Here is a 72089-nt window from a genome sequence, read left to right on the forward strand (position 1 = left end):
CAGAGTTGAAAAAGTTGAAAGAACAATTGAAGGACTTACTTAAAAAAGGCTTCATTAGGCCTAGTTCATCCCCGTGGGGAGCACCCGTGTTGTTTGTAAGAAAGAAAGATGGCTACTTGCGAATGTGTATCGATTACAGGCAGTTGAATAAGGTGACGATCAAGAATAAATATCCGCTTCCAAGGATTGATGATTTATTTGATCAATTGCAGGGTGCCAAATGATTTTCAAAGATAGATTTAAGGTCCGGGTATCATCAGGCGAGTGTTAGGGAGGAAGATATTCCTAAGACGGCCTTCAAAACAAGATATGGTCATTTCGAGTTCCGGGTAATGTTATTTGGGCTAACTAATGCACCGGTAGTATTCATGGACTTGATGAACAATGAGTTCAGGCCTTTCCTAGACTCATTTGTGATTGTGTTCATTGACGATATTCTGGTATATTCTCTGTCCAAGGCAGAACATGCAGATTATTTATGTACCGTTCTCGGGGTTCTTCAGACTCAAGAGCTATTTGCAAAATTTTCTAAGTGTGAGTTTTGATTGAATTCGATGACCTTTTTGGGGCATATTATCTCAGCCGATGGTATTCAGATGGATATCCAGAAGATTGAGGTCGTGAAGACGTGGCCAAGGCCTACAACGCCTACGGAGGTTCATAGTTTTCTGGGTTTGGCAGGTGATTACAGAAGATTTTTAGAGGGATTTTCTTCTATTTCTGCCCCACTACCGAAGCTAACCCAGAAATCAGCTAAATTTCAGTGGACGGATACTTATGAACGCAGTTTTCAAGATTTAGAGAATAGATTAACTTCTACCCTAGTACTGACACTTCCAGAGGGATCGGGAGGCTATGTTGTCTATTGTGTTGCTTCAAGCATTGGGTTAGGGTGTGTGTTGACGCAACATGGTAAAGTGATTGCTTATGATTCAAGGCAATTGTGGAAACATGAAAAAAATTATCCAACCCATGATCTCGAATTAGCTGCGTTGATTCATGCATTGAAGATGTGGAGAAACTACTTGTATGGTGTTCATGTTGATATCTATACGGATCACAAGAGCCTTCAGTATATATTCAAGCAGAAAGAATTAAATTTACGGCAAAGGCGATGGTTGGAGTTGTTGAAAGATTATGATGTTAACATCCTATATCATCCCGGGAAGGCAAACGTTGTAGCTAATGCTCTTAGCCGTAGAGCCATGGGTAGCTTATGTGATGTTCGGCTAGAGAAAAGAGAGTTAGCTCGTGAGCTCCAGCAGTTAGCTAACCTAGGGGTTTGAGTAATGGACTCAAGCAATATGGGAGCTACCATTCAGAATTCAGCTGTCTCGTCGCTAGTAGTTAAAGTGAAAGAGCGTCAATACGAGGATCCTATACTAGTTCATTACAGAAATACACTCCCTCAGAAGAAGAAGTCATCCTTTGAGATTTTTGGAGATGGAGTTCTCCGATGTTGCGGCAGGTTGTGTGTTCCCGATGTTGCAGGATTGTGTCATCGGATTTTGAAAGAAGCCCATTGTTCCCGCTATTCTGTTCACCCTGGAGCAACGAAAATGTATCATGATCTTAAATCTATATATTGGCGGAATGGAATGAAAAAGGACATAGCAAAATTCGTGGCTCAATGTCCTAACTGCCAGCAGGTGAAAATTGAACATCAAAAGCCCGGCGGGTTGTTGCAAGCTATGAAAATTCCAACTTGGAAATGGAAAGTGATTGATATGGATTTCATCGCAGGCTTACCTCGTTCTAAGCATAAGTATGATTCTATATGGGTAATTATGGATAGACTTACGAAGTCAGCTCATTTCTTACCAGTCAAAACTACATACACAGTTGAAGATTATGTGAAGCTTTATGTCAAAGAAATAGTACGACTCTATGGTGTCCTGGTATCTATTATTTCCGATAGAGGGACACAGTTCACAGCCAATTTTTGGAAGTCTTTTCAAGAAGGTTTGGGGACTCAGGTGAGTCTTAGTACAACGTTTCATCCACAGATAGATGGACAAGTTGAGCGTACCATCGAAACTCTTGAGGATATGCTACAGGCATATGTGTTGGATTTTAGAGGTAGTTGGGATGATCACTTATCACTTATTGAGTTTTCTTATAACAACAGCTATTATTCTAGCTTCCAAATGGCCCCGTATGAGGCTTTCTATAGGCGCAAGTGCAGATCGCCAATTGGGTGGTTCGAAGTGGGAGAAACTAAACTGATAGGGCCAGATTTGGTCTAGCAAGCTATAAAAAAGGTCAAGCTTATACAGGATCGATTATTAACAGCACAGAGTCGTCAGAACTCCTATGTCAATAATCGTCGACGAGACTTGGAGTTCCAAGTGAAAGATTGGGTATTCTTGAAGGTATCGCCAATGAAGGGCGTCATGAGGTTTGGCAAAAGGGGCAAGCTTAGTCCCCGGTACATTGGACCTTATGAGACTGTGCGCAAGGTAGGCCAAGTGGCTTATGAATTAGATGTACCTTCGGATTTGAGTCAGTCCATTTGGTTTTCCATGTATCGATGCTTCGCAAGTGCATTGGAGATCCTTTCAGAATTGTACCTATAGATGATGTTCAAGTCACCGAGCAAATGTCCTACGAAGAACTTCCCATTGCCATTCTAGTTAGGCAAGTACGAAGACTTAGGACCAAAGATGTAGCTTCAGTTAAAGTCTTGTGGAGAAATAATAACAGAGAGGAAATGACCTGGGAAGCGGAAGAAGACATGAAATTCAGGTATCCACATTTATTTCCACCTCCAGAGGAGACTCAGGTAGAGAGCCATTGTCCTTAGGTATGTAGTGCTTTCTTTTGATGCTTTCTTGGTTGTGTGTGGCCATGGTGGTGGTTGTTGTTGTAGCCCTGTAAGGTGATGTATTTTGGGTTGCTATGACAGGTTGGTAATGCCATATTACAGGGGAAACTCTGGCGAAATTTTGTAGAATCCCTAAGAATCTAACATTCGAGGAGGAATGTTCCTAAGGGGAGAAGAATGTTACATCTCAGAGATTTTGGCTTGATGCATTGTGAGTAGACTAACGTGAGCTTAAGGTGAACATGAAGTCCTTATGAGATTAAGGAGAGAATTTGATAACTTAAAGCGCGTACCATAATATTTTGGAGTCATATGAATCGATGGAACTAAGTTCGTCGAAGGAAGTGGAAATGTAAGACATATTCCAGAAGGTTTCGCGACAAGTGAGCTATAATGTGTTTAGTAATGTCTTGAGGGGGAGCTATAGGGCCCTTAGATGGTTAATGAAGCGTTATGCAAGTGTCAATAAGGTTCTATAAGGATTGGAGGTTGAACAAATCGACGAGGATAAGTTTGGAAAAAATTAGGTTGTACGGCCATTTATACTGATCGTATAATTTATACGGCCCGTATAATGGTCCGTAGAATACTTCTAGAATGGGGTGGATCCAACGGTCCATTTATACGGACCGTATAAATTATACGGACCATATAAATGGCCGTATAATCGGGTCGGGTCAGGTTTTTCTTTTTATATGTATGGATGACCCTTGTTAATTTATTTCATTTCACACATCTTCCCAAGTCTTGAAAGCTCTAGAACCATCCTCCAAGCATATTCCACTCAAACCCAAGAGGAATCAAAGATTTGATAGCAAGAATCAAGATATTCAAGTGTTGGGAGACTCACTAGGGTTTGTAGGATTCAAGAATTCCTTGAGTGTTGAAGCTAGGGTTTCACTCAAGTTGGTAACTTGATCCAAAGCTCATTCCTATGAGATAAAAGGTTAGTTTTCATGTCTATTCCATGTTATTAAGCATGCTTGGTTGTTGAATAACTTAAGTAAGGGGAGAAAGTGGAAGATGAAGGTTAAATGTAGGTTTGATGATATTTTGGGTAGTAAATTAACTTGAGTTACCATTGTTGGAGTGTTATGAGTGTAATCTTTTTATGAAGGATAATAATGATGAGAAGGAAGTGTTACATACAATTGTACAAAGAGTTGATGTGAAGTTATTGATATGAATTGATTATGAGAATGAATTTTGTTTTGAGACTTAATGGAATATGACTAGTTGATTATGATATTGTGGATGTTGGTATGGTTGTTTGGAAGTTATTTAATAATAGGACGGAAGTCGATGAAATAGGGAAAATGTAGCCCAATTTTTGCTAGCTTATGAATTATTCTAGTTTGAACTTAAGAGTGCCTTTAAGACTTAACCTTGGTATGAATCCTTTTAAATGTAGATTTCTGAAGCTTTGGAGGTGAACGTTAAGTAGTTAAGAAGACGTAAAGGTATGTAAGGCTAACCCTTCCTTCTTAAGGCATGATTTCATTGTTGTACACCTATTTATGAAATTCACCATGTCTTCCATGACGCCTCCATTTCTAGAAGTGCCAAAGCTCATAAGTCTTGATACTCTCATGATATCGTTGATCTCATCCTACGATAGTTGGCCTCTAAAGGAAGATATATTGATGATGATGATGTTGACGCTACTTATGTACTCCTATGTGTATATGTATGTATATATGTATGGCCATGATGTAACACCGAGCTTGTATGGCCGGGTATGATATTCATTGCACGCACACCACTGCAGTTAGGTATGAACAACACCGAGACTATGGCCGGTTATGTGTGACACCGAACCTCTATGGTCGGGTATGGTACTACTATATATGTGTGCGTATGTATGGAAGGGTTCTATTAGAAAAAGGGTAAGTAAATATGATGAACGTCTCAAGAGGTATATGTATAGTTCTCCTATCTCATAGCTCTTCTATCTCATGTTATCCTTTATGTTATCATTATGTTACTGCTTATGCCTTACATACTCAGTACATTGTTCGTACTGACGTCCTTTTGTTTGTGGACGCTGCGTCATGCCCGCAGGTGGATAGGGAGATAGACTTGATCCCTAGGCTGCTTGCCCAGAGATTGCTTAGAGGAGCTCTACTTGGTTATGAAAGAAGTCTTTTCCTGATCTTCCGGGTTCATCCGAATCTGGTTGTACCTGGAATAAGCATAAAGAAAGCTTAATATTGCATGGCCAGCCGTTGCATCAATCACGCAATCAATGTTAGCTGAAGGGAAGGAATCCTTTGGGCATTCCTTATTCAAATCTTTGTAGTCCACACACATTCTATATTTGTTACCCTTTTTGGGTACAACCACTACGTTAGCTAACCAATCCGGGTATTTAACCTCCTGGATGGATCCTATTTTTAATAACTTTGTTACCTCTTCCTTGACGTTTATGTTTGATCTCGACCATTGGTCTCTGCTTTTGCTTTATCGGGGTGAACTTTCGATCAAGGCTCAGCCAATGAGTGGTGACCTTGGGCAGAATACCTGTCATGTCTAAGTGGGACCATGCAAAACAATCGGTATTAGCTTGAAGAAATTTGATTAATTTACTCTTGAGCTCCGAGGTTAACCCCGTGCCCAGGTGTACCTTTCTGTCCGGTAGATAGACGAACAGAATGACTTGTTCAAGCTCTTCCACCATTGATTTTGTTATGTCTGAGTCATTGGGTAGTACAAACGACCTAGGAACATCGAAGTCGTCCTCTTCCATGTCTATCTTTCCTTCCCCTTCGAATCTTTTCGGATCCGCATCCTGTGATTACTATTTGGCGTCTTCCATTTCATTCGCGTCCTCCGCATCCTCATGCAGGGCTTTATTTCGTGTTTGCACAGCTTCCTCAATTGCGAACATTTCCTGTGCCGCAGGTTGCTCCCCATGAATGATTTTTACTCCTTCTGAGGTTGGGAATTTCAGCATTTGATGCAAGGTCGAAGGTAACGCCCTCATGATGTGCAACCACAGTCTTCCAAGCAAGGCGTTATATCTCATCTTTCCGTCAATGACATAGAATTTATGTGCTGTACTATACCGGCCGCGTTCACTAACAGTGTGATCTCGCCTTTTGTAGTTTCACACGCCATATTAAACCCGTTTAGAACCCGGGCTGCTGGTACAATCTAATCCAATAGCCCCAATTGCTCCACTACCTTCCATCGGATAATGTTAGCTGAGCTACCTGGATCAATCAAAATACGTTTCACATGAGTTTTATTTATAAGGACAGAAATTACCAAAACATCATTGTGGGGTTGAATGATGCCCTCCGCGTCTTCGTCACTGGAAGAGATAAATCTATCCGGTACGTAGTCCCTAGTCCTCTTTTCTCGAGTGATTGAGAATTTTGTCTTCTTCATCGTTAGACCCCGGGGTATTTCTACCCCACCAATGATCATGTTGATCACATGTTGGGGTTGCTCCTGTTCGGTCTTTTTGCTGGGTTATCGATTCTTAAAATGGTTCTTTGCTTGCTCACTCAGGAATTTTCGGAGATGACTGTTGTTTAGAAGTCGTTCCATTTCGTCCTTTAGCCTTTTACAATCATCGGTTCGGTGCCCATGAGTACCGTCGTAGTCACATATCAGGTTTGGAATGATAGGCACATGTCTGGTCAGCTCGATGTGTAGATGCCAGCGAAGCCTCCAAAATTCTAGGAAAGGTACATGCAGGGACATGTGGAACCCATATGAATGGATTTGTACTGGCAAAGAAGATTCTACGAGCTGGATACTACTGGATGACCATGGAGAGTGATTGCTACAAATATGTGCAAAGGTGCCATCAATGCCAAATCCATGGTGATCTAATCAAGGTCCCTCCAAGTGAGCTTAATGCTATGAGTTCACCATGGCCTTTCGTTGCTTGGGGAATGGATGTTATTGGACCATTGAACTCGCAGCTTCGAATGGCCATTGATTCATTTTAGTTGCTATTGGCTACTTCACAAAGTAGGTGGAAGCAACGTCTCACAAGTCAGTAACAAAGAAAGTGGTAGCTGACTTCGTGCAAAATCACATCATATGTCGATTCGGTATACCCGAGTCTATCATAACAGACAATTGAGCAAATATGAATAGCCATCTGATGAAGGATATCTGCGAGCAATTCAAGATCACTCACTGAAACTCGATAGCCTACCGGCCACAAATGAACGGAGCCACAGAAGCAGCCAACAAAAATGTCAAGAGGATATTGAGAAAGATGACTGATAATTATAAAGGTTGGCAGGAGCAGTTGCCTTATGCTTTACTGGGATACCGTACTACGACCGAACTTTAACAGGAGCAACTCTATACCAACTGGTCTACAGAACTGAAGCAGTCATACCTGCTGAAGTTGAGATACCTTCTCTAAGAATCATTCAAAAAGCAAAATTGGACAATGTTGAATGGGTCCGAGCTCGATATGAGTAATTGACTCTAATTGATCAGAAAAGGATGGTTGCCGTATGTCATGGTCAGCTGTACCAATAAAGGATGGCAAGAGCCTTCAACAAGCGAGTCAGGACCAGACTTTTTCAAATCGGGAAAATGGTGCTCAAAAGAATTTTGTCACATCAAGATGAATACAATGGGAAGTTTTCTCCCAACTGGAAAGGTCCTTATGTGGTACGCAAAGTACTCTCCGGAGGAGCAGTAGTATTGGCAGAAATGGATGGACAAGAGTGGCCGAAGCCAATCAAATCAGATGAAATGAAGTGCTACTATGCATGAAGACGAAGTTGCTCAGTCTGTAATAGTACTTTTGTTTGTAATCGTTATTTTATTTGCTTGTATTAGCTATTCCCTTTTGCTTGTAATCGTTTTGTAATAGATAGGAAAGATCAAAACATCTTTTGTAATCTGAACTATGCAATGACCTGACTTCCCCATAGTGGGATACGTAGGCAGTCCATTTAGGGCCCGGTCACACTATTAGTAAAAACCATAAACCCCTTTACTTTTATTCCGAACTACGTTCGACCTGAATTTTTGCTACGACAGGATACGTAGGCGCTTTTTGAGCTCGGTCGCACCAAAAGAAAAACCCAAGAAACCCCCAGGAAGCCTCAGAGATAGGACCTCACAAAGGACGCAAGGATTGCTGCACGCCCAACTGGGGCAGAATTTTTGAGAAGATCTCTAAAATTCGAGCCGTCAATCTGCTGCAACGAGTCAGCTAGAGTTTCAAATTGGGTCAAAAATTTTGAGAAGCTCTCAAAATTCCTCATTTATTCAATACTGTAAACTGGGGCAGAAATTTTAAGGAGAACTCAAAATTTCCTGTAACTCGGAAGATTCGGCATGAGAATTCGTCGATCGAGATTTAAACTGGGGCAGAATTTTTGAGAAAGGTATCAATAATTCCACGCGAGGAAGCGAAGAACCTCAGAAGGGATATCCCTCATTCAAGGCACATTTCATGACAATTAAACTTACCGCTTTCAAAATAATGCATTTATTTTTATGGTAACATTACAAAAATGATTTTTCTGCATAATGAAAATAAAATCATCTTTCGAATACCGGAGCCAAAAGGGGTTTTTCAATTCCGTAAAAGCCGAAGATGCGACAGCGTCGGCCACACGAATCAACTTTAAATTGGGAAAAACTAATCCATTTTTTATGCAGGTCCCCAGGACGTCGGAAGATGATCTTTTTTCTAACTTTACTTTATGTACAGGAAGAGATTCACCAAAGAAGATCGAAACCACTGTAAGGATCAGGCTTTCAGAATAGCCACGAGGGCCATGGGGTTTTGAATGTCGCCAAGGAAAAAACATCTGGCCACGAGGGCTATGAAAGATTTTGAATGCCTAAAAGGACAAATATCCATCCATTAGGGCAATGAAAGGATGAAAAATGCCACAGGGCAAAATATTAAGCCACAAAGGCTACAAAGTGACTGAAATTGCTGCAAAAGGCAAATGTTTGGCGAAAAGGGTCGCAACAAGAATGAACGACATACTTGACCAAAAGGGTTACAACCGGCATAAAGGATGAAAGAAAGACGATTTAGCCAAAGGGGCCATATCTGTCATTTGCATCACTTCTTCTTATTTCTCGAGAGGGCCATTGCATATCTATTTTTCGTTGCCGAGAGGGCCATTGCATATCTATTTTTCCGCTGCCAAGAGGGTCATTCATACAAACATGCCTAGAGGGCCATTCATAAAAACATACCAAGAGGGCCATTCATAAAAACATGCCAAGAGGGCCATTCATTTCAATTGTCGAAAGGGCCATGCATATAAACTACCGGATATAGCAAGACGACAGAGCGAAGTAAAATCGGTCAGGAGACCGCAATATTCGCCCCAAAAGACAAAGCGAGCAAAACTGGTCACAAGACCGCAATATTCCCCCTAAAAGACAAAGAGATGTAAATCCGGTCAAGAGACCACAGTATTCGCCCCAAAAGATAAAGTGATGTAAAACTGATTAAGAGGCCGCAGTATTCTCTCAAAAAGATAAGACGGTATAAACCCAGTCAGATGACCACAGTATTCGTCACCTAAAAATCAACGTTGCTCAGCAGATAGAAGCAGATTTGTAGTAGACAAAGAGAGCAGGTTTATCAAATCAAATCCAGACAGATTGTGGAGCAAACGTGGAACTTTTTCTTACACAGCCGGTCGAGATAGGGTGCCCATGAGAGTCAAGCTCTCCGTCTAGGACTTGGATAATCACTCCTCATCATGCTCAGCCACACAAGATTGCCTGTTTGCTTATGTGCTTTGTTTGTTTTATTATTCCGCCACCAGTTGGGTACACACCGGCACACATAAAGGCACTCCCACATAAGGGATGTCCCTTTCCTCCAATCGAGTCGAACTACAAGTGACTTGATTCCCAAGAACAGGGATATGTAGGTGGACTCAAGGCCGGAGAGTCAGTCACAACTCCTACCAATCACATCGGACTTGCCAGCTTGACAGTAAGGAAATCCGAGAATTTGTTGTAATTTGCATTTAGAAGTCATAATTGAGTCGAACTACAAATGGCCTGAATTCTCATAAGACCTGAGATATATAGGAAACCCAAAAATCAGGGTTCGGCCATATATTTTGAAAATTGCTTGAAAAATGAGAGGTAATATGAATTGGGTCAGTCAAAAATCAGGGTTAGTCAAATTTCATTGCTCGGGAATGGTCCCACCATCCCCGAACACTGAAGGGGCAGTTGTTGACACCTAATTTTTGACCTCCCATAATTTATTTTAATTGCTTAGAGTACTTGAATATTAGATGGAGTAAAATATGTATTTTTTTTTTAAAGAAATCATAATGATTTTATAAAGTATGCAAATAATATTTTACCCTTATTATTTGGTAAAATAATTTCTATAATAAACCAATTGGAAATTACTTTACAACAATTATGATGCATTTTACTAAATTCAATCAGGAAATAGTTTAAAATAGCTATTTATTTAATTGTTCAAATTACTAGAAATTAATCAACAAATATTTACTCCATTTAATTCAAGAAAATTGATTAATTAGAATAAATGACCAGTTTTACCCCTCAATTTTAATTTATGTATGACCATATTATTTGATAATTTTCAAATTAACTGTAATCGATTTAATAGTTAATTATGGCTATATTTGTAAATTTGCGAAATTGACTGTGTCTTAATTAATTGTCTAATTCGTTTTAATTTCGTTATAATTTAATTGCTCTAATTGACCCTTTTAATCTTGCCCAATTTGTAATATTTATATATATATATATATATATATATATATATATATATATATATATATATATATATATATATATATATATATGTGAAAATGGGCCTTTTTCTTCCTTTTTTTAAAAATGGACTGAGTCGGCCCAATTGGATCGACCCGACCCAATTGGACCGACTCGGACCAAATCAATTTCTAAAGGGGAAATGCCCCATTTCTATTTTTAGTGGAACCAAATGAGCCTTAGAGCATGGGGAAGGGTTTCTCCTTGAGGGAAACCCTAGCCGCCCCACCCCCTCTCCTCTTTCTTGCGTCATCGTTGCTTGAAATAGCAATATTTCAGGTGTACGTTGCCTTTTTCAGCCTTAGCACGGTTGATTGGGGTAAGAATTTAATGTTAACCCCCTCCCTCCACCAAATTTCAACCAAACAAGGTATTGCTTCGTTTTTCTTTATTTTCTTCTGCAAATCAACAGTCAAATGACTGAATTTTTCTTAATGGTTTTTGTTGTTACTCGAATTTGAATTCTCGATTATCATTGGTTCATGAGGAACCAAAAAGATTGATTAATTTTTTGAGTCAAATCTGATCACTTATCTTCTTGTTCACTAAATCTCAATCGTTAAATGGGTTTTGAGGGTAAGCAATTCTGAAAAATTGCATAGTCCCACATCGATTCGAGAACTAGGGTTTGAGATTTGGGGATTCCTATAAAAAGAACCCCAATTAGTAGTTTTGAAAGGAAGACAACTGAAAAACTATCACTTGCATATTAAAAATCGAAATGACTCGGGTTTTGGCAAATTTGCTTAGAAACCTTTATCTTTTTGATTTAGTTAAAATTTTGAATATTTGTTCTTTGTGTGTGGTTGAGGGTTGAAGAAAACTTTCTTAAAGTTCATTCTTGGCTAGGCTGCGCATCAAAGAGGTGATTTTCCTTTCCCTTAGTTATTTTTAGTTCATTTCAGTCATTTATGTATTCTACTGCTTGTATGGCTTGATGTTGTGGTTATTTGTGATGTTTTAGTCTTATGATGCTGTTTTTATTTTAGTTTAATCTTGTTTATGTAATGCTATAGTTGTTTAGTCTTGTGTGCACTTAGAAGACTAATCATGTAGGCTTTAAGAACTCATTTGTATGTCATTTGATTAGTTATGAATTAGTTTAGATGAATAACCTATTATGGTTTAGATGAATAACCTATTATGTAGATATTCTTCATGATTAGTGGTTTGAGTTACCTAGTTAAGCTATGCTGCTTTTGGTTTATGATTGTTTAAAGTATGACCTATGTGTTCAAATTTAGCTGGTTTTGAGTCTGTTTAATCTAGAAATTCTTAGCTTAGTTATATCTGTTTAACTTTGGTCTATCATGTGTGATATAGCCTAGGATCTACCTGATCATGTTTTCACCTGCCCTGTCTCCTGCTCATATATTTTTGTAAGCTTATTAGGTGTATGTGTTTGGATGTTGATCATGTTAGCTAATAGTTTTTGACACCTAATTTTTGACCTCCCGTAAACCACTTTGATCACTCAGGGTCCCTGGGAAATGAGTAAATAAGCTGAATGTCTCTAATAACCTTAATTTTTTTTTTTTCAAAATTGCCCAGATCAATATTTCTTCCTTTTAAATCAGTAAAAGATTTTTCTATGCATCATTTTTGTTTAGATAATGATAAATGATTTTCAAGACATTTGGTTGAATTATTTTTTTTTTAAAAAAAAAAAAGAGGAAAAGAGAGAGAAGAGGAATCCTTGTTTAATCAGTTAAAATTATTTTGTTTGACATTTCCCTTTTATTTTCCACCCCTAAAATTTGGATAATTTAAATAGTTTAGGTAATTAATTATTTTATCTTTTATTTACTACTCCTGATTTATTACAAAAAATAAGTATAATCGCCCTTTAATAATTTGATTAGGCTAGATAATTAATTTAATTATTGAAAAAACTGAGCCCCTTATTATATATATTTTCCTTTTTCTTTCTTGATTTCGCCCTGGTCACAATTAGTTTAATTATTCTTTCATTTAAAAGAATTAGCTTATATTTTAAATTTGTTTAGCCTGTTGATATTTAATTTAAAATAATATGTCCAAAATTAGATTTAAAGGCCATCATTAAAATAAATACGTTGGGCCAATTTATTAAAGTTTCTGGCCCATCAATTAATTAAACCGACCTTTGAATTTATTTCTATCTTTTTTTTATTATTGTAAAATACGTGGAAACTTTTTTTTTTTCATGGTTTTAATCTTCTTTAATTATAATTAATTAATAACTAGATATACCTAGCATATACACCAAGTATACACACATATATATATGATATATATATATATATATATGTGTGTATACACAAAAAGTGGCCCATTTACTCCTTGGGGATCGGTGGACCGAGCCCAACCCAATAGAGGTTGACCCGGCCCAAGTGAAATAATAAGGGGGGAGGGGGTTATTACCCCTTCACTTCCATTTTTAGAAATTAGAAAGGGGGCCAAACACCCCCTTCCCTTTTCTCTTTCCTCTTCTACGATAAACCCTAGCGCCGCCTAGGCTTGTCTCTCTCTTCCATCGCCAAAAATGGCAAACAACGCAGAGGTTTCAGACCTCAGCGGTTTTTGCATATTCAAATGCATGCAACAATTAATGGTTCGTACATTTCTCACTCAAAAAACGTTCCAAACATGGTATAGGTCACTTTCACCTTCGATTTTTTCTTTTAATTTTTGAATTTGTTACACGTTTTCTACTCTGTTCTTTATTTTCACTATTTATATTGTCATGTTCTTGTTCGATTCTTATTGGCTGAGTACGAATGGGCCAGATCGAGTAGATCGTGCTCAAATCTGGCCATATGTTTTTGAATCTATCAATTTCCACCGTAGATCTTCATTTTGCAAAGGTAGTTTTGGACGAAACTCGTCTATCCCACATCGTGGTTCTTGAGTTTTCTCACAGTATAGAACCCCAACTTTCAACATAAAACAAGTTTTGGAGAAGTTTTTTCAGAATAGAAAAAATCAAAGAAAGCTAGAATTTTAAGTTAAAACACTTGAATTATAAGCAAAGTATAGTTTTTAGACTCAAACGAAGACCTCTTGGTCTGATTTGAGTCTCTTAGTCAAAAAATTATTTAGTTTTTCTACTTTGTTGTGGTTGAGTTTGGGTTGGAAGTACAAGAGGCTTGTGAATCCGTTCTTGACAAGGGCTGCACAGAAAAAAGGTAATACCCTGCTCCCTTTTATATTCTTTGCCATTTTATAAGTTAGTAGTTAAGTCAGTAGTTAACTTATATTATTAGAATGTCATTGGTTGATGAATTTTGTAGTCCTTTTATATTCTTTGTCATTTTATAAGTTAGTAGTTAAGTCATTAGTTGATTCGTATTATTAGAATGTCCTTGGTTGATGACTTTTGTAGTATGATTGTTGATTTAGGCATTGTTTAGTAAGCTCTAGAGTAAATTCCTTACAAAACATGATGCTATATTTATATGTTTAATTTGGTATATGATTGTTTGGTTTAAGGTGGGATGTCTTAAATCAGTACTGCAACTTGGCAAAGGTATTTAAGGTTGTTGGAATCCAGAAATGGCTTGTGTGATCTTCAATTTTGATAAGGATATCATTATACTGTCAATATGCGTTTATTGAAACAAGAGGGTTAGTTTAATTAGGAAACACCTAGATTGTTGTAAGGTTGTTTAGGATACTAATTGGTTTGCATGACTGTTCAATAGACATTGCTTAGGATTAGAAAACCATTATGACATATTTGTGGGATTAGCAGTGTAGTGTTTGTATCATGGCAATGATAATACCTATTCTCAAAAAGGGAATTCATGACTTAAGTATCTTTGGTTCTGTTTGAAGACTCCTTGACTTGCCTTATTGAATATATACGAGATCGCCATCGCCTGATTTGTGATATTCTCCTTTTGAAAGTAAGACTACCCTAGTCCCATCTTACCATGCTTAAGTGAGAACCATTTTATAGCAGTGCCTAAAGAGTGTGTGTGCAAATGTGTCACGTGTTCCATGATTGATGCAACATTGTTGTACCAATGCTTTAAGTTTGATCCTCTATGTGATTTGTTCATTTTCTCTATTAGCTTGTTAAACTTTATAAGTGTGCAGTAACTGTTTTGACTTTGGTAAATTTGATGAAAGGATTAGAGACACAGGCAGATTGAGAATTTAATGTTTCACATCATCCTTCTCTTTCTGAGAATCTGTCTGGCTTATTGTTTCACTTTTGGAAGCAAGTTAAACTAAAACAAGGTTAACAGCCTAAGATATGTTTTTCTTTGTTGGGAGATTAATATGCTTGGAGTTTTACTTGATTATGACCTCTTGATCAAACCTGACTAATGAGAATAACCAGTTGTTTGTTGACAATGTAAGTTCAAAGTTAAGAGGTATCAAGGGACTTAGCCTTAATAATTAATCATTATTAAGTTAGAGTTTTGAACAGGAAAATTAGGGATAGAACCATAATGGGAATGAGTCTAGGAAGGTATTGAAACAAGACTGTTAGAGGAAAAAGGGGTTAGGCCAATGATGAACCTTTAGTTGTTAAAATGACATTACTCGCTAATTCCGCCTATTAAAACATGAGTGGAAAAAGGGAGCGGGGGGGGGGGGAGGGGGGTGAAACGCCTAAACTAACTTGAACCTTATGCATGCTCATAAGAAGAACTCTGTTTAGAGACTAGATTGGTAAAGGATTTGAGCCAATCTTTTGCCAAGTAATTTGTCCTTTCAGAACTAGAATAGATCTAAAGTGCTTGCCATATGATTTGTTTATAAAGATGCCATGTTGTTTCTTTCAGCACCCTACGACTTGTGAGTTCGAGAGATTTTGTTTCATTTGCCAATTGATGTCTATCTTTCCTCTTTCCTCTTCTCTTCCTTTTCTGTGAATCTTGTTGTGTCAAAGACTTAAAGGTTTGGTTCTTCTTTGGTAATAAAGTATCTTTATAAGAATGGGAGTTGGTTTATGGCCATTTGGAAGTTTGCTTGCTTGAATTCCCTTTTGTGTTCTATTTGAAGGATCTGAATGCTTCAAAAGAAAGTAGCCATGCCATAACTGAGATCAAACTGCCAGTCTAGTCTATGTTGTTTAGTCATGAGATTTCTTACATGAGTTCTGTTGAAATACAACTAGCTTAAGACAAAAGATGGAAATTGGCCTGCTGTCCATCATTTGAATAATCCGTGTTTGGGCTTGATCTCTAATAATCTACCTAGATGTTCCAGTTATCCGTATCTTCTTGACTGCCTCATGCTCATTTTCTATGGTTAGGCCAAATGAAGTTTGCAGTGTGACATAACTTGTTGGATTCCTAGGCTGATCTAAGTCAGTTCTATGAAGTAGTTTAATGAACTTGTTGATGACACCTTGACTTACGTTATGATTCAATATGGATTTTGTGGGTTTCTAGTGGTAAAAATGATCCTAATCCTGGCCTAAATGATCCTGCCCATTTATATGTCCATGCATTTGAACTTGTTAAGGCATTTGTTGTAAATAAATTCCTAGTAGCAACTGTTCTTTGTGATTGGAAAAGATTGAGGATAAGCGAAAAAAACACATGGCTTGGAAGAGTCTTTTTCAAAAGGTGCCTTGAGAAGGGATCTAAAAAAGGGTGATCATGGCACTATTGGATTAGCCCCTCTTGCCCTCTATATAAAAGGCACCATGGCACTTTCATAAGCCCATGGTGGTGTATGCTGATTGTATAAATCTTTCAAAATCATGTGGATCTTGTTGCTAGGACCCAAAAAGACTTGGCTAAAATCAGACATGCATTGATAAGTGGCCTAGTGAAAGCTTATTAGTGGACCTAGGAGCATCTGTACATGACTAAATTAGAATACAAAGGGAAGAACTTAAAAGGAAATAGGAAATCTAAATAAGTGAGGGATTGAAACTGAAATAGAGTTATAAGAACTGTTAAGTTCATGTAGGTCCTTCCTTTTCTTTAGAAATTCCATCAAGGAGACATGAGTGATTTCATGCATCTTCTCTCTGCTATAGGTGTAGCTTGAATGCTTCTACTTGATTGTTTTCATCTTGTTGAGTCTAACTGGGATTTGAAAGTCCACCTACCTGCTATGTTTATGTGTTTAGCTGAATTGAAACTGGTTCCTTTTCTCATGATATATCTATCTGCTTAGTTCACACCTGGCCTTTGTAAACTGTGACTTGGAGTATATATTTTCCCTTTATTTGGGTCTGTTCAATTCCTTATATATGTGCAGTGTGTGTGACTGAATTCTTGTAACGACCTGTTTGGTCGTTTAGCACTTTTGAACTCGTTTTCGCTAAAATACCCTTTTCGTAGTTTTAAAGGGTATTCTTGACTTGCGGGAATTGGTGGCACGGTTGATTTAATTGACGGGTACTTTTAGAAATATTTATTTAATGTGTGCATATATTTATTAATGGGAATATTAATTGCACATGTATACAAGGCATGAGGTGAGAGTATTTTTTTTTATATTTTTTGTCTGAATATACTAATGGATTGGTGGACTAAAGTGCAATTGTTTGGTTATTAAATGGTAAAAGAAGTGGGTCAAGCCCACCATCCTTCACGTCATTGGTCTTAGGAGTGTTTGGGAATAAATGAACTTTCTTTTTTACTTTATACCTAGTATACTAATCAAAAAGAAAACTGCATATATTCGGTTGGGCTACTTTCCACTTCGGGAAAGAGGCGAAAGAATTTTTGTTGAAGAAATATTTTCATGGAACAAACTATTTAGGCATCAGGTAACGTGGAACAATGAAGAAGTCCTTTATATTTTGTTTGTTCTGAGTGTTCAATTTTTTTTTATTTTTTTATGTTTAATCATTCGGTGATGATGGCGTCAATGATTAGAGGGAATGAATAAGAGTAGTAATTAGGCAATGATGGACCAATCATTGGAAAGGGTTTAGGAAAATGGTATGGGTTAAATATTGTGGTTCTGCACCTTTTTCACGTACTGGTTACTGATTTTGTGTAGTTTAGGCTTCCATTCTAGATTTCTTTTTATTTTAATTTTGTATCATGTTGCACTTCAATTCTAACATGTAGGGTATATGTAATTGAATATTTTGGTATTCAATTATATGTATACCTTCAGATTCATGGTATTTGAACTGTGGAAAGTTGGATTTTTGTCCGAAGTTAAGATATTGGGGTAATTAAAGGTTTCGAGTCCTAGTCCTAAGAAAGGAGAATTAATGATTTGAGAGTCCATTTACGGATGAAATTGACTAATTTTCAAAATATATGATCCTTAAATAATGGATGAAATTATATTTCAATAAAATTTCAATCTTGTCCTTGTGGGCCCAAGGCCACTTTTCCAGGTGCGTTTTTGGGTTTCAAATATAAATATAGCAATATGGGTGTCCTTAGATTCGTATGCTAACGTAGATCGCATATTTGATAGATTTTGATCATTCAGAGGCTCTACGCAAAGGGAAGGCATTAGTTTGATTGTTCGTGGCACCCGCTCGGCATTGAGGTAGGTTATGGTCTACTTTAGTTAGACTCTGATTAGAGAATCGCATGTAATTGTAGAAAGTGACGGGGATAGCATGATAAGCCTTCGGGTATGAAGCGGAGGTGAATTCCAATTAGGTTGGTTCCGTTAGCTGTTATGTGGGCTTGTCGCCATATGTGTTATTTTATGTGATTGTCACCTATTGGTATCTCTATCATATACTAGCTCACTCATCACATGGAAGGGAAGTGTTATATTGATAATTGAACTGTGAACAATAACATGACTTTTACTTGTTGATTGTATATTGGTGGTATTGTTGAGACTGATATCATGCATGGCGTGCTCTTCATATTATTCTTATGTTGTCCTGATGGTGAGGTGAGTGATTGAGAGACTCCGAGGTCTTTGTCGGAGATTAAGAGTGATTGAGAGACTCGAGGTCATTGCTGCAGATTGAAAGTGCTGCAGAGACTCCGAGGTCTTTCTGGGAGATTGAGAGTGATTTGATAGCCTCGAGGTTTCTGTCGGAGGAAAGCACGGTGGCACACGGACTTCGCGGGTCCCCCACGGGTCATGGCTTTCGAGGCACCGCCCTTAGCATGTGTGTACGAGAGTAGAGTGAGAGAGGTGACTGTTGCATTGCATTCATCCACTCATATATTTTACTGATCATTTGGCGAGCTATATCTGTCTTGGTTGATTTCATGATTCCGTTACACTCTACTTGTATATGATACGTGACCGTACTTGTTTGCTCTATGTGCTACTTGTTAGTTTCCACTTCTCTATGCGTTATGTAATCATTGTCGGCCCATGATGCTTACCGGTACTAGTGTTGTACTGATACTACTCTTGCTGCACTTTTTGTTGAGTGCAGAGTACGATCCAGGCTCTAGTTCTACGCCCCATGGCTGATACGCGAGGGCTATAACTTTCGATCATTCAGGGTGAGCTACTTGGTCATCCGTGGCCCCTAAAGGAACCTCTTATTTAATTCTATTTTTTTATTCGACAGACAGTATGTAGCCTTCGGGTATTTTTAGACTTCTATTCCAGACTATGTTTAGCGCTCTTGTACCCTTTGACCAGATTTTGGAGTTATCGTAACATTTCTAGTTATGATAAGTATTTAAGACTTGATAACTTATTCTTATTTAATTTTTCACTTATTTAACTTGTTATTAGTAATATGGTTCGCTTACTCAGAGGGATAGTGTAGGTGCCACCACGACTTGCGAATCCGGTCGTGACAAGTTGGTATCCGAGCTTCTAAGTTAATTGGTCTAATGAGTACAAGAGCAATGTCTAGTAGAGTCTTGTGGATTGGTACGTAGACGTCCGTACCCATCCTCGAGAGGCTATAGGACATTTAGGAAACACTTCACTTCTTTCACTCTTTTCGTGCTAGTTCAATCCGATTGGTATCTGGTTCATTCTTTTCGTGCAAGATTGTTCAGATTGGTATCTTAACCTCGTTTCTATGTTCTCTCACAGATGGTGAGGACGCGATCGACCGCTAGTGGGGAGGAGAGCCACACCTGGCACTATCCATACCGTTGCCCGGCCGGCCTGTCCGTGGACGAGGCAGGGGACGTGGCAGAGGATGTGGCAGGGGCAGAGGCCGTGCAGCTATTCCAGATAGGGACTAAGCACCAGCACCTGCTCAAGACACTGACAGAGAGTTGACTCCGGAGCTTGAGGACATTCCGGAGGAGTAGATTAGGGCTGCTGAGGCAGAGCCTAGAGTCGTTGCTACTCCTGATTTTTAGGAGGCTGTGTTTCGAGTGTTGGGGTACTTTGGCAGTTTGTGTCACGACCCGACTACGGGCCATAACGGGTACCCGAGGCTAACCACCGAGCACCACTCATTCTATTACTCATTTGCGGTCATTCATTAATCTCATGCTTATAATCATAAAAGAACCATTTCTACTTGAAACATATTTACCTTATATACATAAGCCCTCCGGCAATCAAAATAATATATATATATATATATACACGATGAGGAACCGTGAGACCATAATACCCATAACTACGCATCTATGAGCCTCTACTAGAGTACTAGACATATGGACGGGACAGACCCCGTCAAAACACGCTTTACGTATGTACACAAAAGAATAAGTCAATGGCACCTCGAACAATGGAGTGCCCTCGAGTTAGCTGATAGCTCCTACGGTCCGGATCACCCCCGTTCACCGTGGGCATGAACACGACGTCCAAAGAAAACGGGACGTCGCCGCGAACATTGTGCGAGTACCGTCTCATGCCGCCCACTAGTGGCGCCGCCCGGGCAGGTGCCGTCTCATGCCGCCCACTAGTGGTGTCCGCCCGTACCATCTCGACATGGTGTATACGCCGCCCGCCTTAGCGGCACCGCCCGCCATAGGCGCGGTGTAATATCATCATCATGTACTCGTCATAATACATGCATAGAACTCAAAGACAACTATACTTTATCGGGGTGACATAAGGTCGTGAACCGCCGATTCCATTATGGAGCATTTACAAGCATTCCGCCTCACCTTGAAGGAATTAGCATATAAGATGAGTGTATACAATAAACAACATCATTGAATCGTAGTTAACATCATTCGCTTTGTAGAAGCATCATATCATGAACTCTAGAATTTTTGGACTTAAGCTCATCATCATCGTGTTCATAATATCTCTTATCTTTAACTCTTGTGGCTATTCATAAACTTAGACTCTTAGTTTCTCCGGAATGTAGGAAATTCATGAAGAAGGAGGGAAAATCATGCCATAAGATTCATGCCTTAGAAAGAAGGACTAGCCTCACATACCTTTTTCTTTTAACTATTCTATCGCTTGCTCGTTCTCCTTCGATGCCCACGTTTCTACCTTCAAGAGAATTCGCATTAACATTAGCTAATCGATTACATGAACGTGCTTACTAAGGCTAGAAAAAATTGGGCAGCATTTCCTTTATTTATACAACTTTTCCCCATATTCCATATCAACTCCCAAACATCCATAATAACATTCACAATATTATAAGCAACAATCATCATTCATCTACATTATCCACATTTCTCAATTTCGCTTCAATTTCTCCATAATCATGGTCATAGTTCAGTATTACGTTCTCTCACATATAATGCTTATCCCATGTTCTAAATGTCATTCATAACATACTTACAATCACAACATATCAATAATCATGACTCAATCCAAGCTATTACTCAACAATGACACTATTCCCACATTCATGACCCATTTTCTATATCCTTCTGCAATCCAAGTGTTTCAACTTCTCAATACATTAAACAATATGAAAATACCATAAAACTTACCTTAGATAGTGTAGGAACAAGCCTTGAGTGGAAATACTCTTCTTGCACCAAAACTCTAGTTCACTTCCATTGGAATTCCTTGGCTTGGATGAACTTCAATGTGTTTCATACACTTGATTTTGTTGGTTTGAAGAAGTTAATCATAGATTTCTCTTGGGTTCTTGTGGATGAAGAGTGGAGAGGGTTCTAGAGGATTCTTGAAGTGTGGAGAGGAGAAATGAAATGAATTAAATGAGAGAGGGTCCTTATATCAACATTTAAAATCTGACCCGTCATGAACATACGGACCAACATACGGTCCGTATCTTTTATACTGACCGTATGTCTGGCCATATGTTTGGACCGGTGAAGGTCCTCGTGCAGGCGAGAACATACGGGTATGTTGGACCGTATGTTGCCCAACTCTCCGGAATTCGTTCTCGTCGACTCGTTTGATCTCCAATCCTTATGGAACCTTCTTAACACTTGTTTAACACCTCATTACCACTCTAAGGGACATTATAAATCTTCTCCAAAGAATCATTAGGCCATCATTAATTCGATACTCATAAATCTAGCCCGACACATAACGTATACCTAGCCTTCTTTGGCAAGCTTTCTTCTCTTACTTTGAATGTCTTTGAATTCTCAATTAGGACCATCAAATGCTATTTATTACTTATCAAAACATCATATACGTCGTGCCATTCGTTAGTCTATTCACTGTACATTAACGGGAAATTTTTCGAGGTGTAACAATTTGGAAATTTTTCGAGGTGTAACAATTTGGCTCGAGGGGTCGTGATTTCGTTTACTAATACTGATTTTGCTCTAAGGATAGTATGAGACTAAAGTAGGAGCTCATACTCCGTATGAGTTTATTATTAATCGCCATGAGATGCTTCATGTTTCTCATGAAGTGGGAATTCCTCACGGGTCGATTATGTTTCTTTCCAAGCTAGTCAGATGCCAAGCACATGTGGAGATCGTACATGGAGCGTCGACTGGCCGCCACCTTGGACTCCGGACCTGGCCGGCCTGTGTGTTCCCCGAGAAGCATGTCGCTCGTACTTCCGAGAGACAACAGAAGTGATTTAGTTTTCGACTCGGGAGCAAACAGGTAGGCCTGGCGTGCGAGTACGAGACCGCATTTCTCGCTTTGTCCCGTTACACGACGCATTACTCCCCACAAAGCCCGAGAGAGGCGAGAGATCTGCGAAGGAAGCCCCGACCTCTCGCTCGTCCGGCGACCTTGCCGCCGGAGGCTTCGAGGCCTCATTTTAGTCGCAGTGTATACGCCGCAGGTCGAGTCGAGATGGCCCGGCACATAACAAGTGGCGACAAGAAAGCCCGCGCATTTGACAAGCTTCGTAGGTCCTATTAGAGCCGGGACACCATGACTGCGTTGTCATCATCTCTCATGCCAGCCCCCATCCACTATCACTACGTGATTATGTGCAGCTTCTCAGGTTATAGCGGGCACAGCTTTCCGAGCAGACGTCCCGAGGTTCTTACTCTAGACCTTCGTACCGGCGAGAGGGTATTCCTGCCTCTTCTATGACAACAACAGCCCTGCGGGCCGTAGGGCATATTTCTGGAGCGTGGGCGAGATGTGCATTACGCGAGTAGAGTGTCCTGCATCCAGGCAGGTTCCGCAGTTCGTGACATCTAGGCCTCCAAGACCGCGCCAGAAGTGAGAGGATATTCCCGTGACAAGGTGAAGCTTATTCAGGAAAAGCTTCTGGCAGCTCAGAGTAGGTAGAAGGAGTATGCGGATCGGAAGGTTCGTGATATGGAGTTCATGGTTGGTGAGCGGGTCCTATTGAAGGTTTTACCCATGAAGGGTGTGATGCGATTTGGGAAGAAGGGCAAGTTGAGCCCGAGGTTAATTGGCCCTTTTGAGATTCTTTGTCGTGTTGGCAAGGTGGCTTATGAGTTGGCTTTGCCACCAGGTTTGGCAGGTGTTCATCCGGTATTCAATGTTTCCATGCTGAAGAAGTACCATTTAGAAGGGTCTTATATCATTCTACAATTGAATAAGGGGATTACCCCGGTACTATTTGATCTAAGATTGATTTAATCTATCCTTCGAAGAGAGAGCATTATGAGTTTCGTAGCAATCTAGATAGGAAAGTCCTTATTTGAGTTCATGATCATGTTTAGTTAAGGTCCAAGGATATTGCTTCCAAGTTTTTCAAAGGTAGCGTGGCATTTTTTGACAGGGAAGCACCGTCGGTTGAGCCAGGCCACTTGGATCGGGAGACCGAGGCTGATATGCGAGGCAGATATCCTAAGAGCGGCCTTTTCCAAGTGGTCCGATAAGTGTGTTCGATTTCGGTACCTCATTGTTTTCCCTTGTCGCTCGAGGACGGCGATTGTTTCGTTTGATATGTACCGATGTAACGACCCGTTTTCACCGTAGGTCGTTCGGCACTTTTGAACTCTTATGGATTATGTTATTCGCTAAAATACCTTTTCGTAGATTTAAAGGGTGTTTCTTAGATGGCGAGATGAATTGGTAAGGTTCACGGTTGATTTAATTGACGGGTACTTTTAGAAATATTTATTTAATGTGTGCATATATTTATTAATGGGAATATTAAGACGTTGCACGACTACATGTATACAAGGCATGAGGTGAGAGTTATTATTTTTTTTTTGGCCCATTCCCGAATATCGTGGTCAGTCTAATGGATTAGTGGACTAAAGTGCAATTGTTTGGTTATTAAATGGTAAAGAAGTGGGTCACTTCCCAGGGAGGACTTCTATAAGAATCGGGCCCTAGACCATCCTTCACGTCATTGGTCTTAGGGGTGTTTCGAGGGCCGACTGTTATTAATTTTGGGCGGTCATTTGGGACAAACTTTCTTTTTTACTTTATACCTAGTATACTAATCAAAAAAGAAAATCCCTAGGTATATATTCGGTTGGATGTGGAAGCTACTTTCCGCTTGCGATTTGGGAAAGAGGCGAAAGAATTTTTGTTGAAGAAATATTTTTGTGGAGCAAACTATTGAGGCATCGGGTAATGTGGAACAATGAAGATACGCAGTAGAAGTCCTTTATATTTTGTTTGTTCAGACCGATTAACGACCCGTCGGTCGAGTGTTCAATTTTTTTTTTTTTTTATGTTTAATCATACTTTTAGAAATATTTATTTAATGTGTGATGATGGCGTCAATGATTAGACTGTTGGGAATGAATAAGAGTAGTAATTAGGCAATGATGGACGTATAATCATTGGAAAGGGTTTAGAAAAATGGTATGGGTTAAGTATTGTGTTCAATTTTTTTTTTTTTTTATGTTCATTTAATAAGGACCTTTTTTCACGTCGAAAGGGTTTAGGAAAATGGTATGGGTTAAGTATTGTGGTTTCCGGACCTTTTCAATGTTACTGATTTTGTGTAGTTTAGGCTTCCGTTCTAGATTTCTTTTTATTTTAATTTTGTATCATGTTGCACTTCAATTCTAATATGTAGGGTATATGTAATTGAATATTTTGGTATTGAATTATATGTGTACCTTCATATTCATGGTATTTGAATTGTGGAAAGTTGGATTTTTGTCTGAAGTTAAGATATTGGGGTAATTAAAGGTTTCGAGTCCTATAAGAAAGGAGAATTAATGATTTGAGAGTCCATTTATGGATGAAATTGACTAATTTTTAAAATATATGATCCTTAGATAATGGGTGAAATTATTTTTCAATAAAATTCCAATCTTGCCCTTGTGGGCCCAAGGCCACTTTTAGGGGTGTGTTTTTGGGTTTCAAATATAAATATAGCAATATGGGTGTCCTTAGATTCGTATTCTAACGTAGATCGCATATTTGATAGATTTTGATCATTCAGAGGCTCTATGCAAAGGGAAGGCATTAGTTTGATTGTTCGTGGTACCTGCTCGGCATTGAGGTAGGTTATGGTCTACTTTATTTAGACTCTGATTAGAGAATCGCATGTAGTTGTAGAAAGTGACGGAGATAGTATGATAGGCCTTCGGGTATAAAGCGGAGGTGAATTCCAATTAGGTTGGTTCCGTCAGCTGTTATGTGGGCTTGTAGCCATATGTGTTATTTTATGTGATTGTCACCTTTTGGTATCTCTGTCATATACTAGCTCACTCATCACATGAAAGGGAAGTGTTATATTGATAATTGAACTGTGAACAATAACATGACTTTTACTTGTTGATCATATATTGGTGGTATTCTTGAGACTGATATCATGTATGGCATGCTTTTCATATTATTCTTATGTTGTCCTGATGGTGAGGTGAGTGATTGAGACACTCCGAGGTCTTTGCCGGAGATTGAGAGTGATTGAGAGACTCCGAGGTCATTGCAGGAGATTAAGAGTGGCAGAGAGACTCCGAGGACTTTGCCGGAGATTGAGAGTGATTGATAGCCTCCGAGGTTTCTGTCGGAGAGCATGAGTGGTACATGGACTTCGCTGGTCCCCCATGGGTCGTGGCTTTGAGGCACTGCCCTTAGCATATGTGTACGAGAGTAAAGTGAGAGAGGTGAATTTTGCATTGCATTGCATTCATCCACTCATATAGTTGATTGATCATTTGGCGAGCTATATCTGTCTTGGTTGATTTCATGATTCCTTTACACTCTACTTGTAGATGATACGTGACTATACTTGTTTGCTCTATGTGCTGCTTGTTAGTTTCCACTTCTCTATGCATTATCTAATCATTGTCGGCCTATGATGCTTACCGGTACTAGTGTTGTACTCGGACTACTCTTCTTCGCACTCTTGTTGAGTGCAGAGTACGATCCAGGCTCCAGTTCTACGCCCCGTGGCTGATACGTTAGGGCTATATCTTTCGGTCATTCAGGGTGAGCTACTTGGTCATCCGTGGCCCCTTAAGGAACCTCTTATTTAATTCTATTTTTTTATTCGACAGACATTATGTAGCCTTCGGATATTTTTAGACTTCTATTCCAGACTATGTTTAGCGCTCTCGTGCCCTTTGACCAGATTTTGGGGTTGTCGTGACATTTCTAGTTATGATAAGTATTTAAGACTTGATAACTTATTCTTATTTAATTTTCCGCTTATTTAACTTGTTATTTGTAATGTGGTTCGCCTACTAGGAGGGATAGTGTAGGTACCACCACGACTCGCGAATTGGGTATCAGTATAACACTAGTACCAGTAAGCATCATAGGCCGACAATGATTAGATAACGCATAGAGAAGTGGAAACTAACAAGTAGCACATAGAGCAAACAAGTATGTAGCCTTCGGGTATTTTTAGACTTCTATTCCAGACTATGTTTAGCGCTCTTGTACCCTTTGACCAGATTTTGGGGTTGTCGTGACATTTCTAGTTATGATACGTATTTAAGACTTGATAACTTATTCTTATTTAATTTTCCACTTATTTAACTTGTTATTAGTAATGTGGTTCGCCTACTCGGAGGGATAGTGTAGGTGCCACCACGACTTGCGAATTGGGTCGTGACAATTCTACATTGGAATCTGCTATGATTGTACTTTTTTTTTTTTTACGAAGTAACTAATAAGCTTATTTGGCATATACCACCCTTGGCTTAAAGAAAATGCATAGTATGATGAACATATTCCCTTTTCTTGGTGTGATTAAGTGTTAGTAATAATGAGCAGTGATATGTTATCTTTGATGCCTAGGAGATATGTTTTGCATTTTCCTTCTGTATCCTGGGTTGAAGGCTAGACTGTTCAATGATATTTGATTCTAATGGGGGCATTTGTGCTTGATTGTGGTAAGGTTGAGGATCATTTGGGGCTGGCCAAACCTTCCCCCAGTGCCTGCCATGCCTGGGGTTCAATGAAACCCCTTGGATCTTGTGCGACATTAGGAACAAGGAGGGTGGCAACCACCCTAGTACCACTCCAATACGCCCAGTTCACACATCACTATAATGCATCATGAAAAAATATCATGCTAGGACAGCTTGGCTATTCTTACCTCGATGTTTATCGTTATGTGTGTATATTTTCAGTGTATATTGTGTGGGTTTTCATAGGATTCAGTCTAACCTATTTCCTTTTCTTCCCCCCCCCCCCCCCCCCCCCCCCTCTTCTCACTCTTCGCATGGCCGCTTGGGCCGAGGAAACAGCCTCCCTATTGGGCCTTAGGCCCAATAGGACAATTCTTTCAAAATCTGCCGAATATGGGAAATAAAGGGAAGCTAATATATATGGCCATAAAGGCCCAACTTTGAAAATGGTTAAGGGGCTTGGTACACCCCAAGCTTTACTTGCTTTATTTTTGCGATATGATATGCTTAGTTTTCACAATTGTATTTGTAAAACTCACAACATTATTGGAAACAAAATGGTTGGAACTAGACGTTTTAGGCAAACGGTACTTAGTCCGTTTAGTTTGACCCTAGGTTCCTTTTGCAAATTTTCAAAACCTGTCTCGTTTTCCTATTTTAAAAGGGATTTTAAAGAGGTAAATCAGCTAGTTTTTTCATAAAATAAACTAAGATTTTTAGAAAAATGGTAGATGTTGGTATGTCACGTTTTTCACCAAAAACACTCGCATTACAGTTTTTTCAGAATTAAAAGAACGCATTGTTGTGTTCATTATAAAACCAGTTGTTAAAATAAGAGATTTTGTACAAGTCATGGTTAATTTTCCTAAATCAAAATGCTGCAATTTATTTGGAAAATACTGGCATTGTTTTGGATTAAGTCCTCGCAAACAAACAATTAAGTTTTAGGCGCAGCCCACCTAAATTGCTATAAGTCAGGATTTTGATCAAAGACCAGTCTTGAATGCTTTTTTTAGAAACGATGTAAACAAGATGCATTTTATGGGCCAAAACCCTCTACATTTTATTATTGTGACAACCCCTCTTAAACGGACACAAGTTTATATGGTTTAAATCCTTTGCTCTCAAATGTGTTATCGCCTGTAATTCACTGCAAATCCATTCTTTTACGACCCCAAGGTCGAATCGAGCTGGACTTTTAACAAAGTGCTAAAAAATGTTAGTAAGTAAGGTGTTTTGACGTATATATATGATTAACCCGAACCAAGTGTGGATTAAGGCTGAAATATTATATATATATATATATATATATATATATATATATATATATATATATATATATATATATATATATATATATATATACATATATACACTTTCACTATACCAAGATAACTCTCCTTTTTTACAAAAAAACTACTTATCCTCATATATAAGCGGAAATACATTCATTTGGATATGATAAGTCCAACCTAAAATAAGCCCATATATAAGGGAACTACACTCAATTCTTCCAAAAAACTTGATATGCAATAAAAGGACAGATTTTTTGCGGGAATCTTACACTAAATAAACAATTCATGCAAATACCCACACATTGGAATTCGAAGGTCAACCGTATAGTACGGATCCTTAATACTGGGGTGCCTAACACCTTCCCTAGGGGATCACCAAAACCCTTACCTAGAACTTTGGATTAAGAAATATTTTTCACAGCGAATGAATAAACCCTTCAAAATCGGTTTTCCTAATTTCCTAAAAATTAGATGGCGACTCTTTTAAAAAAAAGTTCGAAAGAGCACCAACGATTTCGAAGTAGCTTTTTCTAAGTGCTAACCCCGCCCGCGAAAAAATGCGAACCGTTACAGATGGCGACTCCGTTGGGGACTTAAAGATTCTAACTATAAGGGTTCCAATATAATGTGGGAATATTTTCCTTAACTGTTTATGGGTTTATTTTCCTGCAAATATCATTTATCATTGCATGCATATCATAACTCCGCCACTCCTGGCATTTATTTTACACTTTGTTCCAAAGGCGACTTCGCGGAGCATACGGTCATACCTTTACTAAAAAACCAAATATTTCTTTTGGAACTGTTATGAGGCCGGGTTGGTTCGTGATCGTCTAACAGCCCTAACGGTTCAGCCCCAGTTATTCGCTCGGGTTCCCGATCTTTTGTAAAAATCCACTCTAGCAAAACTACGATAGAGCTAAGCCAAATCCCTGTTGAACTAGAGCATTCCTACCTAGATGAGCTTTGGGTATCTCAGACCTACCTAAAGCTCATTAAGGAAGACTACCCTGTGTCCGGACAGTCTATGACTGTTACACCCTGTAGTTTCGTACTTTGAAATTTATAAGTATTGATGGTTGTCTTAAATACGGTTACTGGAGTTACCTTCAAGGATATATGAGATTATATGCGCCAAACTTATGGTTACGAGTGTTTAAGTTCATATAATAAGCTATGGGAGACTCCGGGACCAAGCAAATCGAAGAAAATAAATTTGTTAAAAATTTGGAAAAAAGGTGGCAGAATTTTGGGTCAACTTTGTAGGGGTATATCTCCAAGTATATTACGAGTTTTAAGGTGTTTCAAAACCCTAAAATGAATTTCGTCGAGTCTAGTTTCCAATGTAATAAATTGCTCATCGATACGACATCGGAGTAGAGAATTATGGACGTTACAAGTTAGGCTGACAGAGCAGAAATGCGCACTACAGTAACCGAGCTGCTACAGTATCGTGCTACAGTACCCCCGAACCGAATCTAGAACCTTATAAGAGGGGTTTTACCCCTCATTTTTCATCCAAACACCTCTCAAAATATCCCAAACTCTCTAAAATAATCCCCCAACTTCCGTCCATAGAATTTTAGCGTAAATTAAGTGAAATCTCCGGATTTAGGTCCGAATAGCGTATAGTTGTGATTATAAAATCGTATAGCGGTGAGTTTTGGCTCAAGTTCAAGGTGGAAAATGAACATATCACAATATTAACGGGATTAAGGTATGAATCTCTTCTTATTAATGTTAGTTTTGATTTATTTACGGATATAAAGTTGTTAAATAGTCGTATAACGAGTTGGTTAGTTGTGGAACTTGGAAAACATCGTGTGGGATGTTTATGGAACATGATGGTGTTGATGTTGGTATTGCTGTTGTTTTTTTTGGTTGTTGAATTATGATTTCAGGCTAGACATATAAACAAGGGAGATGCTGCCTGAATTTTGGCAGATTCTAAAGGGATTTTATTTAAATGCTTAAGACAAGTGTATGATGGTGAGCCTAATAATAGTATGAATGGTTTTCCATGTAGAGTTATGAGCTTGGAAGGATAACCATTAAGTAACTAAGAAGACCAAAAGGTATATTAAGGCTAAACCCTTTCTTTCTAAAGGCATGATTCTTTTGTTATAAACCTTTGCGCCATATCTATAATGTCATTGCTTCCACAAATGTTAGAATCAATGAGCCTTATGAATCGTATAATATTATTGAGCTATTCATGACCTTCAAGATTATTCATCATTGTCGATCTCGCCTTATGATTTGTTTCTTCAAGGTGAGATATGTTCATGATGGCGGTTCCATAAAAATGATCCAACGAGATGAGAAATGTGTACTTAGGTAATGTCTAGTGGCACATGAATAATGTGCTAGCGGAGGATTCCTAAGAAGTCCTAATGGCCAGAGATGTACTTATAAGACTTATATGATTATGCAGACACTACGGGTTAAGTGATGACCATGAGAAATGCATATAGATTACTTGTAGAAGTTTGATTATGATGTCGATTATAGTTACCAGTGGTCTACGACCAGTCGGGCAGATGTTACCACCGGGCTACAGCCGGTTGGGCAGATATGTATTTACCACTGGTCTACAACCAGTTGGGCAGTTATGAATTACGACCATGCTACGGCTGGTTGGGCAATTATTACCACCGAGCTACGACCGGTTGGGCAGTTACCACTGATCAGTCGGGCAGTTGCGCTCTCCCATCGGGCGATAATCGGATGGGCGATTACCACCGGGCTATGGCCGGTCGGGCAGTTACCACTGGTCAGTTGGGCAGATAGAGATAGCACCAGAGGGACATGTTACCTAGGATCACAGTATAATACACAGATATAGTGAAGGATATGAGAGTATAAAGAGACATGTGTACTGAATTCTCATTAATAAGTCAGAAGTGCCAAGTTGATGCTTATCTTTCCTTCTTGCAATTTACATATATTTATTATGTTACATCTCTGCCTTACTTACTCAGTGCATTATTCGTACTGCGTCCTTTCTTGTGGACGCTGCGTTCATGCCTGCAGGTATAGATAGATGAGACGAGGATCTTCCGCGCCTGGTCGCTTTATCGGTTTTGATTGGTGGGCTCCACTTCTTCCTGGAGCATTACCGAGCCTGGGTCTATATATATATATATATAACTTGTGTTAAGGGTATGTCGGGGGCCCTGTCCCGACTTGTATATTTCAGTCATGTTCATAGAGGCTTTGCAGACAGTTCCTGTGTATAGCTTAGCTATGTTGTGTCAGTAGTTATGTTGGCATCTTAGCCCATTGCACATATATTTATGCATGATATTATGTTCTTAATTAGCCCTTAGCCGTATTTTTACCATTCGAGACAAGAAGGATGCAAGTTATAAGTTGGTTCGCTCGGTTCCCGTAGGGTGCTGGGTGCCAGTCACGCCTTACTAAGGGTGGGGTGTGACAAATTGGTATTAGAGCAGTTATGTCCTAGGGTTGTCTGCAAGCCGTGTCTAGCAGAGTCTTGTTTATGATGTGCACTGCACCAAACTTATAAACAGGAGGTTTCAGGGCATTTAGGAATGATTGACCTTATTTTCTCATCTTAGATCGTGCGATAGAGCTATGTTGTCAGGATTCCTTATTTCCTAATTATACGTTATACTTTCAGTAATGCCTATGAAGAGAAAAGCAACAGCTGTCCAGAAGGGTAAGACAGTGGCCGGAAGAAGGACGGAGCGGGAGCCGCCGATAAATATAGAGGAAGGGGACCCCAGAATGAAGTTCCATCCAGGACCTCTTATACCTCAACCGCTCCAGGGAGGCATATAGGAACTTCAGCACCCCCAGTTCCCCCACCTGATGCCTCAGGTCAGGAGGTACAAAAATCCATTCGGTTGCTGACTCAGATAGTAGCCGCTCAGGCCCAGCGGTAGGGTACAGGTTACGGTGATAGAGCCGTTAGTGCCAGAGTTCGAGACTTTCTTAATTTGGATCCCCCAGAGTTCTTTGGGTTGAAACCGGAGGAGAACCCCCAGAATTTTATAGACGAAATGTTGAGAACGTTGCGAGTGATGCATGCTTCAGACACCGAGTCAGTAGAGTTAGCTTCCTATAGATTACGGGATGTGGCGGTGTATTGGTATAATGCTTGGATGTCTTCCAGAGGGGCTAATGCACCCCCCACCCGTGTGGTAGGAGTTCGTAGATGCCTTTCTTCGACATTACTTGCCATCGGAGGTCTGTCGGGCGAGAGTAGACAAATTCTTAAATCTTAGGCAAGGGAACAGAAGTGTGCGGGAGTATAGTCTCCAGTTTAACTCCTTAGCTAGGTATGCTCTCACTATTGTAGCAGAAATGGAAGACCGGGTGCATTGATTTGTGGCAAGACTTGAGCCACATTTGATTAATGAATGTTCCACAGCTGCTTTACTTGACGGTATGGACATCGCCCGTATCCAGGCATATGCTCAGAATCTAGAAGATCAGAAAAGACGACAGTCTGAGGACTTGAATGAGGGTCAGTGTAAGAGAGCCAGATCTTCTAGTCAGTTAGAGGATGTCAGGGGTAGCTTTAGGCCCCCACTTTTAGCTACTAGTATTCCTTTACCATCGTGGAGGCCACGTTATGAGAGACCGGCTTATTCCGAATCCGGTCGGAATTCAAAGGCTTCGGGTTTTCAGCACCGGAGAGAATCAACACAGATGAGCATGCTCCCTCCACAATGTAGTTAGTGTGGTAGAGCTCATTCTAGACGATGTCGTCAGGGCTCTGATGTATGTTATACATGTGGGGTTTCAGGTCACTATATGAGGGATTTCCCGATGAATGATGGAGGTGGTATTGCTCGGTCCACTGGATCAGTAGCAGCTTCAACTTTCTCGGTACGCTTCCTAGAACGAGGTCCTCAAGCATCAGTTAGCAGAGGCAGAGGTAAAGGTGGAGCTTCTAGCTCTGGCAGTGGCCAGAACTGCATATATGCTTTGATTAGACATCATAATCAGGAGCAGCTACCCTATCATAATCTTTGGTATATTTACTAGTTATGTGTGGTAATGTGTATTTTAGATTGCTATGTTCCAGGTTGGTAGTATTATAGTTACCGAGGAAAACTCTACAGAAGTTTCCATAGAGATCCCTAAGAGTTAACATTCGAGGACGAATATTTTTGAAGGAGGGGGGGGGGGGGGGGAGGGGGAGAATGTTACACCCCGTCGTTTCGTACGTTGAAATTTATAAGTATTGATGGTTGTTTTAAGTACGGTTACTAGTGCTACCTTCAAGGATATATAAGATTATATGCTCCAACCTTATGGTTACGAGGGTTTAAGTTCATAGAATAAGCTATAAGAGACTCCGGGACTAAGCAAATCGAAGAAAATAAATTTGTCAAAAATTTGGAAAAAAGTTGACAGAATTTTGGACAGATTTTGGGTCAACTTTGGAGGGATATATCTCCAAGTATATTAGGAGTTTTAAGATGTTTCCAAAGCCTAAAATGAAGTTCGTCAAGTCTAGTTTTGTAATGCAACAAATCGATCATCGATACGACATCGGAGTAGAGAATTATGAATGTTACAAGTTAGGCTGACAGAGCGGAAACGCGCGCTATAATAACCAAGCTGCTACAGTACCCAAATCGGCTCTAGAACCTTATAAGAGGGGTTTTACCCCTCATTTTTCATCCAAACACCTCTCAATATATCCCAAACTCTCTAGAATAATCCCCCAACTTTCGTCCGTAGAATTTTACCGCAAATTAAGTGAAATCTCTGGATTTAGGTCTGAATAGCGTATAGTTGTGATTATAAAATCGTATAGCGACGAGTTTTGGCTCAAGTTCAAGGTGAAAAATGAAGATATCACAATATTAATGAGAGTAAGGTATGAATCTCTTCTTATTTATGTTAGTTTCAGTTTATTTACGGATATAAAGTTGTTAAATAGTTGTATAACGAGTTGGTTAGTTGTTTAGGCGACACAAACCAAACCACCACTTGTTGTTTCCGCAAAGGCTCACGGTCGGCCAAACCATAAGGTTCCTTGCATTGACTGAGGCGCCCTGGGCGCAAGGACCTACGGTGACTTTTAGGGATTTATACCGAAGATTCGGAGATGCCACAGGGTATACTCTGTACCAGAGAGAATTCAAGAGTAAGGAAGAGTAGGAAGCTGCTAGGCCCTTGTCATTTGCCATAGCTCTACTAGGCATTATGGTGTTTCCACAAGGGGATTCGATGGCCATAGACACCCGAGTGATCTACTTGGCCCATGCCATTTTCCACGGTATAACTCGGGACCAAGAGATGAGGTACTTTGATTTGGCGCCCATCATTTTGGCAGACATCTTCCGGGCATTGGACAAGTGTCGGAATGGTTTCCGATACTTCCAAGGATGTAGCATGTTGTTACAATGGTGGATTGTCAAACACATCAACATGGATGAAGAGGTCCAATTCCTAAGCAACCACAACCGATAGACCGCCTTACAAACTACTGTCCAAACCTTGGTTATATGTCCAAAAAGGCATGGATCGACTTTTTTGAAGAACTGACTGAGGTTAGGATCATGTTCCCTGACTTCATATCAGAAAATGTGGTGGTCCGAGGAAGGAATTGTCCTTTTGTGCCACTGGCTAGGGTTCGAGGGATCCGTCCCTGAAACAATTTGGTAGGAAGCAAGGGATACCGCAAGCAGAAAATCCTGAACAGTTCATCATTGAACACTCGGGACAGAAGATCAAGAATGTCGGGGTAATCCTTAGAGAATGGAATGGTCGCATGAGTTGGGGACCAGATAGATTCGAAGCAGAGTGCAACCCAGGATACCACGAATGGGCTGCAGGATGCAGCTCGGTATTTTGTCCCAAGGACCGTACCTCCTCATGACCCACAGGAAGAAGATCGTCTAAAAGAATGTCTGGAAAATACGGACGAACATTTAGCCCGGATTCTAGAAGAAACAGACCCGGTGATTGTCAGAATGGAGATGTACCAGGCACGACTACGGATTTAGACCACCCTTCGGAGGGTAAAGAAAGCCATAACCGGTCAAGCCTCGACGTCGGGCGCTGGAGGAGAACCTTGCTGATTTACTACTTTATATTAAGCCCTTTGTCGGCTTCATCATCTTTGTAATCCCTTTGGGAAAGATGTTTTATTATTATTATTATATGATGATTTTTCGGGGCAATGGTTCACCTTCATAAATGGCACTTGCATGCTTCAATCAAATAGGATGGTCTTAACTCAAAAAGGTTTTTAGGAACACGAGTAGTATAAATATCTACTGAAATTACATGAATACTTGCTACGTGCTTCACATATCTACTTGCTATATGTGTTATCATATATTAAGGCTCGAATACATTTGACCAAAGTCTAAAAACCTACATATCAAAAGAAAACTCAAACTCACCCAAATTTATCTCCAGTAAAAGGACTGACTCACCATGGCAAACCAAGGGGAGCCAGAGACGCGGACTTTGGGAGAAACAGTGGAATCTTTGAGGGACAAAGTACTCCAAATGGAAAAACACTTCCAAGAGATAAGGAGGAAAATCAAAGAGGTGGACCGACTGCTGGAGATGGCTGGGAATCTAGCCGAGGGTATATTCCAAGAGCAATACTATGGGAATGTCCTAGAGGAAGTGAGGGAGTTGGTGCTGAACTATATACCTCTAGAAAGGAGACCCATGACTCCTAGAGAGGAGATTCCAGGAGGAAGAGAGGAAAACCAAGGAGCTGGATCAGATCATTGGGTGACAGACCCACAGGAGGAGTCAGAGCCTCAACAGGAAGCCTCTGAACCAACGGAAGAAGAGCCGGAAGAAGAGGAGGAAGATCCTCAGAATATGGAGAGAGAGGAATCAGAGCCCGTTGATGTGGAGGCCGAAGGAGAAGAGGAACCATTCGGGATGTTCCCTGAGTTCGCAGAATTTGAGAATGAAGCAAATAACGAATTTGACTACTACACCCCGACCAATGAGGGGTTTGAATTTTCTGCATTGTCACCCACAATGGTGCCTGCCACCTCCACCATGGCATCCAAGAATTTTGGGAGAGTAGACCCCTCTGAACCTGCTTGGTTGGGAATCGCCTTCAAAGCCCGTTCCGCCCCATTCAGGGTATCCCCACGACCTGTTACTTGTACGGAGGTGTATGAAAGGATGATCGCAACAGGAGTGCTTTGCACTACCAGAGTTAGGCTGCCACCACCCCAGTTAGTGTATGCGTACAAGCGATGTCCATTCCACTGCAATCAGGTTGGCCATACCCTGATGAGTGCTTGGGTCTAAGAAGAGGGATCTGCAGTCTGATTGATGATAGGATCATCGGAACTCTCTGGAGGCCTCATACTCTGTTAGTTCATGATCCTATCATTCCTGGAGAAGGAGTCACTGCCGGCACACAGATCTGGCGATACGACTTCATGGTCTTTGAAGAATCGTACGCCCGCATATTCTCGACCCTAGCTAGTCTGAGAAAAATCAGACCCATGGAACCTGCCCACGAACCCGCACCCTTGGGCCTAACAGGAGTAAATTTTGTTTATATCACACAGGAGCTATGGGACATGATATAGAAGAGTGCTATGCCTTCAAGCTCGAGCTGGAACATAAGATCAGTATTGTGGTGTGTGTGGCCGGAGAGATTGTGGATTATGTGATAAAAATAAAGGTAATCCTTCCGCGCATGGTTCTAGTACTAAGAAGAAAGAAGAACAAAAGAGAGCGAGTTCGTAAGGATAGCGACTCACAGAGTCATATTTTTGGGTAGATAATAGGTGTCCCCATTTTTTGCACATAAAAAGGGTTACCTCCCTCCCCATAAAGATTATAAGGAACCGCGCCGACTTGATGTCCCTATGGAGGGATACGCGGGAAGCCCTAATCGGGCCTGGTCCGGGGATGTCTCTAGCTAGGTTTAGCTTAAAAGGATACCATAGATATATGTATCCTCCTTTGTAAAATGAACTACGATAGGGCCTGATTTCCCGCGGAGGGATACGTAGGAAGTCTACGTAAGACTCAACCCCTATGTAATATAAATTACAATTCCCCCCCACCCCCATTTGATTAACCTTTCATAGCAAGAGAGAGTTTGTCGTGGCAAGTCAGTCAAAAGCCCATTTAACCAAGATCCACCCAAACAATCATAAGCCCACAAACTCCCGAGCCTTTAAGGCGAGAGGATCAAAAGTATTCAAGCTTAATATGTGATTTTTATGCTATGTGCGCTTTAAATACCAATGTGTGATATCTTGTTTTGTACTTTACAACTGGCAACTAACATTATCCACTGTTGAGTTATTCTTGTCTTATAGAACGAGGCCGATTAGCGTAGTATTGAAAGTTGGCATACTTCACTAGATCAAAAGTTGCGTTAGCATCCCTATCAGACAAAGGCAAGGAGAAAATGGCTGGTACTCCGGAGAATAGGATTGAGCTAGATCTCCACGAAGGAGATACCCAACACCCACAGGAGGTCTCAACTTAGGAAGATGTGATAGCAACGTTACTAACTGCCGCGACGGAACTCCAAGAAAAAGTAGCTAGGAACGAGGCCACAAAAATAGGCAAGGACGCCTCGGCGGAAGAAAGGAGGCCTCCTTCTCCCTTTCCTTCCCTAAGCTCGCCAATACCCGATCATTTCCCCATATACCCACCAGGAACCTTCCCACCTCCATTAAGCTCCACCTACCCAAATTATGTGGGAACTTGTTACCGTACTCCTGACCCAGCAAAACACACTCAAATCCCAGGGACTACCCACTCAGTCCTCTCTTACCAAGCTCACCATTTTATCGGTACGGCAAGCCAAATGCGTGCCCCAGCTCCGCCTATTGGGCAAACCACCACTGCTCCGCTCAACCACACCGCCCACCAGGTTTCATTCTTCACTCCCAACATCCCCAGCGAGTGCTCCCTAGGGAACAAAGAATTGGACCATTATGAAGAAATAAAGAAGGCTTGGAGAGCCGAACAAGACAAGCGGGAAAAAGATGGAAGAATTACTTGAAAAGTCCAACAAATCTACAAGAAAGGCTACGGGCCTAAGATACGATGACTTATGCATGCATCCAGATTTGGACCTGCCCGAGGGATTCAAAATCCCAAAATTTGAAATGTTCAATGGAGCGGGTAACCCCAAGGCATACCTCCGATCCTACTGTGACCAACTGGTTGGAGTAAAGAAAAATGAACCCCTGATCATGTGACTGTTCAGTCGTAGCCTGACTGGAGAAGCCGCTGAATGGTTCGCGACTCAAGATATGCGACAATGGCATGTTTGGGAAGACATGGCGGAATCCTTCATGGAATGATTTCGCTTCAACGTCGAAACAGTGCCAGACCGCTATTACCTGGAAAAGGTAAAACAGAAATCAACAGAAAACTACAGGGAATTCAACAACAGGTGGAGGGTTGAGGCGGCCCGCGTGCAACCCCCAATATGTGAAGGAGAACTGGTCTCTGTGTTCATCAGGTCCCAAGAACCCGAATTTTATGACAGAATGTTGTCCATGGCCGGAAGATCGTTTAGTGAATTGGTCAAAATGGGAGAGGCTATAGAAGATGGCCTCAAATCTGGAAAGATAGTTAGCGTATTCAACAAAGCATCGGGGCAAGCCGCTGCAGGAGCCTTCCGCAAGAAGAAAGAGGACGTGGCCAGCATATCCCACGCACCAAATCCAAGCCCAAAAGAACCCCTATCTACCCCCATAGCTACACCCCTCATAAATTATCCAACGCTTGTGTACTATGCACAACCCAACTTTACTACCACTGTCCCAGCTTACGCGGCTCCTCCTAGTGTCCGTGCGCCCGTCACCACCTACCAAGCACCACCCCAACAAAACTATTGCCCAAATAACCCACCAGAAGCCTACCAACCACCAAAAAGTCTACCAACCACCACAAAACTATCAAAAACAACCGCTACCCCCAACATACAATGCTCAATGTCCTGCTTTCGAGCGGAGGCCAGTAAGAGAGTTCACCACACTTCTGGAGCCTAGGGCTCGGCTCTTTGAAAGGCTATTGATCGCTGGTCTGATTCAAAAAGTTTTGCCAAAACCAACACAGCCAGAAAATAGATTCTATCGGGCCGATCAAAACTGTGCCTATTATTCAGGCGGGAATGGGCACAGCACTGAAGATTGTATAAATCTCATGCACAAGATCCAGGATTTGATTGACAAAAGGGAAATCATTTTGAAAACTGCAACCCTCCAATGTGAACACAAACCTATTGCCCAACCACGGGAATAATGGAGTACACATGATCGAGAAAAATGAAGATTGGGAAGCTTGCAGAGCATTAATCCCTAAAGCGGTCGAATCCTTGGACCGCACAGTGGCTTTCCTTACGATCCAGGAGCGTCCAAATTTCAAGGCTCTGATCCCAACACCAGAGACCGCAGCCACAACACCAAGATTTAAAGCTTTGGTCCCAGTACTTGTGGTGGCCCAAGTAGCACAGCCGAATAGTCCTACAAAATTCGTTGCTGCGCAAGCGGCTATGGCCCAAGGTATGACCCGCTCTGGGAGATATTACACACCTGAGGAATTAGCACAAAATGCTGTAAGAAAGGAAAACACCAAGAAGAGCGATAACTGAGGGGGAAGCTGAGGATTTATGGCGGCGCATGCAGTCGAAAGATTACACCATTGTTGAACACTTGAAGAAAACACCCGCGTAAATATCAATACTGTCATTGCTAGCCAGCTCCTCATCACATAGGCAAGCCCTCATGAGGGTATTAGGCGAAGCACACATACCGACCGGTACAAGCAGTGAAGATCTGGCCGGGTTGGTAGCCCATATCATCAAAGAACACAATATCTGCTTCTCCAAAGAGGATCTACCAATAGAAGGAATGGCCCACAACAGAGCCCTTAACATCACCGTGGAATGTCACGGCAAAGCGGTAGGAAAAGTGCTAGTGTATAATGGATTGGGCCTCAATATTTGCCCTATCACCACATTGACCTAACTCGGCTGCGGCACAAGTAAGATCCGTCAAAGTGGAACAAACGTCAGAGGATTTGACGGATGTCTCAGCGACTCTCTTGGAGAGATAGATCTGCATATCCAAGTCAGACCCGCATCCTTCACAGCATAATTCCAGGTCATGGCAATTACTATAAACTACAATATGCTCTTGGGAAGACCCTGGATACACTCTGCCGGTGCAGTCCCGTTAACTCTGCATCAAGCCATGATATTCGAATGAGAAGGATAGGAAATCATTGTGGCGACGAAAAAGGAGGATCATAGATATCCCTACGACATTGTCCCTATGATCGAGGGAAGCCCTCACTCACCCAACTTTCACGTGGTAGAATATGTGGGAGCCACTTATGCAGAAGAAAAGGTCGGTAAGGCCATGTCCTCAGTATACAGGATGATCGCTTCCACTATGCTGAAAAATGGTTTCAAAATAGGCAAAGGTCTGGGAAGAGACCTTGAAGGGATAACGGAGCATGTCCCAATCCCAGAAGAAAACTACCACTTCGGCCTAGGGTATACTCCTAATGAAGACGAGCTCACTAGGGCAATAAAGAGAGAGCCCAAAACAAGGAGTCTGCCTTATCCAATCCCGGGTCTATACCAGTCATTCCCCAGAAAGATGTTGACGCTGAACGAATAAGAAACGGATGAGGGTCTCGAGTCGATATTTCAGGAAGAGAGATGCTACGCGGTCATTGAGGAAGATCGAGAGGCGCTCGCATCCGCAATCTAAGGCCAGGAGAGCACCTGAACAATTGGACATCCACTCCCCTCTTGGTTCCTCGGTAGAGAGATGGATTTCTTAAAAACCCTTTTGCTAAAAAACAGTGACATCGGCCTAGGCCCGAATGATCACCTTTTCCTAAAACTACTTTGTAATGTGCAAAAATGGAAATGGTCCGATGTTGTTCCGAACCAAGACCATAGTTGTAAACATCTGCTTTTGAATGAATAAACGCCTCGATTTTCACAAAATAGCTATCTTTATCAGATAATGACAACAATAACAATAATAAAAGTATTTCTAACTAAACGCGCATAATAGGTAATAATAAGCCTAACCTTACTCTACCTCACTTTTTTAGTAATAACGATAATAAAACAACCGAAAACGTCATGACGTGTCATGAAACGAACGAGGAGGATGGGCTGCAGGAATATGAGGAATACGATGAATCAATAATGATGCCAGAGGGACTGGCAGAAGAATTGGAAGAGCTAGAAGAAAAGAGAAAACCAAATATGGATGAGACTGAGGTAATCAACCTCGGTAATAAGGAAGATGTCAAGGAAACATGAATCAATGCCCATCTGGGTGTTTCGCAGAAAGAAAAGCTCGTAGCTCTGCTAAAGGAATATGTGGACGTCTTCGCTTGGTCGTACGCAGATATGCTAGGTCTAAGCACCGAAATCGTAGCCCACATATTACCTATCAAGGAGGGTTTCGCGCCAGTCAAGCAAAAGACTCAGACATTTAAGCCTGACTTGAGCATCAGGATAAAGGATGAGGTGGAAAAGTAGATTGAGTCCGGAATAGTGGATGTAACATCCTACCCGACTTGGGTGGCCAACATAGTGCTAGTTCCCAACAAAGACGGGAAGATCCGAATATGCGTAGACTTCCGAGATCTCAATCGAGCCAGTCCAAAAGACAACTTCCCACTTCCAAACATCTACATCCTGATGGACAACTGCGCCAAACATGAGCTGCAGTCATTCGTGGATTATTTCGCCGGATATCATCAGATACTCATGAGTGAACAAGACGCTGAAAAAACAGCTTTCATTACCTCTTGGGGAGTCTACCACTATACGGTGATGCCATTCGGCCTTGAAAATACCGGCACCATGTATATGAGAGCCATGACCACCCTGTTCCATGATATGATGCATCGAGAAATCGAAGTTTATGTGGACAATGTCATCATAAAATCAAGAGAAAGTGCAGAGCATACCGCGCACTTGCGTAAGTTCTTCGACAGACTTCGCAAGTTCAGTTTAAAATTGAATCTCGCAAAGTGCGCATTCGGAGCGCCCGCGAGAAAATTGCTAGGATTCATAGTCAGTCGTAGGGGCATCGAGCTAGACCCGGCCAAGATTAAAGCAATTCAAGAGCTACCTGCTCCCTAGACCAAGAAAGAGGTCATGAGCTTCCTGGGGAGGTTAAACTACATTGGACGATTTATAGCTTAGTCAACTGTGATTATAGAGCCAATCCTCAAGTTGCTCAAGAAGGATGCTCCCACAAATTGGACAGAAGAGTGCCAAGAGGCATTCGACAGGATTAAGAGATACCTTTCCAACCCTCCGGTCTTGGTACCACCCAGGCTAGGGAGCCTTTTGTTACTGTACCTGTCGGTATCGAAAAAAGCCTTCCGGTGCATGCTCGCCCAACATGATGAAAAGGGGAGAAGGGAACATGCTATCTACTACTTGAGTAAGAAGTTTACCTTTTGCGAAGCCCGGTACACGCTGGTGGAAAAGACCTGCTGCGCTTTGACCTGGATCGCCCAAAAGCTGAGGCACTACTTGTCAGTGTTCACCACTCACCTCATCTCCCGAATGGATCCGCTGAGGTATATTTTCCGGCAGCCAATGTCTATAGGAAAATTAGCCAAATGGCAAATGTTGCTAAGAGAATTCGACATCGTGTACGTGGCACAAAAAGCAGTCAAAGGACAAGCCCTGGCAGACCTCCTCACCGAAAGTCCCGTAGATGATGAACTGGAGCCATTATGGACTTTCTTCCCGGACGAGGAGGTGATGACATAGAAAAAGAGGTGTTGGAACCATACGCAGGCTGGAGCGGTTGTTCTTTGATGGAGCGGCCAAATACAAAGGATCAGGCATTGGGGCCGTATTAATATCAGAGACAGGCCATCACTATTCGATAGCCGCGAAGCTCAACTTCAGATGCACCAACAATATGGCAGAATATGAAGCATGCATCTTAGGCCTCAAAATGGCATTAGATATGATCATGCAAAAATTATTGGTAATCGGGGATTCTGACCTGCTCATCAACCAAGTGAAGGGAAATTGGGTGACCAAAAATGATAAAATACTCCCATATATGAATTTGGCACAAAGGTTGTGTAGGAGATTCAAGAATATTGACTTTAGGCATACGCCAAGAGCTCAAAATGAGTTCGCAGACGCGTTAGCCACGATAGCATCTATGATCCAACATCCTGAGAGCACCCACATTGATCCGTTGGAGATCACACTAAAGGAAGAACAGGCCCACTGTACCTGTGTAGAGGCGGAACCAGATGGCCAACCATGGTACATCGACATCAAGACCTACTTGAAAAAAGGAGAGTATCCGTCAGAAAGTTTGGCAAACCAGAGGAAAACCATCAGGAGGATGGCCAATGGTTTCTTCTTGAACAAGGAAGTACTGTACAAAAGAACCCCCGATCTCGGTTTGCTCAGATGCGTGGATGCCAAAGAGGCCACGAAGCTGCTAAAAAAAGTGCACGCGGGGGTGTGTGGACCCCACATGAAAGGATTCGTCCTCGCTAAGAAAATTCTGAGGACAGGGTATTACTGGATGACTATGGAGCATGATGCTTGTAAGTTCGTGCAAAAGTGCCATCAATGTCAGGTACATGGGGATCTAATCAAAGTTCCACCCTTAGAATTGCATGCGATGAGTTCTCTTTGGCCTTTCGTGGCGTGAGGGATGGACGTCATAGGACCCATTGAACCACCGGCCTCCAACGGACACCGTTTCATCTTAGTCGCCATAGACTACTTTACCAAATGGGTGAAGGCCACTTCTCACAAATCAGTGACCAAGAAGGTGGTAGCGGACTTCGTAAAAAACAATCTGATATGTCGTTTCGGTATATCGAAATCTATCATCACAGATAATGGCGCCAATCTGAATAGTCATTTGATGAAGGACATCAGTGAGCAATTCAAAATCAGTCATAGAAACTCTACCCCCTACCGGCCTCAGATGAACAGAGCTGTAAAAGCTGCCAACAAGAACATCAAAAGGATTTTGAAGAAAACGATTGACAACTACAAAAATTGGCACAAACAGCTGCCTTACGCTCTATTGGGATATAGAACCAACAACCAGAACTTCCACCGGGGCAACTCCATACCTCCTCGTTTATGGTACAGAAGCAGTCATACCCGTGGAGGTAGAAATCCCTTCACTCAGAATTATCCAAGAGGCAGAACTGAAGGATGCGGAATGGGTCAAGAACCATTATGAACAATTGGCCATGATAGAGGAAAGACGAATGGTGGCGGTGTTCCACGGACAGCTGTACAGACAGAGAATGTCTAAAGCCTTCAACAAGCGGGTCAAAACTCGCCTTTTCCAGATCGGACAACTCGTGCTCAAACGAGTCTTCCCCCACCAAGAGGAGTATAAAGGGAAATTCGAGCCAAACTAGCAGGGACCATACATGGACAGGAAAGTACTTTCAGGAGGAGCTGTGGTGTTAGCCGAGATGGACCGGCAAGAGTGGCCTAAAGCCATCAATGCAGATGCACTCAAGAGATACTATGTTTAGGATCCTATTTTGCTTGTACTCGCATTTCTGATTTCTTCGTAATCGCACCCTTTTACTTGTAACCGTACTAGAATAAGGGCAAAACAAACAATGAACTATGCAATGACTTGAATTCCCCACGATGGGATACGCAAGCAGTCCATACCGGACCCGGTCGCTCTATTAGTAAAACCAAAACTCAATTACTTTATTTAGAACTACGTTCAACCTGAATTCCTGCTATGGCAGGATACGTAGGTGCTCTCGAGCTCGGTCGTCATAAAAGAAAATCAAAAATCCCTAGGAAAACTCAAAGATAGTAAAAGCAAAAAAGTCAACAAAACTGGGGACACGAGGGTCGATATAAGAATCGAAAAATAGAACCCTACACTGGGGCAGAATTTTTAAGAGTACCTCAAAAATTCCTATCAGAGGTGGTCAACAAGGAAATGGCAGAATAGAACCATACACCAGAGCAAGGATTTTTTAGGGGACCTCAAAAATATCTGCTCAGCAAAACAACATAAGGGACGACCGGAGCGAGTCTTGAAACTGGGGTAGAATTTTTGAGAAAGGATCTCAAAAATTCCAAATCGGCAACCGCACTATCAAGGAGAATCGACAGATTTTCGTTCAAAAAGGACACACGTCATGACACAAAACAAAATAAAACACTGCTAAAAGGGAAAACAACGCGTATTTTATAAATTTTATTTTTTGAAAAATCTTAGTACAAATACATCCCAAAAACACCTCTCGAAATACCGAGCCCAAGAGGGTTCAAAGTGGAATCAAAGAGGAGACACCGGGCAGGAAGGCGACCGCGTTAATCGGCTTCTTAGGAAACTCACAATTTTCTGTGGATACAGGTTTTTTTCCCTCTTTATAGGGCAACAGCAGAGCAAAGGCAAGAGCCCAAACGGAGGGAAAAGATCGAAAGAATCACAACAGAAACATGCAGTAAAAATGTATCTTACCCAAAGGGTCACAAAGAGCGAACGACAAAGACACATCAGACTAAAAGGGTCATAAAGAGCGAACGACAAAGACACATCAGAACAAAAGTGTCACAAAGAGTGAACGACAAAGACACATCAGACCAAAAGGGTCACAAAGAGCAAGCGATAAAGATACATCAGGCCAAGAGGGCCACAATGAATGAGCACAAAGACATACTCGACCAAAAGGGTCAGGACAAAAACAAAGGGAGATATCCGACCAAGAGGGTCACAGCCCACAATACGGACGAAGGATAGATCATCCAGCCACAAGGGCCATATCTGTTACTTTGAAATTCTTTATTTTTAAGTTGCCAAGAGGGTCATTCATACAAACAAGCCAAGAGGGTCATTCATACAAACAACCAAGAGGGCCATTCATGCAAACAAGCCAAGAGGGCCATTCATATGAACATCCAAGAGGGTCATTCATCTAAATTTCCACAAGAATACCCGCATATTGTCAAAATCAAGAAAAAAGGGCGCGCAGCCGCCCGAAAGGAGTCAATTGCTGAGTCAGATCCAGACAACTTGCGGAGCAAACATGGAACTTTTTCTTACGCAGCCGGTCAAGATAGAATGGCCACGAGAGTCAAGCACTTTGGCAGGGATTCAAAAGCCATCCAACCTCAGACTCAGCCACTACTTGTTCTGTTTCTCTCTCTTCTTTTGCTACAAAAATCGCAACCGGTCGGATACACACCGGGAAGTCTAAGAGTACCCCTCATAAGGGACTTACCTCTCTCCAGCGTGTTGAACTACACGTGACCTGATTCCCAGGAACCAGGGATATGTAGGCAAACTCAAGACCGAGAGTCGGTCACATCCTAACAAGACTCCTTGGGACACCTAACCACTATGTTGGAATGCCCAGGGAGTTTCTCGCAAAACACTTAAAAGTTTTAGTCGAGTCGAACTACAAATGGCCTGAATTCTCATACGACTTGAGATATGTAGGAAACCCGAAAACCAGGGTCCGGCCATGTATGTGGAAGTTGTATAGAGGCGAAGGGTACAATAAGCTTAGTCAGTCAAAAATTAGAATTAGTCAAATTTCGTTCCTCAGGGATGGTCCTGCCATCCCCGAACACCGAAGGGGCAGCTGTTGACACCTAATTTTTGACCTCCCGTAATCCATTTCGATCACTCGAGGTCCCTGGGAAATGAGTAAATAAGCTGAATGTCTCTAATAGCCTTAAATGATTTTTACAAAAATGCTCAGATCAATATTTCTTCCTTTTAAATCAGTAAAAGATTTTTCTATGCATCATGTTTTGTTTAGAGAATGATAAATGATTTTCAAGACATTTGGTTGAATTTTTTTTTTTTTTTTTTTTTTAAAAGAGGAAAATAGAGAGAAGAGGAATCCTTGTTTAATCATTTAAAATTATTTTGTTTGAAATTTTCCTTTTATTTTCCACCTCTAAAATTTGGATAATTTAAATAGTTTAGGTAATTAATTATTTACCTTTTATTTACTACTCCTGATTTTTTCCAAAAAATAAGTATAATCGCCCTTTAATAATTTGATTACGCTAGATAATTAATTTAATTATTGCAAAAACTGAGCCCCTTATTATATATATTTTCCTTTTTATTTCTTAATTTTGCCCGGGTCACAATTAGTTTAATTATTCTTTCGTTTTAAAGAATTAGCTCATATTTTAAAATTTTTTAGCCTGTTGATATTTAATTTAAAATAATATGTTCAAAATTAGATTTAAAGGCCATCATTAAAATAAGTATGTTGGGCCAATTTATTAAAGTTTCAGTCCCATCAATTAATTAAACCGACCTTTGAATTTATTTCTGTCTTTTCTTTATTATTGTAAAATACGTGGCAACTTTTTTTTTTCATGGCTTTAATCTTCTTTAATTATAATTAATTAATAACTAGATATACCTAGCATATACACCAAGTATACAAACATATATATCATATATATGTGTATACACTTGGTGTATACACAAAAAGTGGCCCATTTACTCCTTAGGGATCGGTGGACCGAGCCCAACCCAATAGAGGTTGACCCGGCCCAAGTGAAATAATAAGGGTGGGGGGGGGGGGGGTTATTACCCCTTCACTTCTATTTTTAGAAATTAGAAAGGGGGCCAAACACCCCCTTCCCCTTTCTCTTTCCTTATTTACGATAAACCCTAGCGCCGCCTAGGCTCGTGTCTCTCTTGCATCGCCAAAAATGGCAAACAACGCAGAGGTTTCAGACCTCAGCAGCTTTTGCATATGCAAATGCATGAAACAATCAATGGTTCGTACATTTCTCACACAAGTTCCAAACACGGTATAGGTCACTTTGACCTTCGATTTTTTCTTTTAATTTTTGAATTTGTTACACGTTTTCTGCTCTGTTCTTTATTTTCACTATTTATATTGTCGTGTTCTTATTCGATTCTTATTGGCTGAGTACGAATGGGCCAGATCGAGTAGATCATGCTCAGATCTGGCCATACGCTTTTGAACCTATCAATTTCCACAATAGATCTTCATTTTGCAAAGGTAGCTTTGGACAAAACTTGTCTATCCCACATCGTGGCTCTTGAGTTTTCTCACAGTCTTGGGGTTCTATAAATAGAACCCAAACTTTCAACATAAAACAAGTTTTGGAGAAGTTTTTTCAGAATAGAAAAAATCAAAGAAAGCTAGAATTTTAAGTTAAACACTTGAAATATAAGCAAAGTATAATTTTTAGACTCAAACGAAGACCTCTTCGTCTGGTTTGAGTCTGTTAGTCAAAAATTTATTTATTTTTTCTCTTTTGTTGTGGTTGAGTTTGGGTTGGAAGCACAAGAAGCTTGTGAATCCGTTCTTGACAAGGGCTGCACGGGAAAAAAGGTAATACCCTGCTCCCTTTTATATTCTTTGTCATTTTAAAAGTTAGTAGTTAAGTCAGTAGTTAGTTTATATTATTAGAATGTCCTTGGTTGATGAATTTTGTAGTCCTTTTATATTCTTTGTCATTTTATAAGTTAGTACCATAAGCTCTTAAATGAGGAAGGGGACAGGGATATCGTGTTGGGGGAGTTAGAGCACTCTGATAGTCATAGAGATTTTGAGTACTATAGGAGAATAAAGGTTGCGGAGGTTAAAGAGGCTATTCATAAAATGAGGAGGGGAAGAGTGACTGACCCAAATGAGATCCCGGTAGACTTTTGGAAGAGCGCGGGGGAGGCTAGTATGGAGTGGCTAACTAGATTGTTCAATGTCATTTTCAGGACGGCTAAGATGCCAGAGGATTGGAGGTGGAGTACAATGGTATCGTTGTACAAGAACAAGAGAGATATTTAGAGTTGCAATAACTATAGGGATATCAAGTTGCTAAGTCACAACATGAAAGTCTGAGAGCGGGTGGTCGAGATGAGGATGAGGAGGGATGCATCGATATCCGAGAACCAGTTTGGTTTCATGCCGAGGCACTTGACTGTGGAAGCTATGCATCTTGTCAGGAGATTGGTGGATCAGTATAGGGACAAAAAAAGAGATTACACTTAGTGTTTATTGACTTGGAGAAGGCATATGATAAAGTCCATCGGGAGGTCCTTTGGAAATGTATGGAGTCTAGAGGTATGCCTGTGGCCTACATCAGGGTAATTAAGGACATGTACGAGGGTGCCAAGACTCGGGTTAGGATAGTGGGTGGTGATTCAGAGCCCTTTTCAGGTCGTGATGGGGTTGCACCAGGGATCGCCCCCTTAGCCCATTTTTATTTGCCTTAGTGATGGATGAGTTGACGAAACATCTTCAGAAGAAGGTGCCGTGGTGTATGCTTTTTGCAGACGATATCGTTTTGATTGACGAGACACGTAGTGGAGTTAATGGTAAGCTGGAAGTTTGGAGAATGACTTTAGAATAGAAAGGCTTCGGGTTGAGCAGGACTAAGACGGAGTACAGGGAGTGCAAGTTCAATGGCGTAACGCAAGAGACAGCTATGGAAGTAAAGATCGAGGCACAAGCTATACCTAAAAGAGAAAGTTTCAAGTATCTTGGGTCCGTAATACAAGGGGACAGGGAGATTGACGAGGATGTCGCACATCGGATTGGTACAGGATGGATGAAATGAAGGCTCGCCTCTGGGGTGCTTTGCGATAATAAGTTGTCGCCTAGGATGAAAGGTAATTTCTACAAAGTGGTGGTTAGACCAGCTTTATTGTATGGGGTAGAATGCTGGCCTGTTAAGAACGTTCACGTCTAGAAGATAAAGGTAGCGGAGATGCGGATGCTCAGATAGATGTGTGGTCATACTAGGAGGGATACGATTAGAAATGAAGATATATGGGACAAGGTTGGGGTGGCGTCCATGGCAGACAAGATGAGAGAAGTGAGACTGAAATGGTTCAGGCATGTGAAGAGGAGGAGTGATGATGCACCAGTTAGGAGGTGGAGAGATTGGCGGTCACAGGAGTTAGAAGAGGTAGAGGTAGACCGAAGAAGAACTGAGAGAAGGTGATTAGATAGGACATGCCACATCTTCAGTTGATGGAGGAAATAACCTTAGATAGGAAGATTTGGAGGTCGAGAATTAGGATAAAAGGTTCGAGTTGATTTTCGTCGCCGAGCCTTTCCATCTCTTCTTCTTCTTCTTCTCTTTCTTAGTAGTTATATTTTTATTTTGGTACCGCGTAGATCATTATCCTTATGTGTGTATTACTGTGTTACCTTGTTTGTTTGTTATCTTCATATTTTGCTGTCTTATCTCTCTTACATTTCTGCATTTGACTACGTTCTATTTAGCCGAGGGTCTATCAAAAACAACCTCTCTACCCTATAAAGGTAGAGGTAAGGTCTGCGTGCATCTTACCCTTCCCAGACCCCACTATGTGGGACTACACTGGGTATGTTGTTGTTGTTGTTGTTTATAAGTTAGTAGTTAAGTCAGTAGTTAATTCGTATTATTAGAATGTCCTTGGTTGATGACTTTTGTAGTATGATTGTTGATTTAGGCATTGTTTAGTAAGCTCAAGAGTAAATTCCTTACAAAATATGATGCTATGTTTATATGTTTAATTTGGTATATGATTATTTGGTTTACGGTGGGATGTCTTAAATCAGTACTGCAACTTGGCAAAGGTATTTAAGGTTGTTGGAATCCAAAAATGGCTTGTGTGATCTTGAATTTTGATAAGGATATCAGTATACTGTCAATATGTGTTTATTGAAACAAGAGGGTCTAGTTTAATTAGGAAACACCTAGATTGTTGTAAGGTTGTTTAGGATACTAATTGGTTTGCATGACTGTTCAATAGACATTACTTAGGATTAGAAAACCATTATGAAATATTTGTGGAATTAGCAGTGTAGTGTTTGTATCATGGCATGATAATACCTATTCTCAAAAAGGTAATTCATGACTTAAGTATCTTTGGTTCTGTTTGAAGACTCCTTGACGTGCCTTATTGAATATATCTGAGACTGCTATCAGTTGATTTGTGAAATTCTCCTTTTTAAAGTAAGACTACCCTACTCCCATCTTACCATGCTTAAGTGAGAACCATTTTATAGCAGTGCCTAAAGAGTGTGTGTGTGTGTGTGCAAATGTGTCACGTGTTCCATGATTGATGCTACATTGCTGTACCAATGCTTTAAGTTTGACCCATTATGTGATTTGTTCATTTTCTCTATTAGCTTGTTAAACTTTATAAGTGTGCAGTAACTGTTTTGACTTTGGTAAATCTGACGAAAGGACTAGAGACACAGGCAGATTAAGAATTCAATGTTTCACTAAATAAGGAATCATCCTGCTCTTTCTGGGAATCCGTCTGGCTTATTGTTTCACTTTTGGAAGCAAGTTAAACTAAAACAAGGTTAACAGCCAAAGATATGTTTTTCTTTGTTAGGAGATTAATATGCTTGGAGTTTTACTTTATTATGACCTCTTGGTCAAACCTGACTAAGGAGAATAACCAGTTGTTTGTTGACAATGTAAGTTCAAAGTTAAGAAGCACTGAGTGGACTTAGCCTTAATAATTAATCATTATTAAGTTAGAGTTTTGAATAGGCAAATCATGGATAGAACCTTAATGGGAATGAGTCTAGGAAGGTATTGAAACAAGACTATTAAAGGAAAAGGGGGTTAGGCTAATGATGAACCTTTAGTTGTTAAAATGACATTACTTTGCTAATTGAGTCTATTAAAACATGATTGAAAAAAGGGGGGGAGGGTGAAACTGCCTAACTAGCTTGAACCTTATGCATGTTCATAAGAAGAACTCTGTCTAGAGACTAGATTGGTAAGGGATTTGAGCCAATCTTTTGCTAAGTAATTAGTCCTTTCAGAACTAGAATAGATCTAAAGTGCTTGCCATGTGATTTGTTTATAAAGATGCCATGTTGTTTCTTTGCACCTACATGACAGTTCAGAGATTTTGTTTCATTTGCCAATTGATGTCTATCTTTCCTCTTCTCTTCTTTTTCTGTGAATCTTGTTGTGTCAAAGACTTAAAGGTTTGGTTCTTCTTTGGTAATAAAGTATCTTTATAAGAATGGGAGTTGGTTTATGGCCATTTGGAAGTTTTCTTGCTTGAATTCCCTTTTGTGTTCTATTTGAAGGATCTGAATGCTTCAAAAGAAAGTAGCCATGCCATATCTGAGATCAAACTGCCAGTCTAGTCTATGTTGTTCAGTCATGAGATTTCTTACATGAGTTCTGTTGAAATACAACTAGCTTAAGACAAAAGATGGAAATTGGCCTGCTGTCCATTATTTGAATAATCTCTGTTTGGGCTTGATCTCTAATACTCTGCCTAGATGTTCCAGTTATCCTTATCTTTTTGACTGCCTCATGCTCATTTTCTATGGTTTGGCCAAATGAAGTTTGCAATATGACATAACTTGTTGGATTCCTAGGCTGATCTAAGTCAGTTCTATGAAGTAGTTTAATGAACTTGTTGATGACACCTTGACTTAGGCTATGATTCTATATGGATTTTATGGGCTTCTAGTGGTAAAAATGATCCTAATCCTGGCCTAAATGATCATGCCCCTTTATAGGTCCATGCATTTGAACTTGTTAAGAAATTTGTTATAAATAAATCCCTGGTAGCAACTGTTCTTTGTGATTAGAAAAGATTGAGGATAAGCTAAAAAACCACATGGCTTGGAAGAGTCTTTTTCAAAAGGTGCCTTGAGAGGGGATCTAAAAAGGGGTGATCATGGCACTGTTGGATTAACCCCTCTTGCCCTATGTATAAAAGGCACCATGGCACTTTCATAAGCCCATGGTGGTGTATGCTGATTGTATAAGTCTTTCAAAATCATGTGGATCTTGTTGCTAGGACCTAAAAAGACTTGGCTAAAATCAGACATGCATTGATAAGTGGCCTAGTGAGAGCTTACTGGGGACCTAGGAGCATCTGTATATGACTGAATTAGAATACAAAGGGAAGAGCTTAAAAGGAAATAGGAAATTTGAATAAGTGAGGGATTGAAACTGAAATAGAGTTATAAGAACTGTTAAGTTCATGTAGGTCCTTCCTTTTCTTTAGAAATTCCATCAAGGGGACATGAGTGATTTCATGCATCTTCTCTCTACTATGGGTGTAGCTTGCATGCTTCTACTTGATTGTTTTCATCTTGTTGAGTCTAACTGGGACTTGAAAGTCTACCTACCTGCTATGTTTATGTGTTTAGCTGAATTGAAACTGGTTCTTTTTCTCATGATATATCTATCTGCTTAGTTCACACCTGGCCTTTGTAAATTGTGACTTGGAGTATATATTTTCCCTTTATTTGGGTCTGTTCTATTCCCTATATATGTGATGTGTGTGTGATTGAATTCTACATTGGAATCTGCTATGATTGTACATTTTTTTACAAAGTAACTAATAAGCTTATTTGGCATAGACCACTCTTGGCTTAAACAAAATGCATAGTATGATGAACATATGCCTATTCCTTGGTGTGATTAAGTGTTAGTAATAATGTGCAGTGATATGTTATCTTTGATGCTTAGGAGATATGTTTTGCATTTTTTTCTGTATCCTGGGTTGAAGGCTAGACTATTAAATGATATTTGATTCTAATAGGGGCATTTGTGCTTGATTGTGGTAAGGTTGAAGATCATTTGGGGCTGGCCAAACCTTTCCCCAATGCCTACCATGTGTGGGGTTCGATGAAACCCCTTGGATCTTGTGCGACATTAGGAACAAAGAGGGTGGCAACCACCCTAGTACCACTCCAATACACCCAGTTCACACATCACTATAATGCATCATGAAAATATATCATGCTAGGACAGCTTGGCTATTCTTACCTCGATGTTTATCGTTATCTGTGTATATTTTCAGTGTATATTATGTGGGTTTTCATAGGATTCAGTCTAACCTATTTCCTTTTCTTCCCCCCCCCCCCCCCCTTCTCACTCTTCGCATGACCGCTTGGGCCGGGGAAACAGCCTCCCTATTGGGCCTTAGGCCCAATAGGACAATTCTTTCAAAATCTGCCGAATATGGGAAATAAAGGGAAGCTAATATATATGGCCATGAAGGCCCAACTATGGGTGAAAATGGTTAAGGAGCTTGGTACACCCCAAGCTTTACTTGCTTTATTTTTGCGATATGATATGCTTTGTTTTCACAATTGTCTTTGTAAAACCCACAACATTATTGGAAACCAAATGGTTGGAACTAGCATTTTAGGCAAACGGTACTTAGGCCGTTTAGTTTGACCCTAGGCTCCTTTCGCGAATTTTCAAAACCTGTCTCGTTTTCCTATTTTAAAAGGGATTTTAAAGAGGTAAATCAGCTGGTTTTTTCATAAAATAAACTAAGATTTTTAGAAAAATGGTCGATGTTGGTATGTCACGTTTTTCACCAAAAATACTCACCTTACAATTTTTTCAGAATTAAAAGAACGCATTGTTGTGTTCATTATAAAACCAGTTGTTAAAATAAGAGATTTTGTGCAAGTCATGGTTAATTTTCCTAAACCAAAATGCTGCAATTCGTTTGGAAAAAACTGGCTTTGTTTTCGATTAAGTCCTCACAAACAAAAAATTAAGTTTTGGGCCAGAGCCCACCTGAATTGCTATAATTCAGGATTTTGATCAAAGACCAGTCTTGAATTCTTTTTTAGAAACGGTGTAAACAAGATGCATTTTATGGGCTAAAGCCCACTACCTTTTATTATTGTGACAACCCCTCTTAAACGGACACAAGTTTATATGGTCTAAATCCTTTGCTCTCAAATGTGTTGTCGCCTGTTATTCACTGCAAATCCATTCTTTTACGGCCCCAAGGTCGAACCGAGCTAGACCTATAACAAAGTGCTAAAAAACGTTTCTCCTTAAATAAAATTGGAAACACATTCGTAATCACAGAATAGTAAGTAAGGTGTTTTGACGTATATATATGATTAACCCGAACCAAGTGTGGATTAAGGTATGAACTGGAAATATATATATATATATATATATATATATATATATATACACACACTTTCACTATACCAAGATAACTCTCCTTTTTTTACAAACACAAAAAAAACTAATTATCCTCATATATAAGAGGAAATACATTCATTTGGATATGATAAGTCCAACCTAAAATAAGCCCATATATAAGGGAACTACACTCAATTCTTCCAGAAAACTTGATATGCAATAAAAGGACAGATTTTTTGCGGGAATCTTACACTAAATAAACAGTTCATGCAAATACCCACACATTTAGATTCGAAGGTCAACCGTATAGTACAGATCTTTAATACTAGGATGCCTAACACCTTCCCTAGGGGATCACCAGAACCCTTACCTAGAACTTTGGATTCAGAAGGATTTTTCACGGCGAATGAATAAACCCTTCAAAACTGATTTTTCTAATTTTCTAAAAATTAGGTGGCGATACTTTTAAAACAAAGTCCGAAAGAGCACCAACGATTTTGAAGTGGCTTTTTCCGAGCGCTAACCCCACCAGCGAAAAAAATGCGAACCATTACAATAGTTATGCTCTTGTGTTTAGAAAATGATGACTTGGCTTATAGCTTTCTTGTCTATTTTATGGGAATGGGTCTGTTTTAAATGGAAATCACTCATGAAGTCTGTGGTATTTGACCAGTTTAACTCACCTATATTTTAAAAGAAGTAATAAGACATGATTAGCCTGTTAGTGTCCCAGTTTAAGGATCTTTTTTTTTTCTTTGCTTTTAATATAACTACTGAGTGTTTGAGAATGTTTTGTAGTATTGGGTCCTAGTCACTTATTAACTTATGGGCCTGAAAAGGCATGCTAATCTAAGTCTAAGTGAATCTGAGGAGTGTCATCAGTCTTCTTAGTTAGTTCATGCATATCATCTCCTTTTGTGGCTGAGTGGCATAATGGATGTTTTGTGACTCTGGGGTGCATTTGATTACAAATCATTCACTTAAAAAGGGGATTTTGGTACTGTCACATAGCATTTAATAAAAATGAGGCTTATTACTTGACTAAGTGGTTAGGATAAGGCATAATAAGTTAAGCAAGTTTAACATCTGATGGTTTAATAGTGGTTGGTCATAACATGTTTGCAAGGTTCATCATCCTTTCTCAATACTCACTTGGTTTTAATGATGTTCAGTTAATGTTTTGGAGTCTTTGCCATGTTAAGAACCAGTTTTGTTTGATGTTTGATTCAGTTTGGATCATGTACAGTCACTATCTTCCTTGTTTGAGCCTAGCTTTATGCTTTGCATGATCCACTCAACAATTTGAAGGCTAATGAATATGCAATGTCTCCTTTTTTTTTTTTTTGGGTTGAGTTCTGTTTCAAAAAGATTTTTTTTTAAAGACTAATAAAGAACTAGGCTTAAAACCAAGTCCATTTTACTCTTTCCTTTTATTTAAGATACTTTCTAAAAATGAAGCACTCAGGCTTAACTTGCTTGGTCAGTTATTTTGCTTGGATATTGTGCCTGGTTTGCATTTCTTTTTGTTTAAAGGAGTTAAACACATCTTGGCTGAATAGTGATCTGTTTGGATTTTGAATTTGCTTTTAGATTCCTAGTTGCTCTTTTGTGTTAGGAGTCTCTGTTTGGCAGAAGTGCTTAATTTGTAGTTGGTCTATTGGATTTTAAAACTAGAACACTTTGAGTTATTCAAGAACTGTCAAATCTTTTTTTTTTTTTTGTAAGACTCATTTCTTTGTGTGGATGTATAAGTTAGTCTAAAGTAAGTGAATGATAATCTGCTAGGAAGCTTTCTTAATCACTTTGTTTGGCTTAAATCGTTTCACCTAATCACTAAGGTAAAAATAAGCACTTATCCTTCATGAAATATTGGTTTTAAACTATGCTTTGCTAATTCACCACAAAGATAACTAAAAGTAGATATCTGGACAGTTCATCTGAGTACATTAAGGTCTGTTAAGTCAATGTAGCAGTCTTATGATTTTCTCATGTTGTCAAGTGTAAGTTGGTTTAAAATTTGGCTTCTTTGGGAGATAAGCTAACTCTGGAAACTGCTGCTTATTTGATAATTCGTGTGTGACACCTAATAGCTATTAACTGTTTCTCTTTGGAGGCTAGTCACTAATTACTTAGATTCATTCATATATCTTGTGTTACTTGCTTGGAGAATGTCATCCTAGTTTGATTAACCGTTGATGCTATGTATGGACTAGATACTGGTTCTGTATTCTTGTAACCATGGCTTATCCCTTGCTTTGTCTTTACTGTATAAAAGAATTACTTAAGCATCTCATTAGTCATGTTTGAATCTAATAGGATATTGATGTCCATGTTAAGATAGCCAAATCTGTTAAATATATACCTAGATATCATGATTAGGGGGCTATTTGTTGTCACCATTATCTATACACTTCATCTCCCATAATACTATGAGCCTAACACATAAGTGGAGAGGCAAAATAGCACTTAGGGATGAAGCTTAAACCTTTCCTGGTGTCTACCATGCCTGGGGTTCCTGGAACCCCCTTGGATCTTATGTGGCATTAGGAACAAGAGGGTGAAAGTTTTCCCTTTTAGGCTGTTTTAGTCTCTCTCTATGGGTGCGTAAATCCATGGTATGTTGGCTGGTGGTGGTGTATGTTTATTTGATTAGCACTATTCATTTTTGCTTAAGGAAATAACCTCATATGTCTGGTTTACTATCCTTCAGTTCTGGGCTCTGAATCTGTTACTGTTGGCTTATAAGTTAAGAAAAAGAACCTTGAATAGTATATTTTTCCTTACCTCCTCTCAATGTATTAGTTTTCTCCCCGTGGACCAGGTGATATACCAAGATATACAGAATATATTCACTTTATACCCTCACAGGAGTATAGGAGTGGATATATGCAGTATACCTAAGGTATAACACTCTTGTCATTTATGAACATGAGCCCACATTGTGGCAGTTTAGTCTCTTGGGCCGACTGCTTTATTTAATGTTTGGGCCTCCTCTAGCATTTTAAATGAATTTTGTACTTGGGCTGAATATTTTTCCTTTCTTTCCGAATCTGGTTAAATAGCCCATGTGGTCTTTGATATTTTTTTTAATCATTTTGGGCCTTACGCTGTTTCTTCTAAAAAACTATGTTATCACGTAATGATCTATTTGGTTAGCTTATGCATTTGTTTGGCTTGAATGAATAATTGTTTATGACTTAGTATCCCTACTTAGACAAATACTAATCCTAGTCTTCTTATGTGCTTCATAGGAACCAATTATGGGCCTAAGGTCCAACCTCCCTCTCTTTGATCGAGTCCACTAAGGAATGAAAAGTGAAGCAAATATTCGTGTTAAAAGGCCCAGCCAATGAGTGAAAATGGCACTGATGGGCTTGGGTAGGCCCATCAGTTTGAAAATTTACATTCCTTCTCCTCTCTATTTTTACTTGACATGTATATATGTTGTATATGTATCAAGCATGTAAATAATGAAACCCCTATGCATTGTGTAGAACTTAGGAAATAAACGTTTAGTATTTTAGGAAGTCGCTAAACCTTTTTCAAAACTGGGATAATGATCAGTTTTTGCATGACAAGTCAAAACTTGGTTTAATGACACGGTTAGTGGTAAAAAGTGAAAAAAATGGAATTTTTGGTAAAAAGTGAAAAAAATGGAATTTTGGTTAAGTAAAAAAAAAAAGAGGGAGAGCAACATCTAATGGTTCTTCAAAAAATGGCTAACGAATAAATTTGGGCCTCAAGCCCATGAGGAAAATATTATGCATTGCTATGTATTGTTTAATTGTGAACAAAAATGACCTTTTTTTGAAGTGCAATGCCCTTTCAAAAATGTGCATGTATTAAGCGGACAAATTCTGGATTCAAAATAAACTTGGACAGCCTTTTTTCAAAAATGGATTTGGACTTAACAAATTCTTGGTAAGGAAATTATTTGGGCTTAGAGGCCCATGATGCGTTTTGGACTGAAATATCAAAAGGAAAATTGATTTGGACCGAGTTGTGAGGATAAGATGGATTTGGACTTGGAGTACAATTGACTTATGGGCTTCAACAAAAAAAAAATGGAACTAATTTTTATAACTTATTTTATATATATATATATATATATATATATATATATATACACATATAAGTACAAAACGGAGATATACTCCATATTTTCATATATTAAAAATCGACGGTACTAAACCTATTTTGTTAGGACTAGAATAGTAGTGACTCTACTCAGGAGAAACCCGAGTGCGTCCTAGTCTGGCAACAAAGTGAGTTGAACACTTGCGTGGATTTTCTAAACCAAAATCCCTTTTTACAAGGGTAATTTTTGCCGAATTTTTTCTTAAAATTATGATATGAATATGAATGACATTTTGTGCTAAAAACTAAACATTTCTTGAACAAATAAATACAATTAAATCACACATTGAAGCTCGTAGGTCAACCGTATTATACGGATATTTAATACTAGGGTGCGTAAAACCTTCCCTAGGGGGATCACTAGAACCCTTACCTGAAACTTTGGTACCAAAAGATTTCTCTCTTGCTTCAAAAATCTTTTACCTAGTTTTTCCTAATTTTCCTTTAATAAATTAGGTGGCGACTCTAAAAATACTAAAATCCAATTAGAGCACCAACAACCTCGTAGTAACTTTTATGCCTTACCAGCGTAAAAGAGAATCGTAACAGTATGTTCACTGTGTTCACTTTGGCAATCATCAAAATCCACACGTGCATTTAGACTTGCTAATGCCAACAAATTCCCCCTTTTTGATGATGACAAACTCTATGCTCCTTACACCATGTACAACCTGTCCCAAATATCTCATAGCTTCAAATTTGAACTAAGATTAAATCATGTTAGCGTATGAGTGGTGTATGAGTGATCAAGCAGATAAGCACAGTGATCATCTTCCCCCATTTTGGCATCATTGAAAAGTTAACTCAGACTATGGCCAGTAAATTTTAAACAATATTGAACTCATGGCCACGGGAGCTATCGCATATACACAAGATAAGAACAGTCGCTCATTTAAGTCAAAACATTCGAGTCACATAGGTAAGGCACAAATTTGTAAGATATGCAACAGTTGATCAAAAGTCTTTTTATCAAGAAGTACAATTCCAGTCCCTTGAGTACAATTATATACATCAGATTATTTTAACTAGACTTGGAACTTGGACGCCAAGAATTGTTACAATGAAAGTAATTTTCTAGGTCAAATTCTAGGAAGTCTTATCTAGGAGATGTGGAGAGACTTTGGCAATAAGGGTAGTGTCATTGGCAGAACAAGAGCTTTTAACACAATTGTCATCAAAATCAGTGGTTGGAATGTCATCATTATTTTTACATGGATTTGAATCAACCAAAGTGGCATCTGTTTCAGAAAAGATATTGATATTTAGGCCTCTCAGAATACCTTCTGGCACTTGCGTACTCAATATTCAGGTCATGCTCCATCCTTTACCCTAAGAAGATCCACCATCTTTTTCCAGTAGTTTTGCCTACGAGGGCCAAGATTCAGATTGTTTCTTTTTCACAGATGGTTGTTCTTTATTTCATCTTTCCTTATTTCTCCATGAACCCTTATGTCTTCATCCCTCGTTTTTCCCATTAGGCTAACCATGTCAACCTGATCTGAGCTTGCAATATAAAACAACTCATTTTCTTTAAGAATTGTTGCTTTACAAATTTTCGCTCACTCTCCCCTGCTTAAGAGATTTTAGCACATTCCCCCTCTCTATATGCTCCAACTAATTTTCTTTATTCTTTCACCTGCTCTGTGGGTACACTCATGTGTACAATCGGGAGAGGTGGATTAAAGAGAGAGGAGTGGATAGTATACTCAAAGATTGAGGGGTTTTGTGAGTGTATGGGAGAAAAGGGTTTATCAGAACTAGAAGAGAATCTACACATTGAAAAAATAAATTCAATTTGGTTCCAAGGTGAAGGAATAATATGAGTGAGATTCAGAAAATTTGAGCTTGGTTTAAGTAGCCGTGATAATGGAGACTAAAGAGGTGTGAACGAATACTTGAAGAATCTTCTTGGGAAAAGATGATGGCTCGATTGCGAATTTTTTTTTTCAACACGGTTACCATGAATTATTTTTCACTTGTTAACACACACTTAATGATGGCTATAGTTGGCTAGGGTAATGATAACAGGCTGTTTGAGTTGTTCCATGATCTGAGTATTTAATTGACTGCAGGAGAAAGAACACAGACCTGAAGTGTAGATGACTAGCCTTATGCAATCTTTAATATTAGTGTCAGTTCTATGATAGTCATTATGTTAGACCCCTTTAGGAGATCATGAACATATTATGGTATTGGACATATAACTAAATGTACAAGACTGAGTACACTATTTAAATTACTTTGAAAAACCCCACAGTCTAAGACAACCTTTCCAGCCAATTTTTAGGGAGGATTTGTGCAGCTTCAATCATTCTCATTACTAACATATGATACACCACAATTCTTCCTCTTCAACCTTTTTGGTAAATACTTCAACTTAATTTACTAAGGAACCCTTTCAAACATTATTACCATTTGTGTACACGACATAACCTGTTGTAGTCCTTTGATGTCCATCTTTGTTGATGTTCCAGTGGGGATTTGAACATTTTATCACTTCTCTAGATCAGGTTAAACTACTGGTTCCAGTTGATTGTCTTCGGTCTGCTTGATAGAACACGTTCTTCAACCTGTTTCATGGCCACATGAGTACTTACCATTTGGATGTGTTCTTTTCTTCTAAGCAGTTTCTTATGGATAAGCGCTCTCTCATTTTCTCTTCGTCTCATCACTTATCTCTCCTCTATCATCATATTCTCTGTTGACTCTGAAATTTCTTCAGAATTCTGCGTTTGTTCCCCCTCACATTCAGCCCTGGGTGATTCCTTGATTTCATCTCTTTTCTCAATTGGCTCCAAACCCTCCCTTTCTAAAATAAGAGTGAACAAAATTCTGGTTTTATTCCTGTTGTAATATTCTCAGCAAGCCTTTACATATATCGTTATTTTGCTTGCCTTATGTCACTGTTCCCTTCATGGTCGATCACAGGTTGGTCATATGACCCTTGCCTTCCTTTCTTTTGCCTTTTTTTGCTGAGTGTCTTTTCTTTCTGTATGTATCTCCCACATTCTTTTCTACAGGTTCCAAATTTGTTCCACTTAGAATGAGTTCGGCATCTACAGTCAGCTTTAGAGCTTCAACTTTAAAAGTTGTTATGAGTGAACCGAGTTGAGCCACCTCTTCCTTCAGTGAGTAATTTTTCCTTTATGTTTCATTTTTGCTCTTCTTTATACTCCTGGTCCCTTTTGTTAGGCTGGCGATGGTGCCAAGCAGCTTAACTCTTTCATTGCTCATGTTTTGACATTCATTACTTAAATTTATCACCCGTGTCATGAGGTTGTTTCTAGGAATGTCATCAAGCCTTTTAAGATCAAGAGTACCTTCCCAGATGTCCTTCTCAATGCTAGAGTCTGAATCTCTAATGGCTATGAGAGCATTGTAATCTTATTCCACTTTTGGACCTTGAACTCGATGCTGCTGTCGACACATTTTTTCCTTTTGAGCTCCATGCTAGGAGATTTTTAATCAGAGAGTTTGGTTTTCCATAGACTGAACATCCTTTGTGTTGATCATCATGAGCAAAGTTGTCTACCTTACTCTCTTCTATCTTGTGGTTATTGCCATTCCAGTATGACTATATCTTTAGTTCCTCTTTGTCTCTATCTGAATTAATTGATATGGCTCTTGATTTCAAAGGATCTTCCTTTGTTTCATGCGTTAGTAAGTTGACATATAGATCCTCTATTCGTATAGCGCTTATTTCACAGACTTCTCTGATGGCCAGGACTTTAGGATCCCATGAAGGAGGAAGACTTCTTAGAATCTTCATGACTAAGTCTTCGTTGTGAAAGGTCTTACCAAGAGCTATGAGATTACTGGTAATATTTACAAATCTATTAAACATATCTCTGACTGACTCCTTCTTCTTCATTGCAAATAGTTTGTATTTCCTCATAAGCATATTTAATCTGAGTTGCTTTTCTTGAGTCATACCCTCATGAGTTTGTGCTACCAAGTCCCAGATTTCCTTAGTGCTAGAGTATCCTGATACTCTTTTGCACTGATCCTTTCCTAGGCTGCAGATTAGAATGTTGACATTTGCGTTTAGCTCCATTATTGCAACATCCTCAGCCGTGAACTCCTCTTCAATTTTTGGCCTTCTTGTTCCATCATGCATAGTCGTTATGGGGATCAGCGGTCCTTCTAACGTGATTATCCACTGATTGTAGTCCATTCCCATTAGATAGGTCTGCATCCTATTCTTCCATCAAAAAGGTGCTCATTTTTTAACAGTGGAGGCTTGTAGATTGATTTCCCTCTGCTTTGTTCTGTGCATTGTGCAACCTTCATCATGATATTTTCCCAAGGTTTTGGCCTCTTTGAGGAGAACCTGCTTTGATACCATTTGTTGGATTGCACGACCCACTTTCTATCCTATGCAATACCCAATTTTCGCCTAAGGATGGAACACGTTACTTTACCTGTTCTATGCTAGTGTCTTGCAGAATATAAACAACAGGTAAGTAAAGAACAAAACATTTTTATGTGGAAACCACCCGGCTCACAAGAGCGATAAAACCACGACTTACACCTCTGTAGGATTTACGCCAAACTGTTATGGTTCACTTTTACGCGGGTGCATAAAAGCTACTAAGAGGTTGTTGGTGCTCTAATTGGATTTTAGTATTTTTAGAGTCGCCACCTAATTAATTAAAGGAAATTAGAAAAATCAGATTTAAAAGGGTTTATCAAGCAAGAGAAAAATCCCTTTGGACTAGAGTTGGAGGTAAGGGTCTGGTGATCCCTAGGGAAGGTTTTAAGCAGCCTAGTATTAAGGATCCATAGAATACAGTTGACCCACAAGCTTTAATGTGTGATTAATGTATTTATTTGCTCAAGTGCTTAATTCTCTGCAAAAATGTCATTTTATTCATATCATCAATTCAAAGAAAATTTCGGCGAAAAGGTCCCCTCAGAAAAGGGAGTTTTTGGGTTTTAAAAATCCGTGTAAGTGTTCAACTCACTTTATTGCCGGATTAAGACACACCAGGGATTTCTCCCCAGTAGAATCGCTACTATTTTAGTCCTAATAAAATGAGCTTAGTTCATAAGGGTTTTATTATACGTATATAGAAAGTATGGAGTATATCTCCGATTTTTTTTTACATATATATAAGAAAAATAAAAATTTTATTATTTAAGTCAATTTTATCATTTTTTGAAGCCCATATGGTCAAATCATATTCAAAGTCCAGAATGCCTCAGCTTCAGAATTGGCCCAACGATTTTTCCCTTTGTTTTTTCATTCCAAAAATGAGTTTTTGGGCTTCCAGCCCAAATATGGTCTTTGTTTTCAGAATTTATCAAGTCCAGATCCTGTTTCCAGTTTATCCCAATCAGTCCAAGTCCAAAATCCACAATTTGTTTCCTTGTCATACAAAATGATTGCAAATTTTTTGAAGTTCAAATTATTTCCCAATTCAATTCTCTGTTTTTGAAGCTAACTTATCCGTCAATTTCATTTGCTTAAACCACGGGCTTGAGGCCCAAAACCTGTCACTTATTAGTTCAAAGCTCCATTTTTGTATTGTCCCAGTTTTATGCTTTGCCAAAATCCCACTTTTTATCATTTATATAACTAATCATACCATTAAACCAGTTTTAGAACTTGAAATCAAATAAAGTTTTCTCAGTTTTTATGCCAAGTTAATAGCTGACCGTGTTAAAAAATGATTTTTGGGTCAACTTTCCTAAAATACTAAGCGTTTTCCTAAGTTCTACATCCATATGGGTTTCAATAACCATCAAGTGTTTTACGAATACATTTTTACAAATAATGAATATAAAAGGAAAGTTTAGGCTAGTGGGCCTACCTAAGCCCACCCGTTAGCTATTTTCACCTATAGCTGGCCTTCACCATTTTCGCCCATGTTTGGGCCTTCAGGAAAATATTAGCTTCCGATTTAATCTTTATTCGGAATCGATCAAGAAATATGTTGGGCCTCTAGCCCAACCAGGTCTTAATGCAAGGGACGGCCAGAATGGCCCAAGCAAAAACACACAAGTTGAGCAACTATGTCACTAAGTGACAACATGATATTTTGGGAGAAAACACATAAGGCCCAAAATCACAATAAGGAGAAATAAAAGCCCATATGGGTCACTTAACAAAATCAACATAGGCTAGCCCGAAGACAAATCATACTTAGCATATAAAAGGAGGCCCAATGATTAGATGAAAAGAATTCGGCCCAAAAGGCCAAACTAGCACAATGTCAGCCAATACTAATAGGTTTTTAGGAGTGACATACCTTATGTATACTGGATATACCTACCCCTATACATTTGTGAGTGCACAGAAGTGAATACCTTGTCTACCTCGGTATATCACTGAGTATATCATACAGAGAATCAACAGATTGAGAGAAGAACAACAAGGAAAAAGATCTTTGAGGGTATTTATCACTTAAGATTTCATGTGGACAGAAGTAAACAGAAATAATACAAGGCAAATAACACATAAGATTAATATGCACAATATATGGGTCCTAAAATTTATTAGAACTAGAGTGGTCTAAGGTGTAACATAGAACATCAATTTTGAACCCTAAAGAGAAGAGAAAATTTAGGACACCAACACACATGCTACTTGTTATTCTTAATGAGGGAACCCCAGCAATCTAGGATATGGGAATTGGGCTGAGTTAGCTAGAAACTCAAAGTCCTTGATCTTAGGTAAGTCACACTCATGTTCATCCACTTCTAAGTGCCAACCTCCCATTTATTTAATCTTTTATCATTTTAAGCAGGCATACTCACTTCAAATTTTATTCTTAATGTGAGAAGAGTCCCACAGAACATGGATTCCCATGAGGGAACCCCAGCAATCTAGGATATGGGAATTGGCTGAGTTAGCTAGAAACTCAAAGCCTTCATCCCTTTTTCCTTGATCCTAGGCAAGTCACACGCATGTTCATCCACTTCTAAGTGCCAACCTCCCATTTATTTAATCTTTTATCATTTTAAGCAGGCATGCTCACTTCAAATTATAATTTGGTTTCATGGTTCATGCTCAGTTTAGGCACATACAGAGGGAAGCTAACAGACTTAACACATTTTTAACATGGTCATAAACAACCACATATTCAGACCTTCATACTGGACTTCTTTTTTTTTTGGCAAAAACAATTTAAAAACAAGTTATATGTAATAGTATCATAACTATTGCAAATGCAAACATGTACACATAAAGACATGCTCTTAACTGACCCCTAGGATATTATCAAGTGAAGGGGTAAAGAGGTTCCGAATTTAGCAAAAAGTAGTCATACAACATATATTTAGCATATTTTATCGATATGGGACCTCAAGCATTCATTAAAAGCTTCACAGGGTGTCAATACAGGGTTTTCTTAATAGTGCTTAAGCAAACAGAACTCGCATGATACTTTAAAGAGATTCAGATCAAACAAAGAGTATTATAAGGCAGGGGTTACATATTTAGGCATGGTTAACTTAACAAGGCAAACAACATGGCTTCAAGTAAGATTTAACACGCTCAGGCCTTTTACAGTGTCATTTATCAAACCATGGGACTACATCTAACCAACAAGTGAGTTAACAAGATCAAAAAGCATGACTGTATCACATGTTCAGCAGATTTAAAGGGCAAAAACTAGACTAAGACAAACTAATAATAGGATTTAAAGTTAACAGCGCCTAAATCATGCCATTATTACTATATTAATCAACAAAAGCTAACTAGATCACATATGGAGCCTGTTTAGCCAAAGCTAGATTAAATTAACATGCAGAACATTGCAAACTAATCTAAACCATCATAGAGAACATATTTAAGCAAACTAAGCTAACATATAAGACCTATTCAGCTAATCAAACTAAACTAACACATAAGCATACTTAACTAAAAAACACTAAGCTAAAACATGTTTAACTACATTAAGCTAAGCTAAACTAATACATAATCAAACACATAAATCAGGAAAAATACTAAAAAAGGGAAAGGAATTACCTTTTGCATGTGCAACCTTTGATTGGAGGATATCTTTTTCTCCAACCCCAAATCGCTTAAAGCCACATAACCCAGAAAACAAGAGAAACAAACTTTTAATTTTAACTTAACTCAGAAAAGTTAAAGGTCTCAAATGTTTTTGAAACCCTAGGTATTTCGATTTGTGTGAGTATATTGAATTTTCAGTATGCTCTTCTCTATTTTCCTCCTTGGTTGAGAATGGGGTTCTTTATATAGAGCCCCCTAAATTCTCAAAGCCTAGCTTATCACCAATGTGGGAGTATAGCAAATCTAAGATTTACTTTTCTTACAACCACATTCAATGGCCAGGAAACAAACACAAAAATCAAATTAATGATCAGATTTACCCCAATCGAAGTTAATTCGAGAGGTTCCTTACGAACCAATAGAAAATCGCGATTTCAAACAAATGCAAACAAAAACCAATTAAAGGTTCACAGAGCTTTGGACCATTGATACATAGAAAAATAAAAGAAAAGGAGAGGATTTATACCTTGTTTGGGGTTGTGTTTTGGTAAAAAAGGGAGGAAGCATTAAATTCTTTGCCTCATATGGTCACATAGACCTAGCAAAGCCTTTTTCGCCTGAAAACTTTCCAAAATTGGTAGTGGTGACGAGAAGAGAGGAAATCTCCACCTGGCGGCACCTAGGGTTTGAAGGAGAAACCCTCCCCTCTCTCAAGGCTTTGTTTGGTTACATTGAAATGGAAAAGGGGTGTATTACGCCCCTTAAAAGGCTCGGTGGGCGGGGTCAAATCCGTAAATGGATTGGGCTCGGTCCAGATTTAAAGGGGAAGTAAATGGGGCCTATATACAAGTATGTATACTTGATATACGTGTATACACACATATATCAGTGTATGTAGGTGTATATATATGAGGACTTAACACTTATTTTAATAAATGACCACAATTAGGAAAAGATCACCTAATTTAAATCCTCTAATTATGGTCAAAACATAACTTAACAATCATTTAAACAATTAATAAACATGGTTAGTTATATAAACGAATTTAAATTGCAAATATGGCCTTAATTGGCTTTAAACCATGAGGTGGGTTATTTCAATTATGGCCACATTTAAACAAATTAAAATGACTAGAGGCTAATTTTGCAAAAAAGGGCCTTAATTGAGTTAAATCATGGAAATTGATTTTACATTAAGGTCATAGTTAAACTAGCAATTGATTATTTCAATTGTAGCCACTTTTAACCATATAATAAACAATGTTATGAAATTGTCCACAATTAAATATTTAATTAATTATGGTGAAATTCCATTGAATTAAATATGCAAAATTTGAGAATTAAAGGGTAGAGATGATTAATTTATTTAATTAATCAAATTCCTTGGATTAACAGAGCAAAATATTTGTTAATTGATTTTTTGACAATTTAAACAATTAAATAAATAATTGTTGTAAATTGTTTTTCTCTTTTGGTTAAATTTGGCAAATGCATCATAATTGTTTCAAAATATGTAAATCAATTTCTACATGATTTATAATATTATTTTACCAAATGAGAATGATAAAATATTATCCAAATAATTTTATAAATCATTTTGACTTCTAAAGAAATGCATATTTCACTCCGTTTAATATCCAAGGACTCTGAGTAATTAAAATAAATTATGGGAGGTCAAAATTAAGTGACAACAACTGCCCCTTTGATCTTCGGGGATGGCGAGGCCATCACTGAGCAACGAAATTGACTAACCCTGGTCTTTGACTGACCCGACTCATTCTACCTCTCATTTTTATGCAATTTTCAAATATATGACCGAACCCTGGTCTTTGGGTTTAATTTCCTATATATCTCAGGTTATATGAGAATTCAGGCCACTTGTAGTTCGACTCAATTAGACTTCTAAATGCAAATTTTGGATTTCCCGGCTTTCAAAAGCTGGGAGGTCCGGAGCGATTGGTTAGAGTGTGACTGACTCTCTGGTATTGAGTCTGCCTACATATCTCTGGTCTTGGAAAGCAAGTCACTTGTTGTTCGACTCGATAGGAGGAAAAGGGTATCCCTTATGTGGGAATGCCTTTGTGTGTGTGCGGTGTGTACCGTAGGTTGCAAAAAAATTAAAGAAAACCAAATAAAGCAAATAAGTAAGTAAACACTTTTGTGTGGCTGAGCATGGGCAGGAGCGATCTTCCAAGTCCTGGCCGAAGAGCTTGACTCTCATGGGCACCCTATCTCGACCGGCTGCATAAGAAAAAGTTTCATGTTTGCTCCGCATATATCTGGATTTGATTTGATTAACCTGCTCCATCTGGCCATTGTAAATCTGCTTCCACCTACTGAGTAATGTTGATTGATTTGGTGATGAATACCGTGGCCACCTGACCGAATTTATATCGTCTTAACCTTCGTAGCAAATACTGCAGTCGTCCGACCGGTATTACATTGCCTTGACCCTTGGCGCAAATACTTAAATCATCTGACCTATTTTACATCACTTTGATCCTTCCATAATTTGTATGCATGAATGGCCCTCTCGACGTATTTGTATGAATATTGCCCTCACGGCATGTTTGTATGAATATAGCCCTCACGACATGTTTGTATGAATATGGCCCTCATGGTATGTTCGTATGAATATGGCCCTTGCGGTATGTTTGTATGATTATGGCCCTCATGGCAAATAAGAAAATCTGAATGACCCTCACGGCAATAAGAAAAAATATGCAATGGCCTTCATGACAAATAAGAAAATATGAATGGGCCTCACGGCAACAGGAAAAAAATATGCAATGGCCCTCATGGCAAATAAGAAAATATGAATGGCCCTCACGGCAATAGGAAAGAAATATGCAATGGACCTCATGGAAAATAAGAAAATATGAATGTTCCTCACGGCAACAGGAAAGAAATATGCAAATGGCCCTTATGGCAACAAAGAAAATATGATGTCCCTCTTGGCAACAAGAAGGAATATGGAATGGCCCTCATGGCAAAATAAGAAGATATGGTGGCCTTTAGGCTGGATCGTCTTTCTTTCGTCCTTTATGCCCATTGTGATCCTCGTGGTCAAATATATCGTATTGCTTTGCGAAGACCCTCTCGGTTGGATATTTTCCCTTATGGTGTTTACGTCCTTCCTTAGCCCTCGTGGCTAGATGTTTGCCCTTGTGGCATTTAAAACCCTCATAGCCCTCGTGGCTAGATGTTTGCCCTTGTGGCATTCAAATCCTTTATAGCCCTCGTGGCTTCCTGTTTTCAAAAACCCATTCTCCGATAGTGGCCCCAATCTCTTTTGGTAAACCATTTTACCTGCACATGAAACAAGGTTAGAGAAATTTGCCGTCCTCCTGACCACCTGGGAACCTGCATCAGAAAAGGGTTAGTTCCCTATCAAAGTTGATTCGTGTTACTGGCGCTGCCGCATCTTTAGTTTCCCTGGACTCAAACCCTCTTGGATTCGGTATTCGAAAGATTACTTTATTTTCGTTATGCAGGAAAATCATTTTTAGAAATTAGTGCGGAGTCATCTACTTATGAGAAAATAGATGTGTTGTTTTAAAAGCTGAAAAATTAGTTGTCATGACATGTGCTTTTGAATGAGGAGCAGTCTTTCCCTATTGCTTGCTTGTTGAGGCTCCCTCATTTCCTTGTGCATTCTCTCTTGAAGTTTCAATCTATTCGGCCAACTCTTTGCCGAATCTTCTAAGATGTAGGAAATTTTTCTCCCAAAAAAATTTTTCTTTAGTGTTATCCTCTCAAAACCTTGAGACTCTAGGAGAGACACGAATTTTTCGAGACCCTCTCAAAAAATTATCTGTGCGTGTGGCTATCTTTGCATTCCTCTTGAAGTTTTATCTCTGAGGCTTCCTAGGGGTTTCTTGAGTTTTTCTTTTGATGTGACCGAGCTCTAAGAGAGCCTACGTATCCTGTCGCAGCAGGAATTAGGTCGAACGTAGTTCGGGATAAGATAAATGAGTTTTGGTTTTACTAATAATGCGATCGGGTCCTAAATGGACTACCTACGTATCCAATCCTGGGAAAGTCAGGTCATTGCGTAGTTCATAATACAAAGTTGTTTCGTTTTTCTTATCTATTACAAAATGATTACAAGCAAAAGGAAATAGCTAATACAAGCAAATAACATAATGATTACAAGTAAAAGGTACTATTACAAACTGAGAAACTTATCTTTATGCATAGTAGTGGTTGATTGTCTCTGAGTTGATCGGCTTGGGCCACTCTTGTCTATCCATTTCTGCCAGTACTACTGCTCCTCCGAAGAGTACTTTGCGGACTACATAGAGGCCTTGCCAGTTGGGAGCGAATTTCCCTTTGAACTTGTCCTGGTGTGGGAAAATTCTTTTAAGCACCATTTGCCCAATTTGGAAAAGTCGAGTCCTGATGCGTTTGTTGAAGGCTCTCTGTCACACCCTAATTTTCGACAGGGTGTGATGGGCACCCGATCCTTACTTAAGGCCGAGCGAACCCGCTGACTCTCGTGATACTCATAACCATACTGAGCCCACAACATATGACACACGTACATAATGAAATTTTTTCCGAAGACAAACATGCCTTTCATCTTATCAAATCAAATGAAACCTGTAATCATAACAAATCTGTAACAATAAGCGTAATGATACATCGTCTTACATAGCCGCTTACAAAACTGACATCTCATACACACGACACTGCGCAAAGT

The sequence above is a fragment of the Lycium ferocissimum genome, chromosome 8 (assembly GCF_029784015.1).
Source record: "Lycium ferocissimum isolate CSIRO_LF1 chromosome 8, AGI_CSIRO_Lferr_CH_V1, whole genome shotgun sequence".
Classification (NCBI taxonomy): Eukaryota; Viridiplantae; Streptophyta; class Magnoliopsida; order Solanales; family Solanaceae; genus Lycium; species Lycium ferocissimum.